This window comes from Ochotona princeps, chromosome 8 (assembly GCF_030435755.1).
Source record: "Ochotona princeps isolate mOchPri1 chromosome 8, mOchPri1.hap1, whole genome shotgun sequence".
Classification (NCBI taxonomy): domain Eukaryota; kingdom Metazoa; phylum Chordata; class Mammalia; order Lagomorpha; family Ochotonidae; genus Ochotona; species Ochotona princeps.
The window spans coordinates 212247-284335 of record NC_080839.1 but is presented as its reverse complement, the minus strand read 5'-3'; the positions used below and the strand labels follow the sequence as shown (position 1 = coordinate 284335).

General features: G+C 43.4%; 2 protein-coding genes across 2 annotated transcripts; both read left to right on the top strand.

Annotated features, from left to right (window-relative positions):
• Nucleotides 1-25125: 25125 nt before the first annotated feature.
• LOC131481043 (zinc finger protein 510-like) lies at nt 25126-50833 on the top strand. Its single transcript, XM_058668257.1, has 5 exons — nt 25126-25250; nt 45740-45795; nt 49689-49815; nt 50049-50141; nt 50718-50833. Exons 2-5 carry the CDS (start codon nt 45775-45777, stop codon nt 50831-50833), a joined length of 357 nt encoding a protein of 118 aa, XP_058524240.1. The 5' UTR covers nt 25126-25250; nt 45740-45774.
• A 538-nt stretch (nt 50834-51371) lies between these two features.
• On the top strand, nt 51372-52984 carry LOC131481042 (zinc finger protein 84-like). Its single transcript, XM_058668256.1, has 2 exons — nt 51372-51573; nt 51753-52984. The coding sequence occupies exons 1-2, from the start codon at nt 51372-51374 to the stop codon at nt 52982-52984; spliced, it is 1434 nt and encodes a 477-aa protein (XP_058524239.1).
• The last annotated feature ends 19105 nt before the right edge of the window (nt 52985-72089 follow it).

Genomic DNA, 72089 nt, shown 5'->3' with positions numbered 1-72089 from the left:
TGTGGTTTTCTTTCTCTGTAGGATCTCTGTCCGGTTTTGGGATTAAGGTAATGTTGGCTTCATAGAATGAGTTTGGAAGGGTTGCTTCTTTTTCTATTGTTTTGAAGAGTTTGTAGAGGATTGGGGTTAGTTCTGTTCGGAATGTTTTGTAGAATTCTGTAGTGAAGGGATCTGTGCGGAGGCCTGAGCGTCTCTAACCTTGGGCAACCATGCTGCCTGGGGTGCTCGGGTGCTCCACCACGAGTCCAGCCTAGCACAGCCAGGCTTACCACCACCTGCGCAGGTACATGGGGTGAGCGGCTCACGGGTGGTTTCCATTTGGCTCCAGGCTACGCCTGCTGGCCGCCCGGCCAGGAAATTTTGGATTTGATTCCTTTGATATGCTACAGGAGTCACTCCATGCTGAACCCACTGTTCTCTGAGAATGTGTATTAGTCCTTAAGATTCTCAATGGCAGTAAATCTTCCTCTGAAGAACCTGTAGTCACTTTATAGTGCAGATTACCAACACCAGTCCTTTCAAAAGCAAAATTCTGGGCTTGTCCAGCAGGATACCCCATTACCTGATAGGAGGAGGGATCAGCAGAGGAGTCACAGAATGCAAGACTATGACATTGTCTGGTATATGAGAACCATACTCGGCGCTAGAATGTGTCAGGTATGTGTGGACCAATCCCTGTGCCAACTCTGACCCCACTGGATGGTTTAGAAGAACCGGTGGAGTCTATGCAGGAGGCATGACAGTCTACGGGGTGCGTTGGACTGACCCAGAGCAACCTCTGGCATACTTACTCTGGCTGGGAACAGGCCTGGTTGGGGATATTGAGGGAGGCCTTGGCTGGGTGGAGGTTACCACTAAGGGGCGCAGGAACTGGAAGGGGGCTGAGTTCTGGTCGGGTCATGTAATCCCTTGGCACAAATATCGATTCGAACTTGACGCACCATGCAGGATTAGACCACAGCACAGTTTGGTGCTCCGGAGGACCAGGATAGATGTTGGACGGACTTGGCTAGGTTTCAACCCCAACTGAGCCATGTATGAGATATACGTGGGTATGGATGAGCCGTTGCTGGGCTGAAACTCTCAACAGCAGGAACCAGAATGGATCGAAGAGCAGTGCTGGCCAAAGGACCTGCTGGAATGCATGAAGCCTGACACCAGGAAGGTGTCGGATGGAGGAATTTAAACAGTTCCTCTGACAGGACACTGACCCTACAAATAAACGCAGGAAGCATGGAGGTAAACAACCCAGAAGAGGCTTTGGAAACTGACCCACTGGCATGCACTTGGCTCTGGTTGGGGCAGACCAGGCGGAGTCAGTTCACGTCATCCACTGGCAAGCCCGAGCGCTGGAACTGTGTAGGGGCCTGGCCAAGCTTGGTTGAGATAAAAAAAAAAAAAAGTACAAAACACCAAGGCGAAATGGCCTGTGCGAGTAGGGAATGCAGCACCCGACCAGCACTCCTCCCACTGGTTTAGGTGAGGGACGAGTTTGTGATGGGCAGAGCTGGGGAGAGCTGCAATACTTATTGGTTCCAATGGAGGTCGGGGCTCAGAATAGATCCAACCCAGGGGTTACAACCACCAGCGGATCGGAGTGAACCAAAAAAAGATGGAAGATGGAGTAGATCAATCAACCACCTCAGCTATATGCTTGCAGCGAAAAACCTGGACAAGGGGAAACTCTAAGATAGACTGTCAATCAGTGGACTCTGCACCAGACTCATCGTACTTGGACTGTTGCTGATGATATGTTGGAGCTTCTAATTGATCGAGGTGACGCTCTGCTGGCTATGCCTTCAAACCTGAGAGGGCCTCCCTAAGAGGCCTTTGATCTTGACTGGACAGTGGGATGCTGGACTCAGTATGGTGTGAGCCTGTAATTAGGGAATCCCAATGGAACCTGAGCTGTGGGTATGCATCATGGTGAAGGAATTCACCATGGGGGAAGGGTTTGGGGTGAAGGGGGGGAAAATCCCAGTACTTATGAAAGTGTGTCATGTAATACAATGTAATTAATGAATAAAAAATAATAATTAAAAAAAAAGAATTCTGGAACCCCCCCACCCCCCCCAAAAAAAAAAAGAATTCTGGAGTGAAGCCATCTGGGCCTGGGCTTTTCTTTGTTGGGAGGTCTTTAATCACTGATTCAATCTCTACTTCAGTTATGGGTTTGTTCAGGTCGTTTGTTGCCTCTGGGCTAAGTTTTGGCAGGTTGTGTGAGTCTAAGAACTTTTCCATTTCTTGGTGGTCTTCTGATTTGTTGGAGTACAGTGCTTTGTAGTAATTTCTAATTATGTTCTTAATGGTTGTAATGTCTGTTGTTATGTTGCCTTTTTCATCTTTGATGCTGTTAATTCTTGCTTTCTCTTGTTTTTTCTTTGTCAGTCGGGCCAGTGGGGTGTCTATTTTGTTTATCTTCTCAAAAAACCACCTTTTTGATTCATTGATTTTGTGTATGGTTTTTTTTTATTTCTATATGGTTGATTTCCTCCCTTGTTTTGATGATTTCTTGTTTCCTGTTGTGTGTGGGGCTCATCTGCTGCTGCTTTTCCAATTCCTGGAGGTGTGTGGTTAGTTCCTGTTTGGCGCCTCTCTTGGGCCTTGACATGAGCTCCAATTGTGATGAATTTACCCCGTAGCACTGCTTTGGCAGTGTCCCACAAGTTTTGGAATGTTGTGTCAGGGTTTTCATTGGTTTCCATAAATTGTTTGATCTCATCTTTAATTTCTTTCCTGACCCATTGTTCATTCAATAGCATATTGTTCAACCTCCAAGAGTTTCTGTATTTCCTGGGGCATTTTGAATTGCTGATTTCCAGTTTCATTCCGTGGTGGTCTGAGAGGGTACATGGTATGATTCCTATCTTTTTGAAGTTATTTAGATTTACTTTGTGTCCTACCATGTGGTCGATCCTGGAGAAGGTGCCATGCACTGCTGAAAAAAAAATGTATAATCTGTGGTCTTAGGATAAAAAGTTCTATAGCTGTCTACTAAGTCCAATTGTTCTAATGTTTGTATGAGCTCTGTTGTTTCTTTGTTGAGTTTTTGTTTTGTTGATCTGTCTATAGTTGTTAGCGGAGTGTTAAGATCGCCCACTATTATTGTGTGTGTATCTATGTCTCCCCTTAAGTCTGTAAGTAATTTCTTCACATAGCTATGTGCATTGGAATTAGATGCATATATGTTCACGATTGTAATTACTTCCTGGTGGATCAATCCCTTCACCAATATATAATGTCCTTTTCTGTCCTTTTTGATGTCTGTCAGCTTGAAGTCTAGGTCATCTGAGATTAGAACAGCTACTCCAGCCTTTTTTCTCGTCCATTGGCATGAAATGTCTTTTTCCATCCCTTTACTTTAAATTTCATACAGGCTTTTCTGGTTAAATGTTCCTTTTTTTTTAAATTATTTATTATTTAACTTCAGTAATTACATTGTATTATGTGACACAGTTACATAGATACTTGGGTTCTCCCCACCCCTCCCCAAACCCTCCCACCATGGTGGATTCCTCCACCTTGCTGCATAACCATCGCTCAAGTTCAGTTGAGATTTCCCCATTGCAAGCGTATACCAAACATAGAGTCCAGCATCTTATTGTCCCGTCAAGTTCAACGGCTTCTTAGGTATACCCTCTCTGGTCTGAAGACAGAGCCAGCAGAGTATCATCCCAGTCAATTGAAAGCTCCAACATACCATCAGCAAAAATTTACATCATTATGGAATTAATTGACATAGTAATGAGTAACCAATATGGTAAAAGTAAATGCGGGTTCCCAGCCACCTTCTGTGACCACCTCACCTATACTTCAATTTTAGTTTATACACAACATATAACATTCAAAACATAACATGTTATACATAACATCATATCATCTTAAATTAAGGCAAACATGTGGTATTTAACCTTTTGGGATTGGCTCATTTCCCTTAGCATGATGGTTTCCAGTTTGGCCCATTTGGCCACAAAGAACTGCATTTTGTTTTTTTTAATAGCTGTGTAGTATTCCATGGAGTAGATGAACCATAGCTTTCTTATCCAATCCTCTGCTGATGGGCATTTTGGTTGTTTCCATGTTTTTGCAATTACTGATTGTGCTGCTATGAACATAGGAGTGCATGTTGGTTTCTCATAAAGCAATTGTTCTGGATATATTCCTAGGAGTGCTATTGCTGGATCATACGGTATGTTGAATTTGAGTTGTTTGAATATTCTCCATACTGATTTCCATAGAGGCTGTACCAGCCTGCAGCCCCACCAGCAGTCGAGTAGGGTTCCCTTTTCCCCGCAACCTCGCCAACAAGTGTTGTTGGTGCTTTTATTCATGTGGGCCAGTCTTACTGGCGTTAGGTGGTACCTCATTGATGTTTTAATTTGGATTTCCCTTATTGCCAGGGAACTTGAGCATTTTTTCATATGTTTATTTGCCATTTGGGTTTGTTCCTTTGTGAAGTGTCTGCCCATTTCCCGTGCCCATTTCTTGAGTGGGTTGCTTGTTTTGACATTTTGGCTGTTTTGTAGCTCTTTGTATATTCTGGAGATTAGCCCTCTATCACCTATGTCTTGTGCGAAGATCTTCACCCATTCTGTGGGTTGCCTTTTTACTTTGTTGATTGTTTCCTTTGCTGTGCAGAAGCTTCTTAGTTTGATGAGGTCCCAATTGTTTATTTTGGTCTTGATTTCTACTGCATCTGGAGTCTTTTTTAGGAAGAGAGGGCTTACCCCTAAGTGTTGCAGTGTGTTTCCAACATTTTCTTCCAAAAGTTTGAAGGTTTCTGGATGTAGGTTTAGATCTGTTATCCATTTAGATCTGATCTTAGTGTATGGTGAGAGATGTGGATCTATTTTTTTTTTTGTTTCTGCAGGCTATCAACCAGTTGTCCCAACAGCATTTATTGAACAGACCTTCCCATTTGCCTGGGTTGTCGTTTGTCTTTTTGTCAAAGATTATTTGGCTGTATCTGTGTGGGTTTCCTTCTGGCGTTTCTATTCTGCTCCATTGATCTTCCTCTCTATCTTTGTGCCAGTACCACGCTGTTTTGATAACCACTGCCCTATAGTATGTCCAGAGGTCCAGAACTGTGATTCCCCCTGCTAACTTCCTGTTCTTCAGGATGGTTCTAGCTATCCGTGGTTTTTTGTGTTTCCAGATGAACCTTTGGATCATTGTTTCCAGTTCCATGAAGAATGTTTTGGGCAATTTGATTGGGATTGCGTTGAATGTATATATTGCTTTTGGCAGTATAGACATTTTAATGATAATGATTTTACCTATCCAGGAGCATGGGATGTTACTCCATCTTTTGAGGTCTTGTTCAATTTCTTTTTTAAGCAGTTTGTAGTTTTCTTCAAATAAGTCTTCTACATTTTTGGTTAGATTTATTCCCAGATATTTCATACTTTTCTCTGTTATTTTGAATGGTATCTTGCTGGTTAAGTCTTGTTCCATCTTGGGGCTGTTCGCATACACTATGGCTGTTGATTTTTGTTCATTAATTTTGTACCCTGCCTCTCTACCAAACTCTCGTACAAGTTCTAGTGGTCTCTGTATTGAGTCTCTTGGCTCTTCTACATAAAGAATCATATCATCTGCGTATAGTGAGAGCTTGACTTCTTCGTTTCCCATTTGGATTCCTCTGATTTCTTTTTCTTGTCTTATGGCCTCAGCGAGTACCTCTAGGACTATGTTGAATAGTAGTGGAGAATTGGACATCCCTGTCTTGTTCCAGATCTCAGTGGGAAGGGTTCCAGCTTTTCTCCATTCAGTATGATGCTGGCGTTGGGTTTTTCATATATGGCTTTAATTATGTTGTGGATTTTTCCATCTATGCCTACCTTGGTTAGGGTTTTTAGTAGGAAGTTGTGCTGGATTTTGTCGAAAGCTTTTTCTGCATCTATTGATACTATCATGTGATTCTTGTTTTTCAGTTTTTGGATGTGGTGTATCACATTTATAGATTTTCGAATGTTGAACCATCCCTGCATTCCAGGGATGAATCCTACTTGATCTGGATGAATGATCTGTCTGATGTGTTTTTGAATTCTGTTGGCTAGGATTTTGTTGAGAATCTTAGCATCAATGTTCATCAAAGAGATAGGTCTGTAGTTTTCCTTCTCTGTTAGTTCTCTGTCTGGTTTTGGGATTAAGGTAATGTTGGCTTCATAGAATGAGTTTGGAAGGGTTGCCTCTTTTTCTATTGTTTTGAAGAGTTTGTAGAGGATTGGGGTCAGTTCTGTTCGGAATGTTTTGTAGAATTCTGTAGTGAAGCCGTCTGGGCCTGGGCTTTTCCTTGTTGGGAGGTCTTTAATCACTGATTCAATCTCTACTTCAGTTATGGGTTTGTTCAGGTCGTTTGTTGCCTCTGGGCTAAGTTTTGGCAAGTGGTAGAAGTCTAAGAACTTTTCCATTTCTTGGTGATCTTCTGATTTGTTGGAGTACAGTGCTTTGTAGTAATTTCTAATTATGGCCTTAATGGATGCGGTGTCTGTTGTTATGTTGCCTTTTTCATCTTTGATGCTGTTAATTCTTGCCTTCTCTTGTTTTTTCTTTGTCAGTCGGGCCAGTCGAGTGTCTATCTTGTTTATCTTCTCAAAAAACCAGCTTTTTGATTCATTGATTTTGTGTATGGTTTTTTTTATTTCTATCTGGTTGATTTCCTCCCTTGTTTTGATGATTTCTTGTTTCCTATTGTGTGTGGGGCTCTTCTGCTGTTGTTTTTCCAGTTCCTGGAGGTGTGTGTTTAGTTCCTGTATTTGGCGCCTCTCTTGGGCCTTGACATGAGCTCCAATTGCGATGAGTTTACCCCGTAGCACTGCTTTGGCAGTGTCCCACAAGTTTGGAATGTTGTGTCAGGGTTTTCATTGGTTTCCATAAATTTTTTGATCTCATCTTTAATTTCTTCTCTGATCCATTGTTTGTTTAGTAGCATATTGTTCAGCCTCCAAGAGTTTCTGTATTTCCTGGGGCATTTTGAATTGCTGATTTCCAGCTTCATTCCGTGGTGGTCTGAGAGGGTACATGGTATGATTCCTATCTTTTTGAAGTTATTTAGGTTTGCTTTGTGTCCTATCATGTGGTCGATCCTGGAGAAGGTGCCATGCACTGCTGAAAAAAATGCATAATCTGTGGCCTTAGGCTAAAAATTCTATAAATATCAACCAAGTCCAGTTGTTCTATTGTTTGCATGAGCTCTGTTGTTTCTTTGTTGAGTTTTTGTTTTGTTGATCTGTCTATTGTTGTTAGTGGGGTGTTAAGATCACCCACTATTATTGTGTGCACATCTATGTCTCCCCTTAAGTCCGTGAGTAATTGCTTCACGTAGCTAGGTGCATTTGAATTTGGTGCATATATGTTCACAATGGTAATTACTTCCTGATGGATCAGTCCCCTCACCAATATATAATGTCCTTTTCCTGTCCTTTTTGATGTGTGTCAGATTGAAGTCCACATCATCTGAAATTAAGACAGCTACCCCAGCCTTTTTTTCTCGTCCATTGGCATGAAATATCTGTTTCCAACCTTTCACTTTCAGCTTCTTCGAATCTCTTCTGGTTAGATGTGTCTCTTGTAGGCAACAGATAGTTGGGTGCTGTTTGATAATCCATTCTGTTAATCTATGCCTTTTGATTGGTGAGTTCAGGCCATTTGTGTTAAGAGTCAATATTGAGATGCTGCGATTTTGCCCTGCCATACTTGTTTTTGTGGGTGTTGATATCTGTGTAATTGCCCTTCCTTGTGTGGACTTTAGTGGGGAGATCTTCCTGTTTGCCATCTTTGCTTATGATTCACCTCCTTTTTTTCTGGATTTAGTGCATTTCTAAGGAGATTTTGTAGAGCTGGTTTTGTGCTGGCATATTCTTCTAATTTCTCTTTGCTGTGAAAGTATTTGATTTCGTTCTCAAATACGAATGAGATCTTTGCTGGGTACAATATTCTTGGTTGACAGTTGCTATGATTCAGGATTTGGAAGATCTTTGTCCATTCTCTTCTTGCTTGTAAAGTCTCTTCAGAGAAGTCAGCAGTGATCCTGATTGGTTTTCCCCGGTATGTGATCTTTTCTCTGCTTCGTACTTGTCTCAGGATTCTTTCTTTGTCTTCATTGGAGTGGAACTTGAGCACCATATGTCTGGGTGAAGATCGCTTTGGGTCATATCTGCTGGGAGTCCTCTGACCATCCTGGATTTGGGCTGGGTTCATGTTCCCAGTGTTTTGGAAGTTTTCCTGTATAATTTCGTCGAGCACCATTTGCATTCCTGACTCTTTTTCCGCTCCTTCAGGAAGGCCAATAATCCTGACATTCGATTTTCTGAGGTTGTCTTTCATTTCTTGTATGGTCTTATTGGCTTTGTTCAGACTTGTCTCCAGCTGTTTAATGAACTGGGTATGTTCGTTTTGTGTGTCTTCCGTTTCAGAGATCCTCTCTTCTGCTGTATTTGTTCTGTGGGTTAGGCTCTCAATTTTGTGCTCTAAGCCAAGGATTTTACTTTTCATTTGTTGTATTTCTGAGGCTATGTGGTTCTTGAATTCCTTGAAGTCCTCCCAATTCTTCTCATTGTCTCTGACATATTTTAACATTATTTTTTGAATTCCTTGTCTGGTAGATCTTCTATGTCTTCATCTCGCATCTCCGAAATAGACATTGGCTTTTGATCCTTTATTGGTAGAGTGTTGGCACTCTCATCTGGATCATTACCTTTTCTGGTATTTCTTCCCAGTGTTTCTTTTTTGAGAGACCTAGGCACCAGCGTGCTGAGGGGTCTCCAAGCACTATCCTATAGAGATCGGAGTCTGCAGGCGTGGAGTAGCAGGGTGTGGGAATTTTCAAGGCACTTTTGGTGCGTCTCCAGAACACTGGACCTCAGGGCGCCACTTCCAGGGCCCAGCGGATTCAAAGCGCACTCTCAGCTCATCCCCTACAGGTATGCTACCACAGGGCGTGGGGTAGTGAAGGCACTCTCTGTGCGCACCCCCTGTGCGTGCGATCACAGGGCTCGGAGGATTCTAGGTGCTTTCTCGGTGTGTCCCCAGTGCCAGGGACTGCAGGGCGTGGAGGTTCCAGGTGCTCTCTGGGAACGCCTCCTGCATGCGGGTCCGCAGTGCTCTCCTGGTTCGTCTCCCAAGCATGGGACTATAGGGCGTGGGGTGTTCCAGGTGCTCTCAGGAAGCGCCTCCTGTGCAGGCCCGCCCACCCCAGCACTCGCAGGGGACAGACCGCCCCAGCGCTAGCATGGGACTGCCCAGCCCAGAGGCGTGCTTGGGTTCCTGTGGGATAGCACTGCCCAGCTGAGTGCCAGACCGCAAAGGCACGGGGGAGTATTCAGTGTGCCTTTTGCCTTTCTCCCAGACACAGCTTTGGCAGTTTCAAGCACTCTCCTGGTGTCTCTGGACGCTGGAGTCTCGGGGGGGAGGGGCGGGGAGACGAGCACCAATTGTGTTCAGGCTCTGTGCATGCCCCTGGGGGGCCAACTCCCGAAGCCTCCAACCCACCACTGTCCCCACCCAACTCACTCAAACCTCAGGTTCTTGCAGTCTGCCTCTTCCTCTGGTGGGAAACCTCGCCGAGGGTGCGTCTCCCGTCTACTGCGTCCGTTGCTGGTCCCGGCGGGTGTAGTCGGGTGGAACCTGGAGCCTGCGGCTGTCCCGGCGGGGCTTGGCGACCAGGGTGGGCGGATGCTGGCGGGTCCCGGTGACTCAGGGTCCTGGTGTCCGCAGCGGGTGGAGGTCCTGGCGGGTCCTGGTGACCAGGGTGAGCAGATGCCAGCAGGTCCCGATCACCGCCGGTCCTCACGGCCACAGCATCTGCGGGTCGGTCGGCGGCTTTCAGCGTCTGCATTCAAAGGTGACTCAGCAGGTCAGGAGCGAAAAGTCGTCTTCCCTGCCCTTCGTTTTGTTTTTCCCTGGTTGCTCTTCCGAGTTGTGTGGATTTTTTTGGTTCCACACTGTTCATGAAACTTCACGTTCTTCTCCCTGTAGTTCTATGCTGCTCCACTTACTCTTTTGTCGCGTTCTAGCCCTCTCTGTCTGTGAGCCTCTCTCACAGTCTTCCTCCTATGTTGGCCATCTTGCGAGTCTCCAGCTGTATCTATTCTTATAAAAGGTTCCATCTTGTTTTCCCTCAGCAAAAGCCACCTGGGGATCCCCGCAGTCTTTCCAGGTGGCTGCCTGCTGCTCTTTGAGGCTTCTGTGCCCAGAGGCCCAAATGGGTTCCTGCCTGAAGGATCCTGGTCTTTGGCCACCAGTGTTATGCAGGGCCTGTGGAATGCGACTCTGGGTGCTCCAGAAAGGTCTCTGGTGGGAAGCAGAGTGGGGCTGGACAGTCTGGAGCAGAGATTGAGCATACTCAGCTTGGCCACACCTGGCTTCATCCATATCCACAAGTCTATGCCAGGGTGCCCTATTCGGACTCCATCACAAACCACTTACCAGCTCTCCCCCAAGTCTGCACCTGTGTGGACCTGCTGCTTGTGGACCTGTGCTTGGTCTCATCCTTGCCAGCTCTGCACCTTACACCTGTGCTCCACCAAGCAGAGGACAACCTGGAAGCATGAAAGAGCAGTCCTGCCCCAGTAGACTTTTGCGCTTCAGCAGGGGTGAAAGTCGATTGGCTACAGGATGCAACCAGCACGTGTATGCTGGCTCCTGGAACCTTCAGCTCTGAAGCGTCCCCCAACCAGACATGGCCAGGTCAGGTCCCACAGGGGAAGAAGGGTCCCTGACCGCTCTACTGAGGACTTCAGAGCCAACCTCTTTCTGCATCAGTTGTAACTAAGACGGATGGTAGCGATGCGCAAGTCCCAGGCTCCTGAGATCCTACCTGGCTATACTGAATTCTCTCAGCCTCACAGTAACCAACCTTGGGTCACAAATATGACCCAGGATTCATAAGAGCTGAACTTGGTCTTTGCCTTGGTTCACCAAAGCGTGCTGAAGGACGTGGCTGAGAAAGACCCAAAGACATCTAATTGTGCAGAACAAGTCCCCTCTTTAGTTCAGCTATGACCATGTCTTTACAACACAAGGCACCTTTTTGTGGGCATGTAGAAATGGCATGTTTCGAGCAGAACCATCTCTCCCTGGGAATGCCAAGGGCCAGAAGCATTTGAAAATGCCAAGAACTATTTTGAATTTGATTTAACTATAAAATTAGATACTATACATTAGTGCCGGAATTCACTTTTGGATACATAATCTAATCTGTTACAAAGTAACTATTAGGCATCAAATGAACAGATGAACTTGCCTAGATAAGCTTATAGGTGACTCTAGAGAATTTGGCAGTTGTCAGATAATGGTGGAAAAGAAGAACATTCCCCAGGTAGGCATCTTTCTAGTTGAGATTGTGCATTATAATCCAGAACTGATAGCCAACATTCCAAGACATAGTCATCATGATGCAGATTTTATAGTAACAAATAGCTCAGCCATACAGCGAACATGATGAGAAAAATCTCTCCAACAAACCTGCAAGTTCATTGATAAAGAGTTAAGGCAATAAAGCCTAGGATTTGGTAGGACCCCAAAAAACAAAGATTACCCTATACACATCTACCTGTATTGCAGAGAAATGAAGCTAAGTCTTCAGAGGAGATCAGAGACATGGACAGAAATGAGCTGCCATGCAATGTGTATTTCCGTAATGGAAGGATGAAAAGTGAACTGGAGACATTTGTGACACAGACTAAGATGTCTGGAATCAGTGATCAGGAAGAAGAAAAACCACCATGACTATTCAGAAAGAGAAAGTTGGCTCCAGTTCAGGACTAGAGCAGTTGATTTCTGGGCAAATTCTGGTGGAACTTCCAACTCAATTATTAGACTGGATCCTGAACATATATGGAAAAATGTCAAATGAAAATTTACTGAAAGTACCAGTATTGTCTTGTTTCTTTTTCATATAAATGTAAATGACAGAAACATTCTAAGAGAATAGAAGGGAATCTCATTGCAGAAATATTTTAATAGCTAAAAGTCTAATTCACCAAAGTGTTAAATAAAAGGAGAATTTTTATTTAAACCATGGTTGAGCTGTAGTAAGAAAGGATACTAAGGAGATATGTACAAAAATTAGTGAGACAAGTATTCTTGCAATTTTAAGGACAAAAGCAATATGAAAATGAAATACTTGCTGTTAACATTATATGACTACATTTACATGTGTGTATAGAGAGTTTATAAACAACCCTAACCCTAGAGTTACACTAAAATTAAAATGCCATCCTTTTCTGGACCTAATGGTCATGTTAATTTTTCTCTTCTCGTACATCTTTTCTCCGTTTCAAGTTTCCCTCACTAAGAAAATACTACTTTCACAGTCAGAAAAATAATCTTAAAAAATAAATGGCCACAAAGTGTCAGGATTAAGATGTTTCCCTGCATGGAGGCTAACAAGTTCTGCTGTCACAGCTTGAAAGGTTCCGACAGAAAACATATGATGCCAGTCAGAAGCAAAGCATTTGGTCACCCCCGACAAACAGTAGCATGAGCTTTATGTTCTCTTGGGTGCCTCCTCGCCTCCCAAGTCCCTCAGCACAAAGGCAGGGAGTGTTGTATATAGACACTCCACTTGTGCCATAATCTAGGAAAAATATGAAATAATTGAAACATTTAGCCAATTGTCCCAATTTTTCTTCCTAAGACAAGTTATCTTTCTGATACACTTCAAGGAACAAATCTGCTTTCTTCCCCAAATCAGGACATTATCTCTGTCTTTCATAATTCCATTTTTCTGCAAGTAAAACTCTCAAAAAGATTTTTTTTGCAATGTGATATCAATGCTTCTTTCTCAGAGCCAGTGAGTAATGTCAGACACACAATGAACATATTGTCCCCAACACAAGATGAATCTCCACACTTGGTGTCTGCTATTTCCTTGAATGAGTTATTTGGCAAAGAGAAAAAAAATGTCTTGTTCAGGTTGTGTCTAATATTGCGGATGATGTCATCCAGCCTCCTGAATTGGAAGTTGAGTTCTTTGTACAATAGCACCAGCACTTATTTTGAAAGCCTACCCAAAGCCTGTAGACTTGATTTTTCTTTTATGACACTGGCATTTAATGATTAAGCACATGTTCTTTCCTGTGCATTCCATTCTGTGCATAGAAACACCTACAGCAAAGGGTGGTTTTTATGCTTCACTGGACACACAGCATGAAGGGAAGTCTGCTTACCATGTGAGCTGATATTGGACTATTTTGGATAACCAGCAAATTGCAGAAAATCAAAATATTCAGGTGCAAAATACACCTCCGACCTGATTAATATACACATGTATATATTTATGTGTGAATATGTTCAGAAAGGAATGCTGAATCCATGACATACAGTAGGCTATTTGCAAAATGAGATGATCTGAAAGGTTCACACATATGAAATTCCTCGCTTCCACTTTCAGAGAAGTCCTCTTACTTCTCTGAAAGATACATCTGACATATTAGTTCTAAATTGTCACTGAAATTGTGTGTGCCTCTTTATTCTTCATTGTCTATAGACATCACACTTAGGGCATAAGGAGTAATAGAGGTACACATTACACCACTCAACACAACTGTAACTAAAAACTCACTTAACTAAAGAATTTTTGGTTTTTATTAAAGCTAGCTGTAGTTCATTAGTATTCTCTGAAAGAAATCAGAACTAACATTTATTTAGGTTTACTTACAAGGATTAAAGTAGTAGAATCACATAGCTTTTCCAAAGACCTTACTGATTTAATGGGAGAAATATTATTATAGTAATATTCAGGGTTTGTAAGAATGAATCCATGAGAAAAGTGAAGTGCTCTAGTATACATGATGATGACAAACCAGTTTTTTTTAAGGATTCCTTTCTATTGAAAGACAGATTTACAGAGAGGAGGAGAGACAGAGGGAAAGATCTTTCATCCACTGTTTTATTTCCCACATGGTCACAACGGAAACCAGCAGCCAGGATCTGATCTTCTTCAGATCTTCCACTCAGGTACAGGGTACCAAGGCTTTGCGCCATCCTCTGCTGCTTTTCCAGGTCACAGGCAGGGAGATAGATGGGGATTTGGAGCAGTTGGGACACACACCAGCACCAAAATGGGATGCCTGAGCTTGCAAGCGGAGGATTGGCCAATTGATCTGTTGTACTGATCTGGTTTTTTCAAGCCTCCATTTATCACCTTTTGAGTTGTTTTAAATTCAGTTAGTGACTTTAAAGTCAGTTAGTGCTTTTACAGGAACATGTATTTTTCCATTCCATCAATTTTTTAACATAGCAATGTTTAAATCCACACACAAAAAATGACCCTCAATGTGAAACATGATTTTTGGCAAATAAATAAATGCAATAGATAAACATATAATAATTGCTTGAAATTAGACAAAGTTAGGCCTGGCTGCATGGCCTAGCGGCTAAAGTCCTCGCCTTGAATGTGCTGGGATCCCATATGGGCACCTGTTCTAATCCCGGCAGCTCCTCTTCCCATGCAGCTCCCTGCTTGTGGACTGGGAAAACAGTTGAGGATGGCCCAAAGCTTTGGGACCCTGCACCCGCGTGGGAGACCTGGAGGAGGTTCCTGTTTTCTGACTTCAGATCGGCACAGTACCGGCCATTGCGGCCCACTGGGGAATGAATCATTGGACAGAAGATCTTCCTCTCTCTCTCTCCTCTCTGTGTGTCTGACTTTGTAATAAAAATAAATAAATCTTTAAAAAAAAGAAATTAGACAAAGTTGGAATCTTTACATTGTGACAATCTGAAAATAGCACAAATCAGAGCCTTGCCCTCATTGTCCTCTCCCTCCAGGTGGCTGACTAAATATCTTCCAGTACTCCATGATTTCAGGAGAAACAACAGCTATTTAGATTTGGGGTCAGTGTAGTCCAAGCTGGATATTATGTTAGTACCACCTGGACAGAATGAGTAAAGGACCCCCCCCCCCCAAAGACATTCAGAACTCTTTGCTCTTGATATTTTCAAATGCTTCTGGCCCTTGGCATTCCCAGGAAGAGATGGTTCTGCTCGAAGCATGCCATTTCTACTTGCCCACAAAAAGGTGCCTTATGTTGTTAAGACATGGTCATAGCTGAACTAAAGAGGGGACTTGTTCTGCACAATTAGATGTCTTTGGGTCTTTCTCAGCCACGTCCTTCAGCACGCTTTGGTGAACCAAGGCAAAGACCAAGTTCAGCTCTTATGAATCCTGGGTCATATTTGTGACCCAAGGTTGGTTACTGTGAGGCTGAGAGAATTCAGTATAGCCAGGTAGGATCTCAGGAGCCTGGGACTTGCGCACTGCTACCATCCGTCTTAGTTACGGCTGATGCAGAAAGAGGTTGGCTCTGGAGTCCTCAGTAGAGCGGTCAGGGATCACCTCTGAAATTATTTAGGGCTCCCAAAGAATCATGGGTTCATGCATTTTGTGCTTGTCTCGACCATACCAGAATGAGGGAATCACTTCTCTTCCCTTTATAGATGACACTGATACTTTACAGTGCTCTGATTCATGCCACCCTGTTTTGTTTCTTATTCCCAGGATGCAGCATTAGAAAACTGTGGATTGGGCCTGGCGGCATGGCCTAGTGGCTAAAGTCCTCACCTTGAAAGCCCAGGGATTCCATATGGGTGCCGGTTCTGGTCCCGGCAGCTCCACTTCCCATCCAGCTTCCTTCTTGTGGCCTGGGAAAGCAGTTGAGGATGGCCCAATGCAATGGGACCCTGCACCCACGTGGGAGACCCGGAAGAGGTTCCTGGTTCCCAGCTTCGGATCGGCACATACTGGCCCGTTGCGGCTCACTTGGGGAGTGAAATATCGGATGGAAGATCTTCCTCTCTGTCTCTCCTCCTCTGTGTAATAAAATGAATAAATCTTTAAAAAAAAAAAGGAATCTGTGGATTGAATGCAAGCCCCTAAACTCAGCTCTGCATGTGTCTAATTCACCTTACACTCTGTGCTGCCATTCATTGTGATGAATAATCACAGAGCACTCAAGGAAGGATATTAGATTTTAAAATGATTCTTTTCTATTAATCAGATGAATATTCAACAGGAAGAAAGAATCCGCTGGTACTAACAATTTATTAAAATTGATTTTTATGATTTAGAAAATTGACAAACAATTCTACGGAAGAATCATTACCAATTCTATTTCTTCAGGATGAGAATTGTCTTGTATTTTTTTCTATCAGCTAAATATACTATGAAATTAGGGCCTGGCACAGTAGCGTAGAGGCTAAAGTCCTCATCTTGAAGGTGCTGGGATCCCATATGGGTGTTGGTTCTAATCCCTGCAGCTCCACTTCCCATCCAGCTCCCTGCTTGTGGCCTGGGAAAGCAGTAGAGGATGACCCAAAGCCTCAGACCCTGCACCCGCGTGGGAGTCCTAGAAGAAAGTTCCTGGCTCTTGGGTTTGGATGAGTGCAGCATCGGCAGTTGCGCTCACTTGGGGAGTGAATCGTTGGATGGAAGATCTTCCTCTCTGTCTCTCCTCCTCTCTGTATATCTGACTTTCCAATAAAAAATACATACATACATACATACATACATAAATCTACAAAAAATAAAACTATGAAATTAACAGTCCTTAGAAGATTTATTTATTTATATTGGAAAGGTAGATTCGACTTACAGAGAGGAGAGACAGAGAGCAACATCTTCCATCCACTGACAAATTCCCCAAATGGCCACAACAGCTAGAGTTGAGTTGATCCGAAGCCAGGAGTTAGGAGTTTCTTCCGAGTCTCCCATGCAGATGCAGGGTTCCAAAGACTTGAGCCATCTTCCATTGTTATCTCAGGCCATAAGCAGGGAACTGGATGGGAAGTGGAGCAGCCAGGTCATAAACCAGTGTCCACATGGAGAACCAGCACATGCAAGGCGAGGACTTTAGCCACCAGGCTACCACACCAGGTCCAATAATGTATCTTTTTTTTTTTAATTACTTATTTTTATTTGAAAGGCAAATTTTCTACAAAGTAGGCGAGACAGAGAGAAGATTCTAGCCACTGGTAAAATCATCATATGGCTGCACTAGCCAGAGCTGAACTGAGCCAAGCAGAGGGCCAGGGACTGGTTCTTGGTCTTCTACTTGGTTGCAGGGTCAAAAGCACTTAGACCATCCTATGCTGCTTTCCCAGGCCATAAACACGGAGGTGGGTTGGAAGTCAAGCAGCCAGAACATGAACTGGTGCCCACATGGGATCCTGGCATCAGAGGATGGATGTTTAGCCAGATGCACCACCATGCTAGTCCCATGCTCTACTTTCAACATAGCTCTCTGCTAACGTGCCTCAGAAAGGAGAAGATGGCTCAGATGCTTGAGCCTCCGCTTTCATGTGGGAGATCCAGATAAGGTTTCAGGTCTGGTTTTCACCTGACCTAGCTTCAACCACTGTGATCATTCAGGCAGTCAAATAGTAGACAGATGATCTCTCTTGGCATCTCCTCCTCCCTGTAACACATTCAAATAATTATTTGAAATGTTTGTAAAAAAAATACTCAGTATCACTGGTCATCAAGATATCATCTCAGTGCAATTGAAATGGCATAATAAAAAAGCAATAAGAAACACTGGTGACAAAATGAATTGAGTTTGCAAACATGCAAATTAGTATGTGCATTATGGAGAACAATATGGAGTTTCCTGTAAACCAACAAACAAAAAAACTAACTAAAATTGATCTATATGTACCACTGGTACTCATGTACTGACTATACCCAAAGGAAACAGAATCAGCATACCAAATACTCATTTGCATGCCTATGTTTTTTGCAGTACTATCCACACATCCAAGATGTGAAAACACCCTAGATATCAACGCAGCAATATATCAAAAGCAAAATGGGATGCACAGGCAAAATGGACCACTTAGACATGAGCAACACTTCATTTGCAAACAATGTAAATGGAGATCCCAAAGAAAAATAAGCCAAACAGAAAAAAATATGCTTAAACAAACAATTCTAAAATGCAGAAAGGGTTGGAGAGAAATTAAGTAGGTTGAATATACACAGAAACAACTAGAAGTATCAAGTTCCTAGGTTTCTCAGAAGAGTTGAACACAATGTTTTATGTATTATATACTGAGTACGTGATTTTGAAATATTTATTATTGAATGTATGGTAAGTTGAATAAAAGAACTGGAAAAGACTGCAAACACAAAGAAAACTAAAGGCTAAGTGCTTGGTTTGCTTGCATAAATTATGTATTTTTTTCATTTTTATTTTTGATGATGATTGCATGGTATATCAGGGTGGGAAGGATTGAGGATTATGGAAAAGTGGGTGAAATCATTGTTTCCAGATTTTCTATTTCTTCTTGACTCTGGGGGAAGGGGAAAGACAAAGGAGCAAGCCACACGCAGCCTCTCAAATGTCCCAGTACTCAGGGATGGGGAATGGCCATCTGGTATCAACCCATGGCACCGATGTGGTGCATGTTCTGAGGGTTCAGATCAAGTGGTTTGGATAGTTCTGAGATGCTTTGATTTTGTCATTGGCTAACAGAGTTACTTCAAGTCTCCATTCACCCAGATTTTTGCTGTCATCGTTTGCTGGGGTAGTTGTCCAACTTTTTCTGTTCTTCCTCTGTTTTGGTACCAAATGGGCTACCATGTTCTCCATGTTCTGCATCTACTGCTCCATCTTTTTAACTCACAGGCAGGTCCAAGGACTTGTGCCAGGTGACCTGAACGCAAACAGATCCCCAGCTGCCAGGGCTCACTAACTTGGCACCCACCATGCAGGAAGGTCAAGAGACTAGGACAAGAACTGAACCCAGTCAGCTACCGTGCCCCTGGGGCTCATGAACCCAGCACCCACCTCGCAGGCAGAACCCAGGGCCCGGGCCAGGTGACCCGAGCCCTGCTGCATCCTCTGTACCCAGGCCTCATGTCCTGTCACTGAACTTGCTGGAAGGCCTGCTCCTGGGACTAATGAACCCGGCACCGACTGACTCCAGGCTGGCATGACCCACCTCACATTAGCATCCACTATGTCTTGCACAGCCTGGCTCAGTCCAGCAGGCCCCAGTTCCAGCTCTTACTGGTGAGTGCTGCAGCCTAGCCCAGTACAGCCAGAACCCAGTCCTGGCCCCAGAGTGAACTGGCTGGTGTTGCACCCTGACTTGGCCCTTTTCTCACTCTGTATTGGTTCTCAGATATGCAGTGGATGTTATGAACTGGCCCAGCCTGGTCTATGCCCAGATCTGACACACATGTATGCCAGTGGGTACTATATCCTGATATGATTTGAGTTGCTCCTTGCCTTGGTTCTTTTATTCACTACATCCCAATGAAGGAGTTTCTCAAGCTCCTCTGTCAGGGCTCTTCCCAGAAGCAGATCTTGCACACACCAGTGGGTCCTTGGCCCAGGCTGACTTGGCCCATCTTCTGTCCTGGCAGGAATAGTGGCCTTACTCAATCAGTCCACACCCATTCTGGTTCTTACTATTGGATGTTGCAGTCTACCCATACCTTGTCAACACCCAGACAGCTTTTGCGTGGCCTGGCAGGGGCAAAGACCTAGCCCAGCCCATTCTACACCCATCCTGGGTCTCATGAGTACCACTGAGTGCTGGAGTGTAGTCCAGTATATTGCTCCCCAGTCCACACCCATGCCGAGGTAGGCTATAGCCAAGTCCAGTCCAGCCTGCTGCCCTCAGTCTGGCTCTCATGCTTACCAGTGGGAACCCCAACCCAATTGGGGAATCCCCTTAGCTACCCAGACAGGCCTGTTCCCATCCTCAGTTCTTAGGCATGCCAGTAGAGACTGCCATTCCACAGGGGTGAGCACACATCTCCTCCACATTCTGCCACCAGACCCAATTCTCTCACATGCTAATTATTGTCATGGCCCATCCTAACTTCACCCTTCCCCTGTTCTAAATCTCACTGGTGGTTAGTGTGATCTTACCCTGTCACATAGGCCCCAGCCTTAGCTTAAGAGTGTGCCAGTGAGTGTTATTTGGTGATGGTTGATGCTAACTACCTAACTACCCCAGCTCAGGTCTGCCACGTGTGCTGGTGCTTTGGACTGGTCTCTAAAGGTCTTCCCATTCCCCCCTCCAAACTACATGGTCTCAGCACCCTTGCTTACCTAAAAGTACAGTGGCCTTGTCTGTAGATGTCCCCCAATAAGTCATTTCTCTCCTGGACGTGAACCCCAGTGTCTTGCTCAGTCTCACTTGTGTCATAGCCCATACGCCATGTACATCACATGTTCAAGTCCCTAGGGCATGATGCTGCCAGGTGGCCTCTGGACTTTGTCTAGTGCCACTGGTGCCTGGGCAGCCCAATCTGGAGTCATCTCTGCCACTGTTAAATGAGCATAAGCAGGAGGACCCCATGTGTACATCACCTGTTTCAAAAGACTTCTCTGGTCCATAAAAATACATAATATGTGCTCATCAAAGGTTGGACATGTGACCTAGAATATCTGGTGTTCCAAGAATGTCTGTTCTCAGTTTTCAAAAACCCTAGGGACAGAACTGGTGGCTGTTCAAGTGAATTACTGACTTCAAGGTTATAGGATTAGAGTTAGTGCTCTAAATCAAAAGTGGTGATTGATCTTGCCGCTGTTTTAATGGATTAGGCTCAAATATGCCAGTTTTCATAAGGGTCAGTTTCCCATTGGAGCAATAATACAGGAGACATGGCAGAGATCTCTGCCCTTCAAAGGGTATAACAGGCATCTCTGCTTCTTCCTTCCCACTCCAGAAAAAGCTGCATGTGTATTGTTCCTTAGTCTTCTGGATTTTCCCTGCATAGTCTGTAGGGTATAGGCCGTGGGTTTCCAGAACTAACTAGTATAACCTACACAATTCCCTAGAATCCTGGACTTCTGCAGTGTCAGCTGTGAGGAGACATTCAGCTGTATACTATTTGGATCCACTGTGTGATCCATCTCTGATCATCCCTAATTCTCCTTTTCAAAACGTTGTTTTTATTTGGGTAGAACTCCCTTGTTAATCTCTATTTTGGCCTGGCAATGTCTGACTGTTCAATGTTTAGCTGGCCTGATCCTGTCTTCTCACTTTTAAAGAACTGACCTTTGGTTGATCCTGCCAACTTGGGCAGAGCAAGAGCACCTGTTTATACTTTTCTCCCTCCTTCTTTTTAGCTGGCTGTGACTGTTTCAGTCCTGAACACCTCTACATGAAGAGGAAAGCAACTTTAAAGCACAACAGAACTTTACTTTCATGTGTTTTTGCTTTGGAGGAATTAAATGTAAACAGATAAATAATTTTTACACAGTTGTAACTTACTAATGTGTTTCCAACCCTAGGAATCTCAGAAAAATCTTGTGTTTTTAAAAGATTTATATATTTTTATTTGAAAGGCAGATATACAGAGAGGAGGAGAGACAGAGAGAAAGATCCTACATCCGATGATTCACTCCACAAGTGACCGCAACAGCCCGGGATTAGAACCGACGACCATATGGGATCCCAGCACATGCAAAGCGAGGATCCTAACCACTAAGTTATCATGCCAGGCCCTCAGGAAAATCTTTCAAGCTAGAAGGCAAAGCATGTAAGTCTACAGTCAACAAATCTTGCTGAAAGACATAGTTCTCTAATTATAATTACAAATATATTCAGAAAATCAAACTGTGGATTAAGATTATTTTAAATGACCATGATCAAAAGAACAACTCAGCAGTTCACAGCATTTAAAAAAAAAAAAAAAGGCATAGTTTTCCTGACTATTCTCTTATGTCTTAACACCTACACTGGAAAGCACTACTGATCACAAATGGAGATTAACAAAGTATACATTGGCCCCACTACTTTTAAAACAGAGGGACCAAAATAAGTGGGCAGAGAAGCGATCACAACCGGTCAGGTGAGAAAATCAGAACATTTTGGATCACAATGACTAGAAGCTCACTTTTGCAAGAATGCAAAAAAAGAGAGAATTTAGATAAAATGGCCCTACAAGGAGCCTTCTTGGTGGCAAAAAAAAAAAAAAAAAAGCCAGCAGTTTAAAATGAACCAGTGAATTATTCCTGGCAGTGGTCTTTTGTTTTTGTTTTTGTTTTGTGGCAGCAAGAGAGGAGGGGGAAATGAGGCATGTGTCATCTTTAGTATGGAGAACGAATAGAGACCAGACACCGGAAGCTGGTTTCACAGATGCAAAATTGCTCCATTTTTCAACATTTGAGATGAAAAGGGTTAGTGAGCAGGCACTGGCAGATCAGGGAAAAGAGCCGCAGCCACGAGGACACTGAGACACAGAAAGAGAAAGATAGATAGTTTGGAAGACAGTAAGTTGTCCTTGCTCTCTTGTACGACAGTCATGCACAAGTTGGCACAGAAACCTTGGCTGCGACAGAGCATGCAGTAGCCTAGTGACTAGTTTCAAAGAAAGTGGCCTGTCTCCAAGACATCGTGAGGAGACATTTTTGTTTGCCAGAATGCACACAGGAGAAATGAAAAACAACAGCTATTGGAACAATCGACTCAATTCCCCATTTTCCCCATAAAATCCCAAGCTGTGGCAACAGGAGTTAATAAATATCTAGAATTCCACACCTCGCCACGTGAATAACAGCCAGGAGATTCCAGCTCTCCAGCCAAGAAAGCCCAGACCTCCTGCTCCTCAGGGTCCTTCAGAACGGGCGCAGAGCCTTGTGGGAAATGTAGTCTTTCCCGATGACGTCACCTGCTCCCTGCTGCGGAAAGCGTCTGCTGGGTCCTTCTGCGCATATGCCGCACCGCCCACTCCTGACATCAAATCCTTCCCGCTGCTTGGGCTGCTGGGTGGTCCTGGGGTTGGCGTCTGTTGTGGTCCCAGGTTCCTTCGCGAGTGAGGAGGGAGGCCCGCGGCCCTGGTGAGGGGCTTGTGGGTGCAGGGAGGTGCGGGTCTGTCGGGCTGCGCTTCCTGGGCGGCAGCAGTGGGATCCCCAGGTGGGGCGCTCGGGGCGAGGTTCCCGGGGCTGCGCCCTGTGAGGATCGGGTCAGGAGACTGCGGAGGGCAGGTCGGTGGGCCCGGCCGACTTGGGGGAGCTGTGTCCACAGGCTGCGAGGTGGCTGGGGCGGGGGAGCGTGCAGTGCCAGCCCCGCCGCTGCTGTGCAGCCCCTGCAGGGGCGCAGCAGGGCCAGGGAGCCCCGTTGCAGGCGGAACTCCCCAAGGGGCAGTTGGGTTGGTGAAGTTCCTGGTGCAACGGGGAGTCTGCTGGAGTGCGATTTGCTGTAGAGTTACTTTCCAAGGTCGGTGGGTTGCCAGAGGGCGAGTGCAAACTGGAAGTTGGTCCTGTCTTATTTGGGGTAGCGAAGGTGTGGCCAAGTGGGTGCACCTGTAGTTAGTAATCCCCCCCACCCCCGGAAGGAACATCCCTGGTGTCTGAACCTTCACTGGCTCCACAGAAGAGACAGAATGGGCACTCAGAAAGCTGGAGATCGCAGCGCTGCACGGCCCACGCAATTGTTAATCCCGAGACATGTCAAAGACTGAGCGACCTGGAAGATTGAGGCTAGTTGTCATAAATGGGGGATGCGGGTGACTAAGTGGAATAGGCAGGGACCTAGAAATGTGACCTACTTTAGGGTTGTTGAGGGATACAGGGCCTGCCTGCCAGGAGGAGCGCTCTCCAGGGTGTAGAATTCACTTCCAGGCATTCAGTGTTCCCTCATTGTGTCTGGAGGCAGAGTCTTCTCAGATCAGCTACCGCCAAATTTGGCTTCTTGGAATCTGTTACTAATGTTCCCTCTATGCTGGCTGTGTTTGTAGTAGTTAAGGGAAAGCTTGCCAGGCTCTTCTGCCATTTAAGAGGAATTTCAATTTATTGATTTTTTTTTCTTTGAAGGTTTACTTATTTTTATTGGAAAGGTGGATAAAGAGAGAGGAGGAAGACAGAGAGGAAGATCTTCCAGCTAGTGGTTCACTCCCCAAGCTTCTGCAACAGCTGGAGGTAAGAAAACCGGACTCCTGGAGCCAGGAACTGCTTCTGGGTTTCCCACACACGTGCAGGGTCCCTAAGATTTGGGCCACTTCCTGAGGCCACAAGGCAGGGAGCTGGGACTAGAACTGGCGCCCCTATGGGATCCTGGCACATTCAAGGCCAGGACTTTAACTACTTCCCTATCGTGCTGGGCCCCAATGTATTGATTTATTTTTTATTTGAAAGAAAGAGTTGGAGACCTTCCATTTACTGGTTCACTCCACACATGTCCGCAACAGCTGGAGCTGAGCAAGTCCCAAGCCAGAAGTCCCCTCTAGGTCTCCCATGTGAGTGCATGGGCCCAAGGACTTCCAACATGCACCATTGCTTTCCCAGCCTGTAACCAGGGAACTGGATAGGAAGCAGAGCAGGCAAGACATGTGGAAGCTTAGCCTACTATACCATGGTGTTGACTCCCACATTTATCGTTTTGATGTTTCTGTAAAAGAAAACAAGTGTCAGGTTTTGTGTGTTGAGATGTGTCAGCATTTACTGTAAAGTGAACCAGCTGAGACTACTGACCAAAGAAAATCCAGTCTTCACTATAGATCTGTGGCTCCACATTTTGGGGTGGGCATGGCTGGGCAATTGGGATGACTAACTGAAGTGTTAGTGTTCTGGTGCCTAGGCTGATCCTGATAGATTAAGGCTGCTTCTGGCAGTCCCTGCTGGCTGCTGCATTCACAGTGCCCGCGCTGACGTCATAGTGTGTGTCCCAGAAGGCTAATGTCTCACTGGCATCGAAGCCCAGTGTGAGACCGCTTTGTGAGCACTCAGAGCTGTGACCATGAGTGCCATCAAGGCAGAGTGTGTCTAGATGTGAGCAGGTGCTGTTGGGTTGCAGCGGGTTTTTCTTCGGGAAGAGTTGTAATAGAAAGACTCACTTGGATTCCTAGGTGGTTTCTCTGTATTAATAAGGATCTGTGGTTTCTCTAATCCAAGTATATTTCTCTAACATTAGTTTTAGTGATGAGTGTGCTTCTTCTGTTGTTTAAATTATTTAATTGTTTGGGGAATGATCATTTTTGCTGAATGAGTAGGTAATAGGTGTTTTAAGCAACCCAAATCAGTTATGTAGCTAAACTGGATCAAGTTATAGACTTGTGTGTATCGCTAGTGGGGTATTTGTTGCTTTGATTTGAGGCCTAAAAGATTGTTATTCCACAGAGAGGCTTTTCTGTTCATTGTTCCAGCTCATGTGTTGAGTTCTGGGTAAGAACATCTTGAACCACACCACACCAGTCTCTCATGGATATGGTCCATTCTCCTCCACTCCCAAGGATGCTTCCAGAGTTCTCCATGTGTTTCCAAGAAGAGCGAAAAATGTACACGTCTCTGGTGAGCTGTTTGTTTTGCACTGTATTTTAACAACTTGTTAGGGCCTATGAGATAAAATGAAACATTTGAAGTAGGTCCATTTGAACTTTAGGGAGCTGGGCATAAGATGAAGTTGGCAGATAGATATAAGCAGGTTACAAGACCCTAGAGTCTTCCACGTTAGATGCAGATTTGGCTGAAAAAAGTGTCACACATGTAACGTGACTCGTTGGGGTCTGAGAAGACAGCATGACACATCTAAAGAATACTGGCTAGCCCTGAAGTCTTAAATACCATCTTTTTTGCCCGCAAATCCGATGTTGTGGCAAGTTTTTCAGTGTTAATATGCAAAAGAACATTCTCCCTTCTCTGCATTAGAAATGGTTATCATAATGCTAAATGCAAGTAGAGTTTTCTCAAGTTTCTCCAGTTGTGTGGTGCCGGGCAGCTTTTGAACACAAATGAAACCTGGACTGTCTGAAGCATTGACTGGGCCACAGGGATTTCAATAGTTCCATGCGTGTCTCTGACGTAGAGGTGTGGGCAGGATATATAGTAGACTGTTCAAAGTTACGTTTGTTAGGAACAGCCCCGCTGCCTGTCTATACTTAAAAACACCCAGTAAGTCTTATTTAGCAACAGCTTAATTGTCATTAAATCCAAAGACTGTTTATACAGTGCTTTCCTTGAGTCTTCTGCCACTTTGGAAGCTACCTTTCACACTACATGTGGCCTTTCAGCCATGACGTCAGGAAGAAATTTTCGTCGAAGGTCTTATGACGTGCCTGTGTGTACATGCCAGCTGGTGAAACTGCTCTCCGTGATCTGTTTCTGGGATTTCCGTTCGTTTCTGTTGCTTTGCTCTGGAGTTCTTTGCTGTCCCCCTGTGTCTGCTCTCTCCTGCTTCCTGTAGCTCATCCCGGTGTTCCACCCCGGCTCCCATCCTTCTCATTCTGCAGTCCTCCTGGACTGGCTCAACTTTTTGTGGTTTGACACCCCAGTTTCCAGCTGGTCCCTCTTTTCTACCTTTTAAGATCATAGCCTTCATTCCCTGTTAGGTAAGTTTTTGTAGCTATCCAAAGGATTTCTGAAGCTTAACAAATGGAAAATGAAAATTGTATCCTCCTCTTATCCCTTGCAGGTATTACAGATTGAGTATCCCTAGTCCCAAGTGCTTTGGACTGTGAGTGTGTCAGATTTTGGAGTATTTGCATAATTTGAGACTTCAAATGTGTTGGATTTGGCTTTTTAAGATTAGGGATGCTCAGTCAGTGACACAAATTGACAAGAGTGATTTCTTCTGGACTCTGCTCTCAAGTCTTACTTTTGTGTTTCTCCTTTTATTCTGGTGTTTGCATACAGTGTCATCAGTACACAGGGAACAGCTGTTGATGCTGCATCAGAAATGTCACAGATGTTCCAGGGTGAGGTCCAGTCCCTCGAAGCCAGGCTTCTCTGCACAGAGAAGCCATTCAGAAATCACTGAGACTTGTTGAACAAGGGGTAATATGCAGTACTAATAATGCACAGAGCAAAAATAAGATGCAGGTATTTTAGTAACGTGTACCTTTTAGTCATATATATTTATACTGATGATTCTGTAAAGTTGTGTTGATTAATTCACAGTTGTATGCTTCCCGCTGTCAGTGATTTGTCATGTTTTCACACTCCTAAAAATGCTGTTTAGATTTTAGTTTATTCCAGTTGGTTAATAAAAACTAGCTTAAGAAACATTTGTTGTTTGTGTGTACGTACAAGTACTATTGAAATGAAGAGAAACTTATTCAAAATTGTAGCATGTACGTAAAATGTGCCGTGTTAGCCGTTTGTAAGTGTACAGTTGAGTAGGTTGAAATGTGTTCTCACATCTTTGCAGCTGTCACCACTATCCATCTACAGGATCTTTTTCATGTCACTTAACACTGTAAATTCTAAAACCATTTCTCTAGCCCAGTCTTTGGCAATCACTCTGCCATTTGACTCTGTGAGTTTGTCTGTCCTGGGAAGTTCATGTAAGTGGAGTTATGTTAGTTTTGCTTTCCCTAAAATGTCTTTCCACTTCCTTCTCTAGAATGCCACTGGATATAAAGTCAGAAATTGAAGGTTATTTTCTTTTACCATTTTGCGTACAACTTTTCCTTTTCATCATGTTGGGAGTAGCCGTATGTGCACATGGGTCTACCTGATATGCCATGTGCTGTTTTTCCTTTGGCTGCTTCCTGGGTCTTGTCTTTTACCTTTGTGTTTCAGCAGTTTGTCCCTTGCTTGGAGAAGTTTTCTTGATATCCGTTATGACTAGGCGTTATCACACCATCTTGAATCTATGAATTGATGTCTTTCACAATGTTTTAACCATTTCTCTGCAACATGCATTTCCTAGTGAAACTACAGTTACGTATGTGTTGGATTGATTTCTAGACTGCTCCAGTATAAAGACATTAAGGTATCTCTTGGTGTAATTTCAAGTTCCATTGTTTTCTTTTCAGTCTAGTCTAAGCCAACCAGTGAATTTCCCTTTTAGTTTTAACTCTAAAATGTATGTTTTTCGTGCTTGTTTTTTCTTTTCTCTTAGTGTGTTTAAAATACATTATTTTATAACTTCATTTAAAGACCTCAAGTCAATTATGAATGACGTAAGAATCTTTTGTGCTACTTGGAATATCTGGGTTAGCTTGGGTTTATTTCTACTTGTTTTTCCACTTGCATTGGAGTAATGTATTCAGACTTCTTCACAATGACTCTGAATTTCATCCTGTAAATTGTAAATCACATCTTTTCCACAGTAGAGAGAGTTGGATTGTTTGGGATAGTGCTTTTTTTCAGCAAAGCAGTTCACTGGCTGGACTCTTGTTCCAAAATCAGCGTTGCTTTTTGCTTTTTTGTTTGTTTGTTTTGTGTTGTTCTGCCACTATTATTAGTACCTGTTTCTCCATTTCTTTCAGTTTCCAGTGGTGCTTCTTTCTTTGGTCCTTTTCAGCTCTGCGGCATGTATGTGGTTTAGTCCTCTGTCAAGCATTTCATTGACGTTTAAATGCAAATTTGGGGACTTATGTTCTTGGCTTCTTCCCTTGATTAACTCATCCCCCAAATCCGTGCTTATCTTGCCATCTTTAAATTTTGCCCTCTTGCATTCCAAGCCAGTAAAGCTGTTTATTTCTTTAATCTGTATGCACAATGGTGAGCATTTGCTAGTAAAACACCCACAGTTTTCTAGGACTTTGTACTTTAAGTATTCTTCCAATTCCGTTTCTGCTTTGCTTATATATTTTTTCTCTAGCTCCTCAAGTGGTCATGCTGTGAATTTTGATCAGATTTGTAAACCATATTTCTATTTTATTTTGACAAGCTTTCCATAGTTGATTAGGGCGCAAAGGGTCAAGAGCTACAGGAAAGTGGGTAAAACCTTTGTTTCCACATTGTTATTAGATCTGGGGTAAGGGGAGAGAGAAAGTGAGAAGCCCCACCCAGCCTCCCACCCATCCCAGGTTGCTGATGTGAGGCATGCTCTGAGGGTCCTGCTCAAGTGGTTTTGATAGTCCAACAGTCCTGAATTTCTGCCGATCTCACCATTCCAAGCATGATGAAATCTCTCCAGAATCACTGTCAACACATGGCTGGGTTAGTTGGTTGGTTTGTTCTGTCTTCTCTCCTCTGTTGTGGTACTGGGTGTCCTCTGCAGGCTCTGATGGACTGCCATATCCTCCATATGCACCTGGATATGCTGTCTGGTGTTGGGTCTGAGGCTCTGAGGTGGCTCAGCTTTGACACTTGCACTCCGTGGTCAGACCATGGAAGCTGCACTTCTCTTCATGGTTGGGGTTCTGAGATCAGCAGTTCAGTTGGAGGGATTCTGGAAGAAACTTTGAGGTGATCCCACCTGATTCTTGTGTGCTTGCTAGTACAGGGTTCAGCAGAGTCTGTCACCCAAATTAGGTTTTGCATATGCTGGTGGTTACAATTGCTGGGTCAGTTCTGCTTCCAGCCCTATCTTTCACATGAAGCAAAGAGTGTTGCAGCCCAACCTGATTCTGCCCACCACACACTTGGCCCTCATGCAAACCAGTGGGAGCTGCAGGCTAGTCAGGGTGACCTGCAATAACCCCCGCCAGAGCTGCTCCCTGCCCTGGTCCCTATGCTTGCTAGTATGTATAGCATACTGGTCCAGTCTGTCTCACATCCTATTGAGCCCTTCTTCATGTCAATGGGCATTGAAACCTAGTTCAACCTAACCAACCCCACTAACCAGCCACACAGAGGCTCTTGGGTGCCATTCTGTCCTGCCACCCCTGTCCCTGTCCTGGTTCTCATGCTCTCCAGTGTGAATGGTAACTCAAGAGCGAGGTGCCCACTGTTTCCCTCCTGGGCCCACTCCCACTCCTGGATCATGCACTTTCCAGGTGATTCTGCAATTTAGATTGACGGTATTAGTCCCCAGTGCCAGCATCTGCCAGCTGGTGCTGTGGCACAGCCCAGCCAACCTTCAACCACTCTGATTTATGTTTGCAGCAGTAGGAAGTCAGTCCAGTTGGCTTTTCCCTGATCTAGCTCACATGAGGCCCAAGGGCTTGGTAGTCCTGCCCGATCTGGTCTGCCCCATCCCAACTCACACTCTCCAGTGGGAGTTGTGTTCCTGCAGCAGATGCCTCACATTTCCCCTAGCAGCTTTACTCCTCCCCCGCAACTTGGTCTTGCGTGTGCTGGTTAGGTGCCATGACCCAGTCTGGCAAGACCTGCCTCACCTCAGCTTTTGCCAGTGGGTGCTGTAGCCTGGCCCAGCCCAGCCCTGTGAGGCCCTATGCCCAATTCCAGCTCAGGTTGGTGGAGGCTAAAGCCTAGCCCAGCCCAGCCGGCACCCAATCCCAGCCCTCATCTGTACTGTCATGTGTTGCAACCGGACCCAGCCTGACCCACATTCCATTAATGTGCTTGGATTTGCCAGTGGGTGATGAGAACTGGCAGTCCTTGGTTTGCCCCTGATCTGCGCCAAATGTATACCTTTGGGTACCATTTGCTGGCTCTTTCTGGGCTGCTTCCTGTCATGGTTTTTTTTTTTTTTATAATTATTTATTATTTTACTTCAGTAATTACATTGTATTATGTGACACAGTTACATAGATACTTGGGTTCTCCCCACCCCTCCCCAAACCCTCCCACCATGGTGGATTCCTCCACCTTGTTGCATAACCACAGCTCAAGTTCAGTTGAGATTTCCCCATTGCAAGCGTATACCAAACATAGAGTCCAGTATCTTATTGTCCCGTCAAGTTCAATGGCTTCTTAGGTATACCCTCTCTGGTCTGAAGACAGAGCCAGCAATGAGTAACCAATATGTTAAAAGTAAATGCGAGTTCCCAGCCACCTTCTGTGACCAACTCACCTATACTTCAATTTTAGTTTATACACAACATATAACATTCAAAACATAACATGTTATACATAACATCATATCATCTTAAATCAAGGCAAACATGTGGTATTTAACCTTTTGGGATTGGCTCGTTTCCCTTAGCATTATGGTTTCCAGTTTGGCCCATTTGGCCACAAAGAACTGCATTTTGCTTTTTTTTAATAGCTGAGTAGTATTCCATGGAGTAGATGAACCATAGCTTTCTTATCCAATCCTCTGTTGATGGGCATTTTGGTTGTTTCCATGTTTTTGCAATTACTGATTGTGCTGCTATGAACATAGGAGTGAATGTTGGTTTCTCATAGAACAAGTGTTCTGGATATATTCCTAGGAGTGCTATTGCTGGATCATACGGTATGTTGAATTTGAGTTGTTTGAATATTTTATACTCATCTGCATGGACTATGTGCCGATGGAAGAGTATCCCAGGCTTGTCTATCAGAACCATTTCCAATGCTAGATCTCACACACACTGGTGGGTCCAGGGGCCAGCCCTACTTAGTCCACCTCCTGATCTAGCAGGAACAATGAATGGCCTTTCCTGACTGGCTTTCAACCCAATCCAGTTATTATTGTTGGGTATCACAGCCCAGTCTAGCCTGGTGCACACACAGACACAGCTCACATCTGGCTCAACAGGGGCAAAAACCTAGCCTAGCCCATCCTACATCTACCTTGGTCCTTATGAGCACCAGTGGGTGCTGGGGTCTAGCCAGCCCAGCACACCCAGCCCCAGTCCACACTTGTGCTAAGGTATGCTGTAGCCATATCCAGAGCAGAACATGGCTCCCATTCCAGCCTGAGTGGGAACCCTAACCCAGCCAGGACATCCCTTAGCTCCCCAACTAGGTGTGTTTCCAGTTACAGATCTTGCACTTGGCAATGGTTGCTCTGACCCAGCTTGGCCTAGTCCCTCATCTGTCATGACCTTTGTGTTTGGATGCTGTAGCCTGACCTGACCCAGCCTACCCCAATTCCTTCCACTCACTGGCAAGTGCTGGAACCTGGCCCTTCTCTGTCTGCTCCCCTCCACGTCTCATGCAGTCTGGTATGTGTGACAGCCTAGCTGAGCTTGACCTGTGCTCCTGCATGGTTTCTGCTCTTGCCAATGAAATAACGTTGACTTGCCCCTGCATGGTCGCTCCCCCTACACAGCCAACCCACACATCAGCCAACAGTTGGAGTTACCCTGCTCAAGCTGTCCAACACCCAGGTCTGAAACATGTGCTCACCAGTGGGAGCTGTGACCACCAATAGATTCTCCATGTTCTCATGTTCCCCCAACGGTTCACTCTCCGACCCAGAGCTCACTTGTTCCAGGAGGTGCTAGGTTCTTGCCCAGCATACCCTGCTACTCCATCTTGGCATTTATGAACTGGAGGATGTTGTGGCCCGGCCTGCCTCATACCCTCTGGTAGGATGCACATGCAGGTGCTGCAGCCTGGACCTGCCCATGCTGTCACCAGCCCCAGCACCCATGAGTGTCGTTGGGATCCATAGTCATTCCTAGCTCAGCCCATCTCCACACCAACTCTTAAGCTGATCAACAGGAGTTGTATTTCCACAGGGTTGGGCCCATTTATCCCCTGCAGAATCTACCCCCGACCTGGTTCTGCCTCGAGCTGGTTGGTGTCATAACCCTTCCTATTTTGACTCCCTCCTGTTCCAACACTCAGTCAGGTACTGGGATCCAACCCTGCCAGACAGTCCCTCAGCCATAGCTTTTGTGTGGACTGGTGTGTGTCAGTCAGCAGTGTTCTATGTTAACAGCCCATCTCAGGACTCCCATATGCACTGGTGAATCAATCTGACCCAAACAGATCGTATGGACTCTCCCAACCAAACTCCCAGGTTTCAGTCCCCATTCTTGCCAGCAAGCTCAGTGACCCCATTGCTGGGAGTCACACAGAGTTCATCCCTCACCTACATTCACATTGACCTAATCCATTGCTGTCTCTAGGTAGCAATTACGTACCCCAAAAAACCCTAGTACTCATCTCTGGGCGGCCAGCAGGTGGAGCCTGGTGTCCTTTGGGCGCACTGGCCTCCAACAGCCAGGACTCCATCACTGTGAGGTGATGGCGCCCATGGGCCAAGTCACACACATTGGGTCCTACCTGGCTCGGGTACTCTGTGCAGCCACCACACTGCAGAGGGCTCCTTTCACCTGAGATCTCAAGGTTGAACTCGATTAGATTCTATGATTGATTTGCTCAGCAATCATACAAAACCCTTTACCATGATTGCTACATACCTTGCTACATAGTTTGACTGTTTTTGTAACAATCTGTCTTTTCTTGATCTCTCTTGTGTGTCTGTGCTTAGGTTTTCTCGTCAGTTGCTTCTGATTTCTGTCTTATCTATGGTATGCCAAATCAAGTCTTTCTTCTATGGGAGTAATTCGTACTAGACAGAAATAGGAGTATGGCCCGGGACTCCTTTGTTGCCCTAGTGTTTTTAACCTGTTTCATAGTTTTGTGATTCACAGAGTTCATCTTTGACTAAGAGTGTTTGTCCAAGTAATAGTATCCTCATTTATGAATTGTAGTGTATTTCCTCTGATCTCTTCCCAGCCTGTGCGCCATACTTACCATAACACGTTTTACTTTTTCAAGTTATAAAACCCATATCAGATTAGTATTGTGTCTCAAATAGATAGGAACTTTGTAAAGAGTTTGAAAATCAGAGCAAATAAGTATTGACTTACATTTACTATTCCAATGTCTGTTATTCTTTTGTATCTGCCCAAAATTCCATCTCTTAGCATTTTTCAATTTGATTTTGGTGTGCATTGATGTGATTATAGTCATTTTTAGAAGTTTTTCTTTTCTGATTGAGAAATCTGACAGAAAAATAGAATCACGTGCACAACAATAGAGAGAGAAAGAGAGAGAGCTCTTCTATCCAGAGATATATAGAGAAGAGGAGAGACAGAGAGGAAGATCTTCTTCCTGTTGATTCACTCTCCAAGTAGCCTCAACAGCTGGAGCCAAGCCGATCTGAAGCCAGGAGCCAGAAGCTTTTTCTGGGTCTCCCACATGAGTGCAGTGTTCCAGGCTTTGGGCTGTCCTCAACTGCTTTCCTAGGCCACAAGCAGGAAGCTGGATGGGAGGTGGAGCAGCCGGGATTAGAACCAGCATCCGTATGGGATCCTGCTTTTGGATTTTCTATATACCGAATAGTGTCATCTGCAAACAAGGATGTAGTTCTTGTATCCACAATACTCCTTGCTCTTCTACTTATTTTTTCTTTTGCAATTACTCTAAAACTTTCACTGCTGCATTGAGTAAAAGTAGGGAGAGTGTTCATCCTTATCTGGTTCCAGATCTTAAGCAATCCTTTTAGCTTTCCACTAGTCATACAATGTGGGTCCTGGCTTTGTTATATATAGTATTTATTAAAATGAATTATGTTCTTTTTGTAGCTCATTTGTTGAGTATTATTCAGTTAAATTGTTCTCTGCATGTTTAAATAATCGTAATTTTCATCTTCATTCATTGCATTCCTGGGACAAATCCCTTTAGATTATGATGGATGATCTTTTTGATGTGTTGTTGGATTTGACTGGTAGTATTTGGTGAGAATCTTAACCTCTCTGCTCACAAGGTTTTAATTGTGTTTTTGTTGTTGTCATGGTGTACATGTCTGGTTTTGACATTGACCTCTAAATGAGCTTGGAAGAGTTCCCTCCTTTGTTAGTATTTTGGGATATTGTTAGAAGAATGGTTATTACTCTGCTTGACTGACTCTGGCATTCATTAGTAAGGCTTCTCTGGTCCTGCACTTTGTTGGAAAGCATTTTATAACTGATTCCGTATTGTTCCTCATTGGCCGATCCATGTCTTCTGTGTCTTTGAGGTTCAGTTTTTGTAAGTTGTGTATTGTAGATTTGCCTATCTTTTGGCATGTAAATGTTTCTAATGTTCTGTGGTAGTCTTTTGTTTTTCTGTGTTGTCTCCCTTTTCATATATGTTTGTAGTTATTTGTCTTTCTTTAATCTTTTGAAAAGGCATTCTTGATTTACATTGTGGTTTTAGTTTCTGTTTAATTCTACAATGAATTTTTAAGGTTGCTTTTTCCCCAAGCTCTCTTTTTAGAAGACTTCTTTTACTTGAAAGAGTTAAAAACAGCATGAGAGACACAGAGAGAGAGAGATTCCATCTACTCAGTCACTTCCCAAGTAATTACAGTGGTGAGTGCTGGGCTAATCTAGAGCTGGGGCCAAGAGCTTTTTATAGGTCTCCTGGATGGATGCAGGAGCCCAAGGCCTTGGGCCATCTTTCTCTGTTTTCCCAGGTCACAGCAGATAGCTGGATCAGAACCAGAGCACAAGGGACTAGAACTGGTGTCAGTAGGATTATCCTGATGTACTACCACATTGCCCCTTAGAGTTTTGTAATTTCTTTCCTTCTGTTAACTTTGGTGTGGTGGTTTGCAGTTTTCTAGGTCCTTAAGATGGCATTGTCACATCATTTGATATATTTCTGGGTTTTGATGTAGCTGCTTACTGTTATATACTTTCAGGATTTCTTTTGCTGTATTCCATAAGTTTTCATATGTGGTAACTATCTTCATTTGGTTGGAGGAATTTCGAACTTTCCCCTTTGATTTCTTTAGTGTTAGCTTCCTTATTCCTTCACTAATGTTTATTTGTTTGCCGTGTATCTGTAATTTTTGAAGTTTCTTTTGTTGGTTTCCAGTTTTATTCAATTTTGGGCAGAAAAGATATCTAATGTAAATTTTGAAAGATATATTTATTTGTATTGGAAAGGCAGATCTACAGAGAGGAGAGACAGACAGAGATTCCATTTGCTGGCCCAGCTCCCAAGTGGCCTCAACAGCAGGAGTCAAGCCATTCTGAAGCCAGGAGTCTCTTCCGGGTCTCCCACGCAGGTGCAGGATCCCAAGGCTTCGGGCTGTTCTCCTGCTGTCCCAGGCCACAAGCAGGGAACTAGATGGGAAGTGGAGCAGCCGGGACATGAAGTGGTGCCCATGTGGGATCCCAGTGCATGAAAGGCAAGGATTTAGCTACTGAGCCTTGGGCTGGGCCCTTCCCAGATCTTGTTAAGGCCAATTCTCTGGTGATGAATTCATTGTGAAAGATACCCCTTTTGTGAAAGGTAGTTTTTCTGGATATAGTATTTTTGGTTGGGAGTGCCTTATTTTTTTCTTTCATAGCTTGGAATATATTGTTCTCTCTTTTTTAACATTAATTTTATTTGAAAGGCCGAGTTGAAGAGAGAGGTAGAGACAGAGAAGTATTTCAAGAAATTGTTCACCCCTCCAGTGACTGAGTCAGGCTGAAGCTAAGCGCCTGAAATTCCATCCTGTTTTCCATTTCCATGTGGGTGGCAGGTTTCTGAATGCCTGGGTCATCTTCCACTGCTTTTCTGGGTGACTTAGCAGGGAAGTGGATTGTTGTGGAGCATCAGACTCAAGCCAGCACTGATGTGAGGTACTAGCCCAGCAGGCAGCAGTTAAACATTGTACATTATTCTGTCTCCCCCTACTTTGCTAAGATGGTCTAATATTGGCTCACTTACATGTGACTGGACAGTTTTCTCTTGCAGATTGTAGAATGTTCTTTCTGTTCTTTCTGTGTTCCACTTATGACAGTTTAACTATAATGTGTCACAGGGCATTTTCTTTCTGGCCATGTCTGTTAGGACTGTGTACTGTGATGCTTACTTGTGTCTCTCTCCACATTGGGACTATTTCAGCTTTTTTTTTTTTTTGTGACTAGGTATTCTGTACTGTCAGGATTAATCAAACAGACAATAATAAGATGCTTAATGGAGAAATGCTTTTATTAATCTACACTGTAGCCATCATCCACATATTCAGGATAGCACACTTTATTTGAGAATACACAAAGTTTTATACCAGAAAAGAACACAGGTGTTGCACAAAAGCTTTCATGGATTCTTTTTTTTTTTTTTTTAAGATTTATTTTTATTACAAAGTCAGATATACAGAGAGAGGAGGAGAGACAGAGAGGAAGATCTTCCATCCGATGATTCACTCCCCAAGTGAGCCGCAACGGGCCGGTGCGCGCCAATCCAAAGCCAGGAACCAGGAACCTCTTCCAGGTCTCCCACGTGGGTGCAGGGTCCCAATGAATTGGGCCATCCTCAACTGCTTTCCCAGGCCACAAGCAGGGAGCTGGATGGGAAGTGGAGCTTCCAGGACCAGAACCGGCGCCCATATGGGATCCCGGGCGTTCAAGGCGAGGACTTTAGCCGCTAGGCCATGCCGCCGGGCCCCTTTAATGGATTCTTATGTAAAGCTAGCAATTTTTAGAAAAATTATTCTTGGGCCTACTGTGGTTGCCTGGCAGGTAAAGTCCTCCTCTTGAATGCCCCCGGATCCCATATTTGTGCCGGTTCTGATCTCGGCTGCTCCACTTCCCATCCAGCTCCCTGCTTGTGGCTTGGTAGAGCAGTTGAGGACAGCCCAAGGCCTTGGGACACTGTACCCACGTGGGAGACCCGGAAAGGACTTCCTGGCTCCTGGCTTTGGATTGGTGCAGAGCCAGCCATCACAGCCACTTGGGGAGTGAATCATCGGATGGAAGATCTTCCTCTCTGTCTCTCCTCCTCTCTGTACATCTGCCTTTCCAATAAAAATAAATAAATCTTTACCAAAAAAAGAGAGATTTACTTATTTTTATTGGAAAGTCATTTATAAAGAGAAGGAGAGACAAAGAGAAAGATCTTCCATCTGAGGGATCACTTTTTAAGTGGCCACAATGGCCACAGCTGAGCCAATCTGAAGCCAGGAGCCAGCAGCTTCTTCCAGGTTTCCCATGTGGGTTCAAGGGTACCAAGATTTTGGTCCATCCTCTATTGCTTTCCCAGACCAAAAGCAGAGAGTTGTATGTAGTGGAGCAGCTGGAACACAAACCAGTGAGCATAGTGGATCCTGGCACATGCAAGTCGAGGGCTTAACCACTAGGCTGCTGCATCAGACCCACCAGAAATCTTTTCTCAAAGCACATTTTCTTTTCTTACTGATTTTAAAAACAAATTTAAAGGAAGAAAAAGAGAGATTGCCAATTGGCTGGATTGCCCCCCACATGGCTGCAATGGCAAAAGCTGAGCTGATTAGAATCTGAGAGATTCTTCCAGATTTCTTATGTGGGTGCAGGGTCCTAAGGACTTGAGCCATCCTTAACTACTTTCTTAGTGCATAAACAGTGAACTGTTTGTTGGCATCATATGTGATGCCTGCACTACAGGCACATGACGATCCTGTTGAGTACCATTCTGATCCCAAGAAAGAACTTTTGACCCCAAAGTTCAGAACATCACAGTTTATAAAGACAAGACTATAAATTGTGAATATCTCAAGGTTATCTCAGGCTGGGCTAAATGTGGAACTACCTTACGGGATGAAAAATTGTTAACTTAGTAACTATTTATGTCTTGGCAGATGGAACTCATTTGTTTTTCTAGTCATGGATAGGCAACCTCACCAGTGGTTCAAATATTGTGCCAGACAGGATGTGATTATCTTATTATCCTCCTAGCATGGCTACAGTTCATGGGTAGGATTGTATCTGACCTAACATGGAATGCCTAATATGAGGCATATTACTTTGCTATCAAAAACTCTGACTTTGCGTAATATGTTTCATGTTACCCAGGTAATTGGAGGCCACATTTTTACTTTTGAGATCCATTTAAGCAAACTGTGTTGATTTAGAACATGACCCCACTGTGTTAGGATGTTTCCTTGGGGCCCAGTGCAGTGGTCTAGCAGCTAAAGTCCTCACATTAAACACACCTGAATCCCATATGGGTGCCAGTTCTAATCTCAGCAGCCCTGCTTCCCATCCAGCTCCCTGCTTGTGGCCTGGGAAAGCAGTTGAAGATGGACCAAAACCTGGGGACTCTGCACCTGTGTGAGAGACCTGGAGGAGGTTCCTAGCTGCTGGCTTCAGATCAGCGTAGCACTGGCCGTTGCGCTCACTTGGGGAGTGAGTCATGTGATGGAAGATCTTCCTCTCTGTCTCTCCTCCTCTCTGTATATCTAACTTTGCAATGAAAATAAATAACTCTTAAAAAAAGAAAAGATGCTTCCTTGAAGATGCCAAGCTATTCTTTTTCCAATATTTTGAATTGTGTGAATGTGATAGGTTTATAATGCAGTTTTTCTCACTTAGTATCAATTATCTATTAATGACAAGCAGAAGCACTGCAGATTTTGGCATGAATTCATTTTCAATTATTTAAAAAAATAGAAAAGTTACTTTTACTACTACTATTAACAGAAATTTTGATATGAGTAAAACAAACTAGAGTGCCCAAACACCTGTAATAAACATCACTTATAGAAATATCTTTGTGGTGGTGGCTCTTGGGGATCCCCTGGAGAGCCAGGTCAGACTCAGTGCTTGGGACCCTAGCCCCAGGTACCACTGCCAAGCAGTGGGTGAATCCAAGGCTTGCCTGGGCCTGAGTTTTCTCTTTTCATGGTAAATACAGTGTGAGGGGATCTCTGCCATTCGGATCCCTGGTTCTGCCCACTGCCACCATCTTGAGGGGGGATGTTTTGGTCAGGTGAGTTTGACCTTGGGGCTTGGGTGGAAGGACCTTCCAGCAGCATAGTAACTGCTGGGGGGGTATCTGAGTGGTGGGCGAATTCTAGGGCTTACAGGTACAGTAGTAGAATATGCAGGGCATGAGTAGAACCAACCCCATGGAAAATCAAGCTCTGCTGTATAGCTTAAGAGTTGGGGTGGTGATAGGATGAGCTAGGTGTGACCTTGGAACCTCCCAACACTCACAGGTACTGGGGCCAAGAGTAGGTGGGACAGGTCCAGCCTGCAGCACCCATATGTGCATCCTAAAACAGGTTGTGGAGTAGCCCAGGACACAACATTCACCAGCTCATACAATGACAAGATGGAGGGGCAGGATATGCCTACAAGGACCTAACTCTTGCTGGCATGCATGAGATCTGGGTCTAGGAGTGGGCCGAGTCAGGGAACATGAAAACTCGCCTAGTGGGTCATAACGCCTAGGGCAAGCATGGGGTCCAGGCCTGGGGGTTGGGTAGGCTGGGCAAGGTGGCACCACATGTTGGCAGATGTGTGGGTTGATTTTGGAAGGGGGCAGATTGGGCAGGGCCAAGCAGTCTTTACCTCACCAGCAAGTGTGGAAACCAGGCTGAAGTACAGGTCATACCAAGCTAGGCTGTCAGACCTCCTTGTTTGCATGAGCCAGGGATGGGACTGGACTGGGCAGGGCCAGGTTCCAACACCTGCCAGCAAGAGTTCAGACTAGGGGCAGGTTGGGACAGGCCAGGCTGCAGCATCCAAAGCCAAAGGTCAAGACAGGTGAGGAACTATGTTAAGCTGGGTTAGAGCAACCACTGGCAAACACAGGATCTATAGCTGGGAACAGGTCTGGTTGGGGAGCAAAGGGGACACACTAGTGGGATGTGGTTCTCATTGAATAGTACAAAAGCCAGAGTAGGGGCTGCGGTCTGATCTAGACATGGTTACAGTGTCCTTCAGCACAAGTGTGGACTGGGTCTGGGGTATACCAGGCTGGGCCAGACTCCAGCATCCACGGTGCTTGTGAGAACCAGGTTAGGTGTGGTACAGACTGGGCTAGATGTCTGCCCCTGCTGATCCAGGTGTTAGCTGTGTCTGCATGTGGACCAAGCTTGGCTGGGCTGTAACACCCAAGAGTAAAAAGTAGAATGGGTGAGGGCTGGTCAGGAAAGGCCACTGTTCCTGCTAGGACAGGAGGTGAACTAAGTAGAGCTGACCCATGGACCCACTGGTGTGCATGAGATCTGGCAATGGGAGAGGTTCTGATGGAGGAGCTTGGGAAACTCCTCTGTCAGGACACAGTTCCTGACGGTGAGCACAGGGACCACGATAGATAACAGCCCAGACCAGGCCAGGGAATGGTACCCACTGGCATACATTTAGCTCAAGTCTGGGGCAAACTAGGCTGAGCCAGTTCATATCACATGATGGCAAAAATGAGCACCAGAATGGAATGTGGGTCAGCTGAGTTGGGTCGCAACACAAGCCAGTGCAATGAGGGCCAGGACTGGGGGCTGACTGGGCTGAGCTAGGCTACAGCACCTACTGGCAAATGTCAAGGTGAGGTTGGCCATGCCAGACTGGGCCGCAGTATCCAACCAGCACATGTGAGACCAATTGCTGTGGTCCGTGTGATGGGTGTGGAAGACAGGAAGGTGTGAAGAGTATTGTTCCATTGCAGGCAGGGCCACAAGGAATTTTCCGCTGTGTGGCAGGGCCCCAGTGGATGTCTCTACGACCACATGAATGCAGCTCCACCTCCCTTTGTATGGACACCAGACAACCCTACTGAGATTTCTGTAATCTATTTAGGCATTGTCGGCCTCTGCGGAGTTAATGTATAGTACTGTATAGTATTGATGTGAGCTTGGAAGCTGATGTTGCTGATATCGTTTTTAGCCAAAAGGCCTTTTATTATTGCTGTCACAGCTGCCCCCCATTGACAATATGCTGATCAGGGGTGTTAACTCCCCCTTTGATCCTATGCTAATCAAAGGTATAGCAGAAACCTATGCTTAGGATACTCCTCCCCCATTGACCATATGCTAATCAAGGGTGTTCTGCCCCCAGGTGTGGTGGGAACCTATGCCTAGGGTCTTCCTCCCCCATTGACCATATGCTAATCAAGGGTGCTAAGTCTCCAGGTGAAGGGAAACCTATTCTTTCCCTCTTTCTTTGATCTTTAGGTCCTGTCTTCTGTGATACATTTCCTCCCTTAGCTGATTCAAGACTAGTTATAGAATGAGGATTGCAGTAGGAATGTGTTACTGATTGATGGGTGCCAGGATGGATGACATCCTGCCTTAGGTGAAACAAATGGCAGAATTATCCTTAGAAACACCCACTTGACCATGACGTAAAAAGTCTGAGCCAGAGTTTGGTTTTGTATAAATAAAGTGGACAGCTTTCTCACATTGTCCACTATGATCATGGAATTGTAGTGGTCCGTCTCTCTTTCTTTCTTTGTGCCTCATCCATGCACCCTTCTCAAGTTCCGAACTCAGCTGGAGCTGGACTCTGGCAACCAATGGGGAAGGGGATGGTCAGGTAGGGGGCTACATTGGGCTCTCCTGCTGGATCACCAGTCACACTGGAAAACACAAGTTGGTGGGGGCAGACCAACTCAGGCAGGGCTACAAACCTGTTGACCTCGTGTGAGCTGGATCAGGGGTAAGGCAGACTAGGCTGACTATTCCTACTGCTGCCTGCATACACCAGAGTGGGTGAGAAATGGTTGGATTTTGCTACAGCATTACCTGGCAGATGCTGGCATGTGGGGGTAAATTCTGTCAACTTAAACTGTAGAACCACCTGGAGAGTGCAAGATCGGTGAATGGGAGTGGACCCAGTAGGGAAACAGTGGGCACCTCCATCTTGGGTTGCCACTCTGCCTGGTGATCATAAATCAGAACTGAGACAGGCATGGCTAGACAGAGAGTGTCACCCACTGACAAATGTGTGGCTGGATAGTGGAACTGGTTGAGTTGAACCAGGTTTCAGTGCCCATTATCAAGTATAAGAGCTGAATGGGATTTGGGACAGACTGGAACAGCATGGGAACCAGGGCAGGGTTGGGCATTGTGGGGATTATTGCAGGTCTCTCTGAATAGGCTATAGCTCCCACTGGTTTGCGTGAGTTGGTGGGATCAGGCTAGGCTCTAACACCCATTGGTTTGCATAGAAATCAGGATTGGAGACAGAAATGACCCAGCAATTGCAACTACCAGTGTGTGTAACAGACTGTGCCAGACCCTGATTTGGCAAGCACACATGAGTCAGATCTGGGATCACCTCAGATGATGTTTCTTTGGGTATCCCCCCCAACTGAATTGCTGGACTCAGAACCCCAACCATGGAGAGAATTGCAGGTTCTGTGGTCTGACCGAAGAGTGCATTGTCAGTGGCTTAGATGGAGCAGTGGACAGCATATACAGGTACACATGGAGGATATGGCAGTACATTGGAGTCTGCAGAGGACACCTGATAACCATAACAGGGACGGAGGACAGAACAAATTGATCAACTACCCCAGCCAAGAGTTGGCAGTAAAGAACTGGGCAAATGGAAAGTCTAATGTGAACTATGCAAACCAGTGGATTCTAAAGAGATTTCATTGTACTTGGAGTGGCGAGATTGGCAGTAATTCAGAACTGTTGAACTATCAAAACCTCTTGAGCAGGACCCTCGTGCCAGAGTCCAGCTCCTGCTGAGTTGGGAACTCGCGAAGGGTGTGTGGATGAGACATAAAGAGGAAAGAAATGGACCACTACAATTTTATCATCATAATGGACAGTGCAAGAAAGCTGTCCAATTTATTTATGCAGAAGCAGTCAAACTCTGGCTCAGACTATTTACGTCATGGTCAAATGGGTGTTTCTAAGGATAATTCTGCCATTTGCTTCATCTTAAAGCAGGGTGTTATCCATCCTGACCCTGTGGTCAGGAAGTTCTCAATAGATGGTGCATATCAATCAGTAACACATTCCTACTACAGTCCTCATCCTACAACTTGATCTTAAATGAGTTAAGGGAGGAAATACATCACAGAAGGAAGGACCTAAAGATCAAGGAAAGAGGGAAAGAATAGATTCCTACTACACCTAGGGGATAATACCCTTGATTACCATATGGTCAATGGGGGCAGCTGAGACAGCAATAAATAAAAGACCCTTTGGCTAAAAAGGTATCAGCAACATCAACTTCACATTGGTAATAAACAACTCCCGCAGAGGCAGACAATGCCTAAATAGATTACAGAATACTCAGTGTGGTTGTCTGGTGTCCTTGCAAAGGGAGGTGGAACTGCATTCAGGTAGTTGTGGAGACATGCGCTGGGCCCTGCCATGCAGCAGGAAATTCCTTGTGGCACTACCTGCAATGGAACAATACTCTTCACACCTTCCTGTCTTCCACACCCACCACATGGACCCCAGCACCCTCGGAGTATGTCCCACTTCAGGGATGCTGGGATGGTGTTGGGTGGCTGTCCTTGATCCTAGAATGCAGAGGCAGTTTGGAGGTTGAGTGTGCTTCTTTCCTGTCTCTCTCCTCCCCCCAGATATAGGAAGGAAAAAAAAGAGAATGTGAAAATGTTGATTTCACCCACCTTCCCATAACCCCCCCTTTTTTTTTTATTGGAATGCCGGATATACAGAGAAGAGGAGAGACAGAGAGGAAGATCTTCCATCCGATGTTTCACTCCCCAAGTGAGCCGCAACGGGCCGGTGCGCGCTGATCCGATGCTGGGAACCAGGAACCTCTTCCAGGTCTCCCACGCAGATGCAGGGTCCCAAGGCTTTGGGCCATCCTCGACTGCTTTCCCAGGCCACAAGCAGGGAGCTGGATGGGAAGTGGAGCTTCCGGGACCAGAACCGGCACCCATATGGGATCCCGGGGCATTCAAGGTGAGCACTTCAGTCACCAGGCCATGCTGCCGGGCCCCTTCCCATAACCCTTGACCCTTATCACTCTAGTCAGCTATGTAAAAATCACCAAAAATAGAAACAATTAAAGGAAGTAAATGTCTTTGTGAAGTTCTCTTAGTTGAATTTGAAATGTAATTCTTTATGACTCACCAACATATCCACAAATCAACCTGAAATATATAGTTTTATATACAGTATGTTGCTTTGTAATTATTTTATAAATGCAATATTTAGTTGAAACATAGATTGCAGAGAGATGAGAGCTATTCCATCACTGGTTGATTCACGCTCAGGGCTCTGAAATGCTTAGTCCAGCAACAGGAATCCATCTAGGTTTCCTGGGGGTCCTGGAACCCACCCACTGTGTTCCAGGCACAATAGCAGGATACTGCATTGGAAGTGATAAATAGCCAGTAGGCATGGACAAGGCATTTGGGGATCAGATGTGATCTGTCCCAAGCAGAAGCCCAACTTCATGTATCATGACATTCACTCCTCTAAGTCTAATAATTTTCTCTGGCTTTTGAAATAACTATTTCATGAGGTAAAGTTTTTTTTTTGAATAAGTTTTTCTTAAGATTTATTTATTTTTATTGTAAAGTTACACATGCAGAGAGGAAAATCTTTCATCCAGTGATTTACTCCCCAAGCGGCTGAAATGGCTGCAGCTGAGCCAATTGAAGACAGGCTCTGGAGCTTGTTCCTGATCCAAAGCCAGGAGTCCAGAGCCTCTTCCGGGCCTCCAACACAGGTGCAGGGTCCCAAGGCTTTGGGCCGTCCTTGACTTCTATTCCAGGCCACAAGCAGGGAGCTGGATGGGAAGCGGGGCTGCTGGGATTAGAACCGCACCCATATGGGATCCTGGTGCATGCGAGGCAAGGACTTTAGCCACCAGGCTACTGTATCGGGCCCAAAAATATTTTTCAAACAATGTTGCTGCCATAGTTATGGATTTCCTATGGGCTATGACAAATTAAATGACAAAGTCAAGTGTCATAGAGGGTTTTTGAACTGGGAAGTGTCATTGAAGTCTTATGAACTTTCATTTGGAATAACTACTAACAATCTGTGTAGAATACTTATATCTGTATTTCCTATGTAGGTGTAGACAAAAGAATTCTTGACTGAAAGATTTCTGCCTTTACATAATTATAGTATAAACTGCAAGCAGTGTTCTAATGGAAATCCTTATGCAGCTCCTCTATAGAATAGGGAAATACTTAATACCCAGTTATTTTGCTGCAGTAACAATTTTAGTAACTGATGTTTTTCTATGGTGTGTTGTAGTCTGAACAATGGTTGTTAAAAAATAAGTTAGTACTTGGCAGTAACATTATTATTTTTAAATAAGTAATAAATGTTGGAATTAAGCTAACGAGCACTTAATTTAATTAATCACTGCCAATTATTGAAATTGTTGATGCCGTTTCAAGGAAGCCTTCCTGGCACTGTCCTCTGTAAAGCACTGTTCCTGCCCAGGGAAGATGATGGATTTTTGTGTCCCCAGCCATTGTGTCTGGTTCCTGTCTTGACATTACTTAGCACAATAGGAGCCACTAAGGAGACTAGGAACAAGCAAGACCAATTCCTAACTCCCTCTCCCCACCTTCTCTTGCAGGTGTATCCCTGCAGCCCACCACATACTTCCAAGACATGCTTTCAAACACACCTTCAGTAAGTTGTCTGTTTACTTCTCAGCTTGATTTACATTGTATTGTAGGGGCTTTATGATGTTTCATAAACTCAAATGAAAAAGCAAGAGGGAAAGAAGGTAAAATTGTCATAACTAATACATTGGGGCTGTTAAAGCTGAGTGAAACTTTCCCCATTTTCTGATGCCATAGACAGACATTATTTACATGATTCAGTTTTTTTTCTTTATGTTTGACAATCATCACATGGTTAATTAGGGCACAAGGGTTCAAGGGCTATAGAAAAGTGTGTAAGACTATCATTTCCACTTTCTCTTTTTTTTCTGTATCTGGGGTAAATGTGGAGATAAAGGGAGAAGCCCCACCCAGCCTCCCACTTATCCCAGGTCCTCACTGTACATGATTCAGTTTGAAACTAAAATTGTTAATTACTGTGGGATATCAAGTTTGAAATGATTTTTGCAGACCTTATACATGATACAATCAAAATGACTGAGTACCAACCTGACAATAAACGCTCAAGCATTTGATTTGGAGTAGTAAGAATTTCCACATACATATATTCATTATTCATTTTTTTTGCCTTTTTTGGAATGGCTGAAATAGTGTGATGGCTAATAACATTTGGAGGGTATAGTATATTCATGAGCTGCTACAGGAGTGTGTGGAGAATGAAATACGCTACATTTTTTTGTTAAATATTTAAATAAATCCTGTTTATTTACTTATTTAAAAGACTGGGTTACAGAAAGAGGAGAGAGAGAGCTATCTGCTATTTGCCGGTTGTATCTCCAAGTGGTTCCAATGTCAGGGCTGGGCCATGTCAAAGAGAAGAACCAGGAGGTCCAACTGAGTGTCCCACCCAAATACTTGAGCCATCTCCTACTGTTTCCAATGTATGTTAGCTTAGAATTGGATTGGAAATGGGGCTAATGGTAGCTTAATGTGTTGTACCATAATACCATTTCCTACTGCAGGGTGCTTTCTTTTCCTTCAGGATTTTTTAATTTGTAAAGCAGAGCTACTGAGAAAGAGGGAGAGATGGAGATAGATCTGCCATCTGCTGGTTCACTCCTCAATAATTGGAATGGCCAGAGGTAAGCAAGTCTGAAGCCATGAGCCAGGAGTTTTGTCCATGTCTGTGACTTGGTTACAGGAACCCAAGTACTTGATCCATCCTCCACTTCCTTTCCAGGCCTGTTATCAGAGCGTTGGGTCAGAAGTGGAGCATCCAGGCTTTGAACCCTTGCCCATGTGGGATGTCAGTGGCTTTATCTACTAAATCACAGAGCTCTCCTTTGTGGCATTATGTTTGCTTTCTATTTGAATGCAGAGCAGTAGAAAAAAGGTGAGAGAGAGATAGAGATCTTCCATCTGTTACTTTATTCCCCACATGGCTACAATGGCAAGAGTCAAGGCAAGCCAAAGCCAGGAGCCACTTCAGACCTCACTCATGGGCAGAGGTGTTGAAGGAGTTGAGCCATCCTCTGTTGTTTTCCCAGGGCAAAAGCAGGAAATTGAATTGAAAGTGGAACATGGTACCCAGCACTATAGCTCAGTGACTAAAGTCCTTGCCTTGCCTTGCCTTGCAGGAGCCATGATCCAATATGGTCACCAGTTGGTGTCCCAGCGGTCCCACTTCCCATCAGCTTCCCTGAGTTTGGCCTGGGAAAGCAGTGGATGTCTGCCTAAGGCCTTGGGTCTGCACCTACATGGGAGACCCAGAAGAAGCTCCTGCATCCACTCCGCTCCAGCCATTAACTTCTACTTGGGAATGAACCACAGGATGGAAGATCTTTCTGACTCTCCTTCTCTCTGTAAAATCTGACTTTTCAATAAAAATAAATAAATCTTTTATAAAAAATAAATAAAAAAGGAACACCCAGGTTATGAACCGCACCCGTATGGGAAGCTCAGCCCACAATGCCACAGTTCATTCCACAGATACTGGCAACTTTAAAAGGAAACAGATTCAGACCATGAGAACACGTGCTCCCTGCTTCTTTCACGTGATACCCCATACTGGTTCCAACATTGTGAGAATGTTAACATGCTGTCCTTGAGTACCAGATTTCGTACTAGTTTCATCATTTTACACTTGCATAAGAAATGCATAATTTTAGTTTTTCTTTGTGAACATTTGTTTATGAAGGACATTGCAATGGATATAAAGTGGCATTGATTATGGTTGCAATTTTCAATCACTTAATGGTAAATCATCCTAAAAATCTGCTTGTGCTAATTAGCCATTTCTCATAAACTTGTTTTCCTTTTCACTCCTTATGGGAGTCTTGCAAAAGGGTTTCATTTAATACTATTTTTAATATTTTCTTTTTTTCCCATTTTAGTTTTTGCTGCTTAGTCTTTTAAAATTTTTATTTAACAATCATATTCTTATATTGCAGTGCACAATTGTTTCTTTTGAAACTGATGAACAAATTAAATGGAGATTGTCCTGTAACTCTATCATCCATTGACCTTATTAACTTTTTCACAGTCCCAAATATACTTAATATTGCCTAAACAATTCTTAAAACCAGCCCACAGTGAATGTGCTATATATAATGTGTGAATAGGAGCGATTTTGATGATTACAAAACCAAAGTGTAATGCCATTGTTAAGATACAATTTGTCAAGTATATTTTCTGATTTTCCTTCTGATTTTTTTTCTCTAGGAGAATTTAGAATATTATTTCTAACTTAATTCTATGTGATCAGAGAACAAATTTCTAACTTAATTTCATGTAATCAGAGAAGCTACCTAATGATTTAAATATTTTGGCTTTTAGATCTTCTAGTCTTCATTTGTTTTAAAATATTGTTATTTACTTTTTATTGGAAAGTCAGATAATAGAAGGAGATACAGAGAGAAAGATTCTTTGTTCACTGGTTCAATCCCCATGTAACTGCAACAGCCAGAGCTGAACTGATCTGAATCCAGAAGCTTCTTCTGGGTCTCCCATGTGGATACAGGATCCCAAGTTTTGGGGCCTTCCTGAATTGGTCTCCCTTGCCTACCATTATCACCCTGGCCCCAATGATTATACTTTTGACTTATAGTTAAGCATATGTTTTGTCATAGTTCCACAGAGTGAAGTAAAAATATTGTCATTTATGTTTGTAAATGATATTTTTATCAGTTTTTCAGTTAGTATAAAATGAATACAAACTTTTTAACGCTATTTGTAATTTTTTCATTTCTTATGTGTACTTTGTGTCATGTCTTTTAAGCCTTTGCTTTCAGACACATTTGCTTCATAATTGTGTCATTCTGAGGCATCGTCTGTTATGACATAGTGTTTCTATCTAGTGTGCATACATACATACATATACATACGTTTGTATGTAGTGAGCAAATTTTACATATATCAAAAATGCAGATTTTAGTTTGTTTTCCTTTTCTACCGTTTCCTGCCTGCATTAACTATTCATCTTCCTCTCTACTTTTTACAACAGCATACTTTGATTTCATTTCAGATTCACAATTATAACACTCCATTAGATAAATATATCAAGACATGCAAAGTAGATAATAATAGTAACAAAGAACAAAAACCTACTTTCTGTTCCTCAAGAGCTTAAACAAAGGATATATAAAATACTGACCGTCCAGAACATTACTCTCACATGGGTTACATTTTTTGGTATTAATGATTAAAGACTAGAGATATTGTTGAAGACTGTATGTATTTCTGGCAAATATGATATCCAGTGCCTTCAACAGTTAATAAGAATCAGAGTCATTACAGAGAACAATACCGTGCAAGATATTTTCATTTTCATTTTACTTTGTGATGTTTTATAGATTGTAAATTCAGCTGTACCCATTCAAGTGGCAACTTAAACGTATATAGAATGCACTGTCAGTCTTTCTATGTAGGGATCCAGGACTGAGGAGACATGTGTTTTTCTAGGTGTTGCTGTCATTCGAAGACGTGGCTGTGGACTTCACCCAGGATGAATGGCAGCACATGAACAATGCTCAGAAAACTCTGTACAAGGATGTGATGCTTGAAACATATAGCAATCTGCTGTCCTTGGGTGAGTGAAATTCTGTCATGCCCAAGCAGAATATCTTCTGTAGAGTTGACAAACTAAAGAGTTTTGAAAGTTTAGGACTTGATAGGACTAGTATTTGAAGCTGTAAAGAACTTGAGCATCTACCTGTCAGAAAATTCCTGAGACCACTTGTGACAAAAATCCTGGAACCACGCTTTTCTCCTTGAAGTCCCCAAATTAGTGCTTTCACAGTCTGCATTATTTCGCATTAACAGGGTTCTGCATTGCAAAGCCTGATGTGATCTTCAAGTTGGAACAAGAATCAGTGCATCGGACAGGGGAAAACTCTGTAAACCAGGGTGTTCCACGTAGGTCAGCAAAGAAGGCGGGGAGGATGGTAACATAGTTCAGTACATGTTGGCTGGGAAAGTTTCTTCCCAAAGGACAGCTAGTGTCATGCATGAGACACAGCATTCTATAGTCTGCATGTGCAGGTTTATTCTAACAGTGCTTTCAACTGTTAAAATTTGCCAGCTTAAGGTAAATTATGTGCAACTACATATTGATCTTTTACATGATCCGAACCACTTGAGTCATCATCTGCCACCTCCCAGAATATGTTTTCAGGAAGTTGTATTGGAAACAGAGTAGCCAAGATGAGACAAACTGGCTCTATTATGGGATGTAAGACATTCCAAGCATTAGTTAGAATTTCTGTGCCACATTTTCTGCTCTACCACCATCAATTTAAAATAAAAAATTCCAAGTAATTGAAAATTACAAAAAAAGCTGTTATATTAATGTATTGAATGTACACATTTTACTGATGTTAAAGTCTTCTGTATCTAGAATGGCAAGAAACCTCATCAGCTTTACTTGAGCATTTGAACAGAAATACTTAGTTGTGATTCATGGATATGGTTACTCTTTTTTCCTCATTTCAGAGTCCTACAAAAAGAATGAGCTCCTTGAAGCTAATCAGGAAAGTAAAGAAATCATTTTCAGGCAAGTTGTAAACACAAAAGTATATAATAACTCAAAAAGGAGTCGCATTACATAGATGCCTAATTTTAGCTCTGGCCATACTTGAAACATGATATGAAAGGGAAAGGGTACCAAAAAACTTGAGAACCATAATTCCTTTCTTTCTTTTCATTGCATCCAGAACTAGGCATTGGCTGGGGTTGGGTGGGTCGGCCCATGTTTATTCTTAGCCATCTGGTCCAAGATTCGTTTCCATAGTTTCAGTCCCATTTGACAAAAGGCATACCAATCTTGTGAAGTCTTCTCTTTGCTGAGTCAAGTCACATGGTTCTGGTCTAAGACCCAGATATCTTACTCATCTTCTATGTTGGGAAGCAGGGCAAATGTACACAGGAAAGCCCTGTCATGCTTTCTGCAGCTTAGCATGGAAGCAGAAACTGGGATTCAGTTGCAGACAGGACTTTTACTCTAAAAGAGACCCGGTGTATTTAGAATAGGAAAGGGCCAAACCACTTCCCAGAAGAGAGCTCAGAAATGAGGTGCTTCTTGAATGGCTAGAGGAAAAGAACATGATTTATTTCAAAATGTGTCTTTTTCCTAGGAATCCTGATGCAATGACATTTGGAAAAAGGCATGCCTCTAATATACCTGAGAATGGGAATGCTTTTCATCAGAAGCCATACCTAATCAAACATCACAAAATCCACACATGGGAAAAACCTTATGAATGTAGCAAGTGTGGAAAAGCCTTTTGCCACAAGTTAGCTCTCATTACACATCAGAGAATCCACACAGGGGGAAAGCTGTATGACTGTAGTGAGTGTCCAAAAGCCTTTTGCCAGCAGTCATCTCTCATTAAACATCAAAGAATCCACACAGGGGAAAATCTTCATGAATGTAGTCAGTGTAAGAAAGCTTTTTGCCAGCGGTCATCTCTCATTAAACATCGGAGAATCCACACAGGGGAAAATCTTCATGAATGTACTCAGTATAAGAAAGCTTTTTGCCAGAAATCACACCTAGTCACACATCAGAGAACCCACACAGGGGAAAACCTTATGAATGTAGTGAGTGTCCAAAAGCCTTTTCTGACCCATCATCTCTCATTAGACATCAGAGAATCCACACAGGGGAAAATCTTTATGAATGTAGTGACTGTGGGAAAGGTTTTAACAGGATATCATATCTAACTGTACATCAGAGAATACACACAGGGGAAAAACCTTATGAATGTAAAGAGTGTGGGAAAGCCTTTTCCCACAAGTCAGCTCTCATAATACATCAGAAAATCCACACACGGGATAAACCCTATCAGTGCCCTGAGTGTGGGAAAGCATTTTGTCAGAAATCATACCTAATTAAACATCGCAAAATCCACACAGGGGAAAAACCTTATCAGTGTTCTGAGTGTGGAAAAGCCTTTTTCAGGCCATATGATCTCATTATATATCAGAGAATCCACACAGGGGAAAAACCTTATCAGTGTAGTGAGTGTCCAAAATCCTTTTGTGGTCGCTCATCTCTTCTTAAACATCAGAGAATCCACACAAGGGTAAAACTCTATGAATGCAGTGAGTGTGGGAAAGCTTTTCACCGGAAATCATACCTAATCACACATCAGAGGGTCCACACAGGGGAAAAACCTTATGAATGTAGTGAGTGTGGGAAAACTTTTTCCCAGAAATCATACCTAATCACACATCAGGGAATCCACACAGGGGAAAATCCTTATGAATGTAGTGTGTGTGGGAAAGTTTTTGGCTGCAAATCATACCTAAGCATACATCAGAGAATCCACACAGGGGAGAAACCTTATGAATGTAGTGAATGTAAGAAATCCTTTTATAATAGGTCAGTTCTCATTTCACATCAGAGAATTCACACGGGGGAAAAGCCTTATGAATGTAAAGAGTGTGGGAAAGCTTTTGGTCGCAAGTCAAACCTGAAGAAGCATGAGAAAATCCACACACGAGAAAAACCTTATGAATGTAGTGAGTGTGGAAAAACCTTTTCCCACAAGTCAGCCTTCATTACACATCAGACAATTCATGCAGGGGAAAAACCTTATGAATGTAAAGAGTGTGGAAAAGCTTTTGGCCAGAAGTCATACCTAAACAAACACCAGAAAATCCACACAAGAGAAAAACATATGTGCAACGATTGTGGAAAAGCCTTTTGCCAGCAGTCATCTCTTGTTAGACATCAGACAATACACAGTGGGGAATAATCTTATGAATTTAGAGACTGTGGTAAAGCATTTTACTGGAAGTCACACTTAATCACACATCAGGAAATCTACTTAGGGGAAAAAAACTTATAAACGTGCTAAGTGTTGAAAAGCCTTTGATTAGATACCAGAGAATTCAGACATGAAAACATAAATGTGGTGAGTCTGGAAAAACCAATAACAGCACTTGCCTCTCTTTAGGCGTAAGTCATACCTAATCACCTGTCATAAAATTCACACAACACAGGAACCTTTTTAATATGAGCAATATTGAAAAACCTTTTGCTGGTGTACAGCTTTTATTTACACATCAGCAAAATTATGAAGAGTATCATTGTATTTCAGAATACAGGCTTTATGGTGCTAAGATATTTCAAATGCAATCTGTACTTGTTCTCCCTTTGTTATGAGTGAAAAAATGAAAAAGTTCTGCTTTCATATTTTAAAATTTTAATGAATATTCACTGTATAACACTTGTTTCAAATATCATCTTTTTAATTTTCACTGATCTGATATAGCTTTTTTACAATCTACTCGCACATTCTGTTACAGATTAGTATTGGGATCACAACTATTAGTTGAGGTATGTGGCAACTGTAATGCTAAATACTCAGGATTGAAAGATGTATCTTTCATCAGAGTGGAGATTTTCTTGTGATGTCTGGCAAAATGTTGTTCAGTTTTGGCCACTTTGTCTCCTCCTATACTCTTGGAAGTATATCCCAGAGATACAAGAATTATCTGCTATCAGATTCTTGGGATGTGGTAATGGGTAGTGGAATTTATGTGTCAGCTGCCAGAACTACTGCTCAGATTCATACTGATTTGATGTGTCATGGCTTCGCACAACAGGTTTTTGTTTGCCACTGGATGAGTTGTTTTGCTGATATGAGCTTTGATCTTAAGTCTTTCAACCCTAAGCTAGTGTTGTGGCATAGTAGGGAAAGAATCTATCTGAGGTGCTGGCATCCCAGATAATCCCCACTAGTTTGTATCCTTGCTGGTCCACTTCTAGTTCCTGGAATCTGACTTCATATCAGCTCAGCTGCTGGTGCCTTTGCCGTTTGTAATGGGAACCAATGGATGGAAGATATTTGTCTGCCTCTGTTTCTCATTGTACCTCTGCTCTCAGATAAAAAAAAATGTATTAAAAGTGCAAACTATGACTGACGTTGATGTAAGTCAAATGTTTAAGGTGAAGCCCATGGGTATGTTTCTCATCTGTGACAGCCTTGATGATGCCCACAACTTAATGTTTAGGTACAAGGCTCTATCAAACCCAAAATTCTGAGCACCAAGTGCAAGAGAGGCAACTTTTTCTTGAGAATGTACTATGTAGCATGTAGTCAATGCCTTATAAATTGAAGAATGAAGTTTGTGCACTTCTAACTGCTCTCTGCCAGTATTTGCATGGGGCCCCAACATTCTCATGACGAAGATTGAAAATAATGGTCTCACTCACACTTCCCTAGCCCTACAGTCTTCCTACTCTGGTCAAAATGTAAATGTCAATTTTAAAATAATAAACTTTTTACACCAAAATTTTAAAAAGACTCATTTTTTCCTTGTCACCTAAATGCAAATATCATGCAAAAAGTATACAGATGTACCAGTTGGCTTTCTTTTTCTTGAGAATGTTATCATAGAAAGATTCAAAGTGGAAATTGTAAATGGATGTTTTCAGTGATTGAAACAACCTATAACAATTTTTACTGAAACTTGGATTTTTCCTTGGAAGTGGTGTATGTAAAAGTGTGGTCTGTTAGGGATTATGCATCACTTAATAAAAGAATAAGCATTAACCACCTGTTCTTTTTTTTTCCAAGTATAAATTCCAGCTATTTATTGCCCAGATGGGTTGAACAGTCTCTTGGGGATACCATTTCTGGTCCGTTGTTAGAGCTGGCAGAATATCATCCCATTCAACCAAGAGTCCCGACATAGCATCAACAGCAATTTGCAACATTATGGAATTGACATGGTTGTGAAACCACCTGTTCTTAAAGACAGAGAGGGACAAAACATGCTTATAATGTGTCTATGTGCTTGTGATGGTTATCAGGTCTCTATGCCACAAGAAGATGATAGCCCATTATTGTGTGCTGTTCTCAGCCCCATCACCTCCACCCTGTTTCCTCTACATTGGCAGTTCCCACAGTGCCACTGTTCCTCTGAACCTTCTTCCCTGGAAAACACTGGACAGCTGTCAATATTGAAAGGCATCTCATCAGGGACAGTTACACAGCTTCTCCCTTGATGCTTGTGGGGGTGGTCCCTGGGAGCAATGTTTCTCAAAGCATTGGTTTCCAAATCGAAAAGAAAAACCACAGCCAGAAGCCCAGAGCCTCTTCCAGGTGTCCCATGCAGTTGCAAGGTCCCAAGGACTAGTGCCATCCTCGAATGTTTTCCCAAGACGCAAGCAGGGAGCTAGATGGGAAGCAGGGCCGTGAGGATTAGAACTGGTGCCCATATGTGATCCCAGAACATTCAAGGTGAGGACTTAGCCACTAGGCTACTGTTTGGGCCCAGTCTAAAATACTTTATAAAGTAATCAATCTGGCTGAATTGGATAAATACTAAAATGTGATTCCATTCATTCACCATGCATGGCTCTCATTTTAACACCTTCACAATTGTCTTTTTTAAAATATGCATGTGTTTATGTTTCTCTTTCTGCACCTCCAGGAATCACCATAGTTCTTACATTGGGTCTTTTAATCATATCTTTTAATTCTTGGACAGTTTTTTACTTAATCTTAGCTCGGCTTGTAGCTTTGTGTTTGTTCCCCCGTGGTGACAGGAAACATCTTCCAATTCTGATATTCTTTCTTCTGCTTCATTCAGTTTGTTTTTGAGACTCTCCACTGTACTTTTAATTTGCTCCACTCTATTCTTAACTTCTGAAATGTCAGTTTTCATTTGATTCATATCTAGTGTGACAAATTCTTTTAAGTGTTTGCTCTTGTATTATGTACTTCTCATTGTTGGTCAGAAGCTTTATAATATATTTTCTGAATTCTGTGTCCCCCATTTTGTCAATGTCTTTCTCAGTTGACTCTGAGGGTGGTAGAGGATTTTTCTCCTTTTCCAGGGTGTCGTCATTAACATTCATTGTGCCTCTGTCACTTCTTTTAACTTTTGACATTGCAATCCTGTTTGGTGGCTTTTTCTCCTTAGTGCAGATTCCCAAGATGTATTAGCTATAGGTCAACAAGTCAGTTTTTATGTACAATTGGTGTGCTGGGTTAGGACGATGCCAACTGTTCCAGATAACTGGTTTATCATTGGTGCTGGTCTTGTCTAACCCCACAAGATGGCACCCAGTCGGGCCCTGCCAGAAAGCCAGTGTTGTTGGCCTCCAGATCCGGGGAACACACAGTTCCTGCAGGGTGTGAAGCTGGTGCTGTCCTCCCCATAGGATCAGCTGGATGTGACTAACTTCATATGCGCCCACTCTGGCATTTGATCCCTGTGCTGTTATCTCCAACCCACTGCCAGTCTGCCCTGTGGAGTCTGCAGCTCCTTTCCATTCATTCTTGGGCCAAAGTATTCATCAGGATTGGCCAATCCCAGCCTGCCATCACCTCCTGAGCTCCCCATGCCAACCCAGGCTCCCACCTGACTGCTGCAAGGCTGATTTGTGGCCACCACTGGATCCCTGGTTGTTGCTGGAATTTGGATCACAGCTTACAGGTGGCTGGTAGATTTTCTGTTCCCTGTAACACCTCTCTGCCATTCTTGCCTCTTCCCTGTGTCCAGGGTGGTCTCCAGGTACCTCCTTGTTGACTGCCTGACCCCTATCTTTTTCTGTATTCTACTCTCTGTTCTTTACCCTAATGATTCTCTGTCATCTTGAACATGTCTGCAGCCGTTGCCTTCATCTTGATTCTCCCCCTACTTGCTTGTAAGCAGATAAAGGTCTCTGAGTATGATATGTCCACTCAAAGTGAATTTACATGGAGAAATAATCAGGAAGTGATTTGAACAAAGATAGTAGATAAATCTTTGGTCAATTTCCATGGAAAACAAAGCAGTTATTGATTAAAGTAAAAAAAAAAAGCTATTAGCTGAAATAAGCTTAATTAATTCAGGAGTTCCTTACTTAACATCAACAATGGTCAAGGGAGTGTTTCAGAACAGAATTGAGGCGAGAATAACTGCAACAATAAGTTGTTGCTGGAGAGCTCACCCATGAAGACAAACAAGTATAACAATGGTTTGATTCTGCATTGATAAGTTCAGTTATATTTCTGCACCATTCAACTATTTAGCTCATCATAAACTACTTTCTTGGAGAAAATGAGGCATGTGTATTGTGTATTCATGTCAATTACTGTCCCAACCTGCAGGACACGATGCTCAAAACCTAAGGGTGGACTGGGAATGCTGGGTTGCTGGCCCAATAAGCACACAGACACACATACTTGGTTAAAGAGAGTGCCAATGCCCTTTATTTTATTCCTCATATATACCTTCTTATACCTCATTATGCCTTCTTCTCTAGGAGAGGAGGAGAAGGGAAGGGGTTTCCTGGAACTAATTATCTTCATCGAAACAGGGAAGCAACTAATCATCTATATTGAAGCAGGGGAGGAACTAATTATTTGAACAGGAACAAGGACGGAGGTTCTGTTCTGCTTGCTTTGCACAGGGTGTTCTTGCCACAATATCCTGCTTGCTGTGGCCCTGCTTGCCCAAGATAGGTTTTGAAAGGAAGCAGGCTGCCAGGCATGCCCAGTCTAAGGCCCGTAAGTCTGTGGCTCCTAACAAGTTAGAAAAAGGAGTCCTCCTTTGTCTAAGTTGTCACTTGCTGCATGAATGGTCCATTAAGAAACTGCAGTAGAAGTGCATCGCTTGGAATATAGCAGCTACTTTAATATAAAACAGTTCATTTAAGCAATTGTTCAGTAAATAGGTCTATTATGTTAAAATGTGGTTGATATTTTTAGCACTCTGAATTCCAGGCAAAAATGTAAGTAATGGAGTATATGTGTTGCTATTTGTACAAGTTCTTCAGATAGTTAAGCATGATATGAGCTTGGGCTTCTTTTTTAAAATTAAGTTGTTAAAGGATACAGAGATGAAAACATTTGCTCCTAGATGAAGTTAACACAGTGATATGATCTACATAACCCCTCTATAAACTATTATGGTATGATAAGTTTCTATTTTCTATGTTTCTAGTTACTTCTATAATGAAATGGAGTGTATTCTTGATTGCCATTTTTGTTTTGCTTTGGATCGGGAATTAAAATGCAAAAACTCACATGTGTAGCTTCTAAGAAATATCTAGCTGATAATCATATAACAAGCACTATTTTTGTTTTTGAAGTAGAATTTTTAAAAATTCATTGCTGTTTCATTAGTTCCATTATTTGTAAGTTTTGTTTTATTCTTCAAATAATTATAGTAAAGACATGGCATGTGAAGAAATAAAGAGTTAATGTGTGCCTCAAACATAACCGTGGCCAGAAAAAGCTCACGGATCCTAAAAAGATCTCAACATCAATAATCTTGGAGGAAGGGACAATCTTTACATGACAGTGAAAAAAAGTGACTACTACCAGGGTTGTGATGAAAAATTGCTGCAGCCATCCATAAGCAGGGACTGGCTCAGAGCTGCATGGTCTGCACACCACACATAGGAATTTACATTGATTACTTATTTATTTGTATTCATGTATTTAAAAGGCAGAGTGGTATTAGCAAACAAAGAGATGGCATCTTGTTATTTATTTAAGAGGGAAAAAACAGGGTATGCTGCATCCTATAAAACCTAAACATAAAAGTATGAGGATGGAGTGGCAGAGGAAAGCAAAGCAGGAAAGATATCAGAGCAGGAAGAGGCAGAAGGAGAGAATAGACTAGGAAAATGGGATTGAAAATGTCCAGCTGGATTCCCTGGAAGGGATGCAGAATTTTTGCACTATAAGACACCTACTAGAGTCAGACATGTTCCATGTAAGGTCTAATCAAAGTCATAAATATCCACAGATTGTTGTGCCCAGATTTTGAGATCCCCAGAAATCACCAGGAGTCTGAAGTTGATGCAAGTACACAAGGATGGTTTAGTCAATATTCAAGCTTGGCATGTCCAAGCTTGGGTTCTCGGTTGAGCGTGAGAACCGACTAAGGGCCAACACCCCTTACTGGAATACATCCCCAAATAGCACAATCACAGGGCAGTCCACAATAGATTGAAAAGCAGCAATTCACAATAACCTGCAAGGTGAGGAGGAAATACCACAATATCCTTCCTGTTTCAGCTGGACAGACCATGCCTCCAGCAATTAAGATTAACCACCCACATGTGAGCCACATGTAAGATAACCAGATTTAGGTGGGCCTTGATTCATGAGAATTGGAGCCCATTGGTGCTACAGGTCACATAGGCCATTTGGCCTGCAAACTCACACAGTTTCATAGTAGCAATGAGCCATTGACAAATGTTTGGGACTTTGATCCTGAGGTTCCTCAGACAAGAAGGGAAATCCTGCAAATGAGGAAGCAACTTTAATTATCTCATTTCCTTTTTTAATATTTATTTCATTTCTTCAAAAAGCAGAGTTACAGTGGAGACATTGAGGGACACACCCCCAACACATATTTCCATTCACTGATTCACTCTCCCAATGAGAAACAACTGCCAGAGCCAATCTGAAGGCAAGGGGCCAGGAGCTTCATCCAACTCTACCATATGGGTGCATGCAAGATCATTGGCCATCTTCCATTGCTTCTCCAGATATATCAGCAGGGAGTTGACCCATGTTCCTTTCCCTCTAAATGTATTCTAACTGAACTGCTCATCAGTCTCCTTACATTCCCTCCTTTTTGTCTAAGAGAACTCTCTTTGTCAAATGTATTGATCTAGGAAGTCAGAGTTACAGACAGAAAACAACTTTGAAAATGCACCCCATTCGCCTGTTCGCTGTCCAGCAACGATGGACTTGGTGCAAGGAGCCTAGAAATAATACGCTAATAATACATGTGACCTACCGACTAGTAATCAATAGCCAAACTTTATTAGTGGCATCAGACTTTATAGACCAAGGGTCATATAGGATAAGGGAGGAGGTATTGCGCTTATCTGCAGAACCCATCGATTTTATTAAAGGGTATTCAGGTTCTCTTTATTATTTTTAATTTTTTTTTAACTTACATAGTTGATAAGGGTACAAAGGGTCAAGGGCTACAGGAAAGTGGGTAAGACTATTGTTTCCATGCTAATATGATCTCTTTTTTTCTGTAACTGGGGTAAGGGGAGGAAAAAAGGAAGCAGCCCCACCCAGCCTCCTACTCATCCCAGGTCCCTGAGCATCCCAGGACGCTCCAAGGGTCCTGCTTAAGCAGTTTTGATAGTTCAAAAGTTCTGAACTGCTGCCAATTTTGCCATTCCAATCACGATGAAATCTATTCAGAATCTGCTGGCTGACATAGCTTCTTCATGTTTGGAGTTCTGAGATCAGCAGTTCAGTTGAAGGGATCTGCAAAGAAACTTTGTTTGAGGTGATTCCAGACCTGATTCTTGTGTGTTCTTGTCAGTACAGGGTCCGGCACAGTCCATCACCCCAATCAGTTTATGCATATGCTGATCATTGCAGTTGTTGAGTCAGTTCTGTTTCCAGCCCTGTCTTCCACATGAACTGATGGTTGCTGCAGTCCAGCCCAATCCTGCCCACTTTATACTCGGCTCTCACGCAAACCAATGGGAGCTGCAGCCTATTTGGGTCGACTCCCTCTAACCCCTACCAGGCATGCCCACTACCCTGATTCCCATACTTGTCAGTATGTACAGCAGACTGGTCCGGTCTGTCCCACATCCCATTTAGCTCTCATACATGTCAACGGGCATTGAAGCCTAGTTCAACCAAACCAACCCTACTATGGACAAGCCTCGTCTGGGCTGAAATATCTAACGGTAAGAACCGAAATGGATTGAAAGCGAGTAAGGGAGGCTGGCCCATGGATCCACCAATATGCACAAGACCTGACATAGGAAGAAGTTCTGATGAGGAGCTTGGGAAACTCCTCTTTTGGAACACAGTCCCTACAGGTGAGTGCAGGAACCATGATACGGAGCAACCCAGACCAGGCCAGAGAAAGATATCCACTGGCATACATTTGGCATAGGTGGGGAGCAGACCAGGCTGAACAAATTCACATCATCCACTGGCAAATTTGAGCACCAGAATGGAGTGTGGGTCAGGCCAGGTTTGGTCGCAATACAAACCAGTGCACATAATGGAATGCCAAGAAGAGGTGAGCCTTACCAGATGTGGTTGTAGCACAGGTGAGAACTAGGGAGGGAGAGGGGCAGAGCCGGCAGGGGGAAAGTGGGCTCCACTGCTGGACAACCATTTTCACTAAAGAGCATGAGTTAGGATGGGGACAGACCAGACGAGGCAGGGCCTGCAACACTTGTGGGCCTCATGTGAGCTAGATCAGGGAAAAACCAGGTTGGGTTGACTGTTCCTACTGGTACAAGCAAAAAAATTAGAGTGGGTGAGGGTTGGTTGGTTGGGCTTAGCTGCAGCATCAGCTGGCAGAGGCTGGCACTGGAGACTTAATCTGTCAAATTCAACTCTAGAACCACCTGAAGAGTGCATAATCTGGGCGTGGGAGTGGCCTGGTAGGGAAATAGTTGGCTCCTCCCTCTTGAAATACCACTCCCACTGGAGAGCACAATAACCAGGATAGGGACTGGGGTGGCTAGACAGAAAGGCACCCACCAGCATGTATGAAACTCTTTTGTATATCCCACCAAGTGCTCTTATTTGCATGCTATCCACTCAGTTCTCATACAAACGATATCCATTTGGTTATACAAAAGATATCAATTCATTTAATCTCATACAAATGTTACCCTATCAATTATAATCCTGTGCACCTGACCTTCTAGGGTAACAAATTCCTTCTACAAATCCCCCTTCTGTGTTTTGTAAATTAGGCCTGAAAGATGTAGCTAGGGAGAACATGCTCTTGGAAGAGCAGAAAATTGGGAGAAGCAATATTATATATTGTACAAGGATGACTTCACCAGGTACCACTTACCCTAACTGCCTATTATCTCATCTAACTCCTTAACATCCATTTTCCCAGGAGGATTAACCCCAGTTGCTGTCAGGAATAGGGACCAACAACCACTTGGGCTGCTTCATGCTAAAAAGTGGTGGAGAGAGGGGGCCACAGTAGCCAAGTATTCTCTAGGGAATAGATCTAGAGGTCTCTTGTAGAAGGTATAAAATAACATAATTTCTCCCAAATTAGCATGTTTTTTATTTTTAAAATAAAAGATGCCATGTTTAAATCTTTGTCAGAGCAAACATGGACCCTGAACACCTTAATTTAAGATGTATAAACAACTCAATAAAGGCAACAAAATAGATGAAACTTTCCTGATCTGCATGAATAGTAGCCTAAATCTGAGTGGCACAGGAACAGTGAAAGGATCAACATTAACATCTATCATATATAACAGGTGAATACAAATTTAACATCAAAGTTTCTTTGCAGTTACATCTTGTTTAGCATTAACAGTTTTTAATTGGTGAAAGTTTTTTGGGGAGAATCTTAACACATAATATTTTAAACCTTGCAGCTTGTAGTATTCAAGCATGATTTTATAGAACTTCGTGCATTTTAGGATAATCAAAACAGTTTTATAATTCTAACAAGCTATATATTAGCAATTAAAGAATAGAAAAGTCTTAGGTGAGCAGAGAAATCCCCAATAATTTAGCAAGTGAGGAATAACTAAACTCTACATTCTACATGGTAAAGACTAGAAAAGGCCAAATAGGAAGCCTGATCAGTAAGGTACAGGCTGAGTGATTATTGGCTAGCTTACCTTTTATTAGTCTCTCTCCATCTGAACTAATTTTGGGGTTCCTGAGCAACCCTAATGGTCAATGTAAGAGGAAGCTTGAAACCAAGGCTGGAACTAGGTAAGGACCAGAGAAAGCTCCTCTTCTGAGTCCAGAAGAAAATTTATAATCCTTTTCTCTCTGAGTTCCACCTTGGGCTCCTGGCTGTAGTTCCAATGTCATCAGGCCCTATGAGGAGGTTACTGGGCTGCTTCCATCCCTTGTGGGAAGTCTAGTAGGCAATGACTGACCTCGGAGTTCTTGGCCTACGAAGACACTCAAATTCCCTGTGATCTCCTTGGCAATTGGGATACGATTCTCAGTGTCCATCCCACTGCTTCTGCAGGAAAAGCACTTGGGAGGTCTCTGGGACTAGGATACAGATCTCTTATCCTCCTACTCTGCTCTGGGGTCCTCTCCTGCTCTGTACACACAACCTCTTTTAAGGGAGAGTCAGAGTTGCTCTTGGATCCCACAGCAAGTTTCTATGCTTTTTTAACGTCTAAGGCAGTTAAGAATCTGTCATCTATAAATCATCTGTTACAATCTTAATAAATTATACTTAAAATCTTCCTCAAACGTTCTAAGAAAGTGGAAGAATCTGGCAGATTATCTAGGATGACAGACCCCATCTTTTGCATTTCCAGTGCTGCCCAAGTCCACAAAACGACTGGTGTAAATGTTACCTCTCTAATTCTGCTTTTCTGAAAGTCCATTGGCTCCAGCATTGAAACTGGAGAAGCTAAAGCTCTGCCATGGCAACTCCCAGTTCCACGGTCCTCATGGAAACACCACAGCTCTTTCTCAACAATTACCCATTGCACAATCCCCACATCTTTGTTAAGGGAAGGCATGAAGAGATCCTTAGAACTCCTTTCATGCCTTGCTCTTTTCTTCTGAAACTGAAGGGCACTTGGAAAAGCTCATGTGGATAAATGGAGTTAGAAGACCAGTGTATTTTGGTGCAGGACAACTTTTAAGTCAAGGCACACTTCCCTCACCCACAATATGCTTTTGTCACCATTATTTTGAAGCATGTTATACCTGTGATTGCTTTAGTTCACCTGCCAAGGCAAATCCCTGCCATAGCAGATCCCTGCCAAAGTTCATCCCAAAAGCCACAGAGACTCCAGAACCAGAGAATTTGGGGTTGGGTTATCTCCAAGATCTCTCAAACCCTGGAATTTGGACCTGTGGAGTGCTCTGTAGTCAAAACAATCTTTCCATCATTTTTCTGCTCTGGAAGAATCCATATCACATCTTGTCATCTTTACCTAAGAATTTGACCCATTCTTATTCTGATAATTTCAGAAGGGTCTGGCACAATGGCTCAATTGCCCAATTCCCCAACTTCAAGTGCCAGGATCTCATATAAGTGTTACTTCATGTCCTGGGTGCTCCACTTCCCGTCCAGTTCCCTACTTGTAGTGTGGTGCTCTGGCCAGCATAGCAAGGAACGTAGACAGAGGGTGTCCCGTCCAGCAGGACAGTCAACGGGGTCGCAGTCACCTAGGAGAGAATGAAGGGACAAGAGACACAAAAAATGGACAGCAAGACAGTAGGTCTGATCAAGCTGTCAGTTTATTGATTTCAACTGAGGGTTTTTATATTCTTCAGTAACTAAGCTTCAGGGAAAGAGAAACTGGGACGCAAGCCATGGTCTCAAGACTGATTGTTCTTGAGCAGCCACCATATCAACAATAGTAACCAACATATCAACAACAGCATAGGTAATCAGTAACAAGATGTCGGTAAGTACAGCATCAATCACATTCTAAAACAGTTGCTAGGAACAATTGAAGCTAAGTGTGTGATTAGTTTCATAACTTCTTTCCCAAGCATCTAGCCAACCAGGGGTTTTCCACTGTCCCATAGGTCTATATTCAAAATGGCTTCAGTGTGGCTATAGTGCACGGCTCCTGACATCTCCCCCTTTTTTCTATATATCAATGAAAGCGGCGAAAAGAGAAAGGTTCGTGAAGCAAGATAAGTGCTGCCTGTCTTAGGTTCATTCTGAGAGACCCTCAGCTCTTACCCGTCTCTGGGTAGCCCCGCCAGTCATCCAGGACTCCCTGTCTTAGGTTGGTGGGGTATCAGAAAGGTGCCCGTCATTGGCTACACGCTTACTAGAAAAGGGGCCATGTAGCAATTCATAGCTGGAGCATGTATTCCCCGGCAATGCTGCCGTAAATGACAGCCCTGTTGGGAAACACTGCTCCAACCTCAAATGGCCACATTACCTTAGACGAACCGGTTAGAAGACTGGAGCCACACATTACAATGTGGGGATTCACTTCTTGAGGAGTCAGGGTTCTCCGAACACAATCTATCTTCTAGAGCTAAGCGGTGATAATATGCTTGAATAAGTTCAGAAACTAAATTGTCAATTTGCTGCTTTATCAAATTAGTGAGTTTAGTAAATGCCCAGGGACCAAAGGAAATTAAAAGCAATAATCCAACTAGGGGCCCCAATATAGTGGGTAATAAGGTAGCGAGCCAGGGGGATGAAGAGATCCAATTTTTATACCAGCTTTCCTCTTTTTCCCTTTCTTGTTTTCATTTTTTAAGGCCTTCACGAATCTTTTTCATGCTCTCTTTTACAACACCTGTTTTATCTACATAAAAGCAGCATTCTTCTTTAAGGGCGGCGCATAGGCCTCCTTGCTGCAAGAACAATAGATCTAAGCCTCGGCGATTTTGTAACACTACTTCAGCTAGGGAGGAGAGGGAGTCAGATAAATCATCAATGCCTTGTTGTAAACGTTGTATATCCTCATCAATGGTGGAACGTAGCTTGGCATACCAGTTCTGGGAAAGAATGAGAGAGGAAATGCTGGTGCCAGCGCCAACAGCACCAAGTCCTAACAGAACAGAAATTGTAACGGCAGTGATAGGCTCACGCTTTGAACGAGAGAGGGAAGTGGGATTGGATTCCCACAGTTGTAAAAATTCCTCAGAGGCATAATAGGACAAGCAAGGAACTAACTGGACTAATATACAAAATTCCTTATGAAATGAAAAAACCTGATAGGAAAGGCAGGGGGTGAGACTGCTGGTTCAGGCCCAGCAAGCATCGCTGGGGGGAAGAAGGTATTGAGAATGGGCTGCTGGAATAATGGTGGAATTACACAAATAAGAGAAGGAATCTAAATAGGGGGATCTATGGGAAGTAATCAAGCAGAGACCTAAACCAACAACCTGGGTTAAAGACATACCAGACCAATCGCTGCTGGTCCACCTGCAAGAGGAGGAAGAATTGGAATAATAAAAAACATCAATTAAGGCAATACCTTCATAAAATGGGGGACGGGCATTTGTGCAAAGCCAACAGTCATTCATAAATTCAGGTGAAGACTCATTAACTGTTAAGGCAGTTTGGTTAACCAATGTCAAAATGAGATTGTCGGGGAGGAGGGCAGGGAGATTAAGACGTAAAGGAGGAGATGGTGAGGGAGGCAGGGAGCAAGAAATGACAGAAGATGGGAGAGGTTGAGGGGTTGGGGAAGGAATGGGAGGTCGGATAGGAGGTTGGGGTAAAGGAGGCTTATATGCAATAACATTATTTGGTCCAATATTGGCAGGAGAGTTAGCATTAACAGGTTCTTTTAACAATTTGATAGAAAATAATACGCCCGTATCTATTCCTGACTTATACAATCTAAGTCCCCAATCACGGCCTCTTATCCAAGTCTCTTCTTGGTAGGTGTACGCTCTAGGGGTGAACTGGATTTTTAAAGGGATACACCAGCCTTTTGTGTCGGGATGATTGGGACGGCATACAGCGGTGTCATCGTAATAGGAGGAAAGGAAGGTGAGGCCATAGACTGCTGCTGTAGTTGGGTAGCTGAAATTGCGTCTGACTGTAATCAAGTCCTTGTTTTCTGAGTTTTTAATCCAGTAAGCAGTACCTGTAGTTTCACATCCCCAAGAGGCACAGAAATAATCAGCAGAGCCACCACATTTATGAAGGAGATGACGATCACGGTGGCTTCCAGGGCACACATAAAAATCGGTGGCTTGGAGGAGAACTCGTTGTCGAGTGTCGGCACATCCAGGGTCAGGCAGTTGGTTAGACAGTTCAGGTGCTACAGAAAGTCCGAGGAGAGTACTAAGTCCCCAAGATTTGGCAGCCCCAAGAGCAAGCTTACATAAGTCCGGAGTGAGGACTTCTGGCCACATACATGAGGGGTGATCCGAGATGTTGAGCAAACAATATCACATCGCTCAGATAGCACGACCCAGGTGTAATTCCATGGTTGGTGTGGATTATGGCGTTGTGGTCTAAGGCTGTTAGCAGTCGTCTGTGCCCATTGGGTCAGAATCCACAGGACCCAGAGGTTGTAAAGGGTCACCATCAACCGCATTTGTAGTAGCAGCACCATCTGGAAAAGATGGAGAGGAAGATGTCTCAGAGAGGGGGTTGGCCTCCTTTCTGGACAGCGATGAGTTAATGGCTCTAAGAAGCCGCTCTGGTAGCCAGCGTGGTTCTGCATTTTCCCTGTCATACATGCAGGCAGAGCCTCATCCCCAGATAAGCACTGGGTCTGGTCTTTTCCATGCTCCTGTGAGGGGATCTTTCCACATGGCTAAGGCATGTGAATCCTGGGTTGTGGAATGCCAATGTCGATCAGCAGCAGATCGATTATTATTATCTAGGGTTAGGAAATTTATAATAAAAAGGGCATGATTCACTCTATTCCTGGGAGTAGGTGTAATAGATAAATCTGTGGAGAGTTCTAACTTCTTAAGCATATTTTTTAAGGTCTGATGTGTCCTTTCAATAATTCCTTGTCCTTGTGGGTTATGAGGAATGCCAGTAATATGTTTAATTTTCAGTTGAGAGCAGAATTGTCAGAATTTAGCTCCTGTACATCCTGGGCCATTATCAGTTTTAATGCTGTTAGGTTTGCCCATAACTGACAGGCTTTGTAGCATGTGGTTAATAACATCTTTGGAAGCTTCTCCAGTTAGTGCTGTGGCATAAATAAAACCACTATAGGTATCCATTGTTACATGGACATATTTGAGTCTGCCAAAGGATGGGAAATGTGTGACATCCATTTGCCATCTATCGTTTGGGATTAAGCCTCGGGGGCTAACTCCTAAATGAAGTACTGGAGAAAACAGTACAGGAGTTACAACTTTTAACAAATTCTCTAGCCTGTTCTCTAGTGATCTTGAACATCTGACGAAGTGTGAGCACATTTAAGTGATGTAAGGCATGTGCTCAGTGGGCTTCAGACACAGAGGGATCTGTGGTTAGGAAAACTAGTCGTGTGGCAGCATCGGCTTGGGCGTTTCCTTCAGCCAAGGGTCCCTTGAGTCCCGTATGGGCTCTCAAATGTCCTATAAAAAAGGAATCTCTTCTTTTTCTAATTAAGGATTGTATCTGAACAAAAAGCTGAAGAGCTGCAGAGGTGGTCTTAATATATGAAACTGTCTCCAACAAAGGAACGGAGTGGGCTATATACGCACTATCTGTGTATAAATTAAAAATGGTTGTTGGAAAACTTTTAAAAACCTGAAGCACAGCAAACAATTCAACTAACTGAGCAGACACATAAGGGGATTTTATTGGGAAAGATTGGCCGTTCCGCTTGAGGAGCCATCTCTAAAAACTGTAATTCCTTTTTTCAGGGGGCTATGAGAAGTGACTTTGGGGAAAACAAAGGAATGATTTCTCATAAATTGTATTCAGGGGTCATTTGGATAATGATTATCTATTACGCCGGCAAAGGACGCACAGCTAACACCCCAATCATTGTTAACTTGGAGTAGCCAGACTACTTGTTCTGAGGTGTAAGGCACAATTATAATATCTGGATCTTTTCCAAAATATTGTATGGCTAATTTTCTTGCTTTTAAAATTAAGGCAGCTATGAGGGAAAAGTAGGTGGCAAGGACTTTGGCTGGTTTTGACTGTAGGGGCACCCACATTAGGGGGTGTCCTGAAGGGGACTTGTTCATTTCTTTTTGCCAGAAAACTCCAAAAGGGGCATGTGTTGTGGCACACACAATAAAACTTAAGGGAAGAAGGGGATCATACTGGAAAATAACTTGGGAAGAAATGGCATCACTTATTGTCTTAATAGACTCTCTTGCTGCTGATGTAACGGTGCGAGATGAAAAGGGATGAGGGTCTCCAGTCAGTAAATCATGAAGGCGCAAAAAAATTTCAGGTGCAATCTTCAAGTATGGCCTTAAAAATTGCAAATGGGCTGCTGGCTGGTACAGCCTCTATGGAAATCAGTATGGAGAATATTCAAACAACTCAAATTCAACATACCGTATGATCCAGCAATAGCACTCCTAGGAATATATCCAGAACAATTGTTTTATGAAAAACTAACATGCACTCCTATGTTCATAGCAGCACAATCAGTAATTGCAAAAACATGGAAGCAACCAAAATGCCCATCAACAGAGGATTGGATAAGAAAGCTGTGGTTCATCTACTCCATGGAATGCTACTCAGCTATTAAAAAAAACAAAATGCAGTTCTTTGTGGCCAAATGGGCCAAACTGGAAACCATAATGCTAAGGGAAATGAGCCAATCCCAAAAAGTTAAATACCACATGTTTGCCTTAATTTAAGATGATCTGATGTTATGTATAACATGTTATGTTATGAATGTTATATGTTATGTATAAACTAAAATTGAAGTGTAGGTGAGGTGGTCACAGAAGGTGGCTAGGAACTCGCATTTACTTTTAACATATTTGTTACTCATTACTATGTCAATTAATTCCATAATGATGTAAATTTTTGCTGATGGTATTTTGGAGCTTTTAAATGACGGGGATGATACTCTGCTGGCTCTGTCTTCAGACCAGAGAGGGTATACCTAAGAAGCCGTTGAACTTGACTGGACAATAAGATGCTGGACTCTGTGTTTGGTATACGCTTGCAATGGGGGAATCTCAACTGAACTTGAGCTGTGGTTATGCAACAAGGTGGAGGAATCCACCATGGTGGGAGGGTTTGGGGAGGGGTGGGGAGAACCCAAGTACCTATGAAACTGTGTCACATAATACTATGTAATTAATGAATTAAAAATAATAAATAATAAAAAAATTGCAAATTGCCTAAAAGGGATTGAAAATCATGGAGCGTTTTTAGGGCAGACAAATCAAGACTAATTTTGGGTGTATAAATTTTTCCTTGATTTAATTGATATCCCAAAAAATTATAAGGATCTTTGACTTGAACTTTCTCAGGGGCTATCAAAATAACCCATTGTTCTGAAGAACATACAGCATCTGTTTAAAGCAAGAAAAGGTGGCTGCCTCAGAGGGTGCTGCAATCAAGATATCATCCATATAATGCAGAATATAAATTTCAGGCCACTTATTTCTTACAGGTTTGAGAGTTTGAGCAACATATTTTTGGGCTAGGGTAGGGCTGTTTGCCATACCTTGTGGAAGGACTCACCACTGATAGCGGTCCATGGGTCCTTGAAAATTTATCTGAGGGAGGCTAAAAGCAAAATGTAGGCAATCATCCGGATGCAAGGGGATGCTAAAGAAACAATCATTAAGATCAATAACTATCTTAAATAAATTACTGGGTATTGCTATGGGGGCCGGGAGGCCATGTTGTAAGGCTCCCATAGGCACCATGGCTTTACTAACCATTCTTAAATCTTGTAATAATCTCCACATTCCAGATTTTTTCTTAATAACAAATATGGGGGTATTCCAGGGGGATGAGGAGGGCTCAATGTGTCCTGCAGTGAGCTGTTCCTGCACCAGCTTCCTAGCTGCAATAAGTTTTTCTTGGTTCAGCGGCCACTGATCAACCCAGACAGGCACACTAGTATTCCATGAGATCTTATCAGCATGTCTGGATGGGGCAGGATGAACAGTGGTCACTAGGAAAAATTTTGTACGCTCTCATTAGGTGAAACTGAATAGCCTTAACCTGTTTTATCAGATTTTTGTGTAACCTGTATTGGCTGTTTAATTCCTTGAGACTGTTTTCCTAAGCCCTGGCCAGGGAGAAAACCTTGTCTAAGCATCTGTTTTGTAATAGCTTCATTGGGGCTACACATGATGACATTCATTTGAGAGAGAATATCTCTCCCCCAAAGATTAACAGGCAATTCTGAAACAACATATGGTGTAACAATACCCGAGTTCCCTTCTGGGTCAGTCCAGGTCAAGGCTTGAGAGCTTACTTGTGGCCAAAAGGCCAGGCCTTTGGCCAGAACCTTGAAGAAATAACTGTAGCATCGGCGCCAGAATCAAGGAGGCCTGTAAAAACTTTGCCATTTAACTTGAGAGTCAGGGTTGGCCGAGTATGAGGGGAAATTTTATGTGCCCGAAAAACCTCAGCTGCACCTGTTTCATTACTCTTTCGGGAAGGTTGATAGTAAGGATTGAAAAATTTCTGGAAAACGGGCAAAATAATTAACTGTGCCAATGGGAAACAGGGGGTGATAACTAAAATGCCTTCAAAGATTCTGGCAAGGACTTTTAATTCTCCAGTAAATGTTGGTTCAATTGGGGTAGGAATAATGTGAAGGCCCTTATTGGCCAATGTAAATCAGCCCACTATTAAGCCAAATGTATTAGGAGGAAGAGGGCCAAAAACACCTGTGGTATAGCTTGTTTGCCATCTTCTGGCTTTAATATTGTACTGGAGGAGGAACAGAGGTCCAATCCTGGGCTTTCTTTTGTGGCTCTCCATAACTGGGAAATGCATTTTTTGTCTGAGTTACCGGCTGTGGTGGGAAGGCAGTTTGGGACGGGCTGAACCTCAAACCCCCGGGGTTCATCCGAGACCAGGAGGCCGGGAGCTGCCCCCGTCAGGAGTTTCTCGAATAGAAGGGAAAGAGGGGCCGTCCATTCCTATCAGCGCGGGAGCGGCACTCATTAGCCCAATGGCAGCCTTTATGGCAGCGTGGGCATAACATATACGGCCATTCTTGAGAGCCTCCTTTTTGAGGACAATCTCTTTGAAAATGGCCAGGCTGCTTGCAGTAATAGCAAATGTTATTAGCGCCTGTTCTTTGCAGGGATGCGCCTACAGCAAGCTGAGGAGTAGCAGCTCCAGAACAGAGATGGACGTATTCTGCCAGAGTCTTACTACGGTGGTGCTTTAATATATCTTGGCAAATGGTATTAGCGTTTTCAAAAGTAAGTTGTTTAAGAAATGGGCTGTCTAATTCTTGAGGACCGAATAAGCGCTCTGCTGCCTCCGTCAGGTGGTTAGTAAAGGAGCTGTAGGGTTCTTCTGGGT

What these genes read in the sequence shown, in the direction of transcription:
- LOC131481043 (XM_058668257.1), top strand. Translation starts at nt 45,775, where the DNA reads ATGCTTTCAAACACACCTTCA. An exon ending in TGCTTTCAAACACACCTTCA is followed by an intron (nt 45,796 to 49,688) that starts GTAAGTTGTCTG and finishes GTGTTTTTCTAG; the next exon opens with GTGTTGCTGTCATTCGAAGA. An exon ending in TGTAAACCAGGGTGTTCCAC is followed by an intron (nt 50,142 to 50,717) that starts GTAGGTCAGCAA and finishes TCCTCATTTCAG; the next exon opens with AGTCCTACAAAAAGAATGAG.
- LOC131481042 (XM_058668256.1), top strand. Translation starts at nt 51,372, where the DNA reads ATGACATTTGGAAAAAGGCATGCCTCTAATATACCTGAGAATGGGAAT. An exon ending in GGGAAAGCTGTATGACTGTA is followed by an intron (nt 51,574 to 51,752) that starts GTGAGTGTCCAA and finishes ACTCAGTATAAG; the next exon opens with AAAGCTTTTTGCCAGAAATC.